We start from the raw sequence: 72,089 nt of genomic DNA on the forward strand, positions 1-72,089 counted from the left end.
ACTTATCTGCAATTGCTGAAAATTTAAAAAGGAAAAACCACAGTAGTGATATAGTTTAGAAAATGAGTCTGTGGACAAGTTGTACGACTTAACTGTCAGTAACCATAAAGGATTTTGCACAAACACACCCTCACTCCCTTTCTTCTATTTCTCGGCTCTTCCAGCAGGTGTCACTATAATCACAGAACAAACATTCCACAGGATGGTATGTAACTTTATTTTTCTACCATAATAATTTAAAGTATTTACACACTGCACATTCACTGTTTTACACAGATACTTATTCATATACCTATGAACCACATCTAAAGGTTTCTTTGCAAAGACTCTACACACTGTGGGAGTTTCCAAGCATAACAAAGAGAAGGACAAAAAAATGTTTCGAGTCTTTTAAAGACAGCCACGTGGAGCATCTGTGAAAACCAGTGTTTTCCCACAAGTTTAAGCTCCCCCAGAAGACGTTTGAACAGCTACATCCTACCTATGTGTTAGTATGACCCGACACTCTTCTGGTTAAGGAGGATTTCAAAAACCAACATGTGCAAGTAGCATTTTCTTTAGATATTCTACGAAAGAAACTGGAGAAAATAAACCAGGCCCTTCTCTAGAGAAATACCTGTATTTCTGAAACAGTTATCTGTGGGGAGGGCCTCAGTGTCATACAGAGATACTGACTATAAAGGGAGAACAGCTAAATACACTGGTACTAATAATAGTGATGTAGGATGCTTTTAAGCATCCTTTCCAGGTAAATGATATGGCAAAACAACCCAATTTTCTTTTCCCAACTATTAGCAGAGGTGATTGTTTTGCTTTCCCTGAAAAGGACGAAGGTATGTTAATCATATACACTCTAAACCCAGATACTGTAGAAAACTTCTACTGTTTTTACTTCACTTTTAGACTATTTGCACAAAAATAGTGGTTAGAAGTACCCTAAATATTTTTCCTTCATTCTACTCAATTACGTAACAAAATTACTAGCTAACTATAGCTTCCAACCTAGCACACAATTCTGTAAGTGAACAAAAGAAGTCACGGTTCAGAGCTGATGGTAGGTAGGCCCCCAGTCCAGCTCTTATACAAGGATAACAGGTTTGGGTTTCAACTCTCTGTAAGCAGGATGCCTTCATGATTTTCCCAGACTGGCCAAGATTATTCTCTCATGTACCAGAAGATGGTCGAGAGGAGGTTTGCCACCTCTGGATGAATCCACATCTCCATCCTGTGACTGATAGATCAGTTCACGAAGAAATAGAACTGCACAGAATGACATCCTCTTTCCTGCCAGTCTGGGCCTCTGGCAGTGCCACTCATCAACAGGACATCGCAAAAGAAATTACCTGGCCAACTAAAACTAAGCAGAATCTTGACCCAAATTGCTGTGAAATTTAAAGTTCACTAACTTTTGTTTGCATTTATGTAAACGATTAGGGTAAAGTATAAATATTACCACTAATTCTTGGAACCATACATTTACATTTTAGATGTAACAACATAAACCCACCTATCCTGGAGTTCATGTTCTCAGTTACTGTCCTTGCCTTTTGTTGGTGGTGTTTTCCTTTTGCAAGAGGTGCCAATAATGGAATTGAAGAGGCAAGGAGTTTCTCATGTAGCTTGGTGAAATTACTATAAAGTAAAATGATTAAATAATAGTCACCTACAGATGTTAAGGAGAGTATCTGATTAAATCGAGAGGCCACCTGGGGTGCAATACTGCCCAGTGGGAATATCTGGACTAACCAGCACCCAGAGTTAGCTACATACAGAGTCAGGCCAAGGAAGGACTTCTGTCATGAGCGCCCCAGTCCACTCCATTATGCACACAGATATGTCAAAGGCTGTGAGGAAGGCCTCAGTGTGGAGGGCAAGGAAGAGGAAAACTTTGTGATGGGATCTGGGCCTTGATGTTAAAGAAAGAATCTAACAAACCCCAGTCCCTGGGGTCCTAAAGTGAGACTGAGGAGGGCTTACTGGGTGTGAACACAGGCAGCAGTGTGTTTCTGAGCCCAAACAGCCAAGGAAGAGAAGGCTAAGAATGTGGGCTTGCAGAAATTACAGAGATAAGAGCAAGGCATGATCACTCAATTTATGTTTTTGCGTTTTGTTCGTTCAATGTAGAATAGAGTCAAAAGAGGGAAAAGCTACAGTTTACACAAGGACACGGGATGACAAAAGTCTGAGAGCTGCCGGGGTCTAGCAAGATGCCTGGTATTTATCTATGAAATTGTCATCACTAGCCCCTTCTGACCTATAAAAACAGCAGTTTTCATTCAACCTACCATACTATAAGAGCTCAGATATAACAATCCTAGTTAATAAGAACTGTACTAACATTCTCCCCACCCTCTGAAAAAGTGACAGCTGTAAAAGAGGGAGAGGGCCTAGAATCAGTGTTTAACAGCCAAAAGCACCTGGAGGGGGGTTAACTGTCCTTCCACATCGAGAGAGGGCAGAAGAAGACGGTAAGGTCCTAGTTCAAAGGAACAAGGCAGCTGCACCAGGAGGCGGCAGGTGAAAGCTGCGTGCGTGGGATAAGCAGCAGTGGGAAAGGACAGGAGGGCGCAGCCAGGAAGAGCTACAAACAACATCGCCGGTCATCTTCAAAGGGAACGCTGCGTACGATGTCTGTGCACGTGTACTATATACATACTAACCAGGTACACACATAAATATTTAATATATAAAAAATAAAGTGCTTTCTAACAGGTCCCCAGGCAGGGACATTATAAAACATTTCACAAAACTGCAAAACAAAATCGATACAATCAAAGAACACTACATCCAACAGACGTGAAAACAGTCAAACACAATATGTACAATCAGGTGGGTGTCCCAGGACAAACATCCTGTCATATACATGGTATATACATATATACTCTTTTACTCAATATATTATGACAATATATATTTTAAAATTTTGTTATAGACAAAAACAGAAACAAAAGACAACCCCTACAAAAACACGATAAGGATGGAGCACACGAGGCCTAGACTGACAGACAAATGGCTGTCTCCATGGGGAGTTCCGAGGCCACTGCTTGCGAAAATGTGCCAGCGCTCTTTCCTGGGGTGCAGTGCCGCCACGTCTTCCAAGGCACTGTGGGCTGCGGCAGTGAAGTTGGCATCCCCTGTGGTGAGCAGGTCAAAGACACAGGACTGGAAATAGATGTCCTTCACCGGCATCTTCTCGTGGCATTGAGCATTAGCAGTCTCCAGTGTGTAGCCAGGCCAGGCCTGGGCCGAGGACGTGTGAGGCAGGCTGTGCCCCAGGATGGCAGACACCTGGCCCTGCCCGTCATCGATGCGCTCGCTCAGGGGGCAGCCGTTCACACACAGCTGCAGGTCCTGACTCTCTTCGTAGGACATGGCCAGGTCTTCAGGCATGCGGACGGCGAGGGTCAGGTAGCGACCCAGCTGCCGCACGAACACCGTGGTCCCTATGTAGCGAGCGTGCATCTCCACGTAGCGGCCGCTCTCCCTCTCCACAATACGCAGGCTCTTGATGTCGCCGTCCCCTCCGCTGGTGCTGCCATCCACAAAGGCAGCTGGCAGGTCATCTGTCACAGCTTGGTATACTTTCTGATCTGTACACTCGCGGTGGGCTTTGAAGATGATGGTGATCTGTGGGGAAGGAACGCGTACAAAGTTTAACACGATGGGAGGGATACAGGACGGTGCATCCTTGTGTGGCAAGAGCTGCTCTCCATTCTGGAGTTGAATGGCTAGAGACAGAATCTCCAGACTAGGCCTCTTTGCTTCTGCCTTGCAAATGAATGGTGTCACTGTTAGGGAAACTTTTTAAAGTCCTATGTATTTGGAATGAGAATTTAACACAGATCCGGGGAATGTGCCTCAGGAAAAAATTTTCATTTTCCTAAGACAGAACAATGCTGTTGTTGGGATACAGGCAATTTTTATTGGTAATTTATATCTTGTCTCCTTCCAAAAACAGGTGAGCTGTGGTAGAGCTCTGAGAAAAAAAGATTCCGTTCTCAGTTATGCAGAAGCTCTAAGTGGCTTAATTAACAATAAACCTACCAGAACTTTGATTTCTAAAAAGTTTCTCCCTTGGACGCTAAAACCATATCCCATGACTCATCACTACAAACTTACTTATAAACACTGAGGGAGGAAATGGAAAGCTGAGGAGGGGGCCATCCCAGCAACAGCTACCAATCATGTGCCTCAGGAAAGATTTCTCTTAAGTCCCTTAATCAAATGTTTCACATGACTGACTAATCACTGTGACAGCAAACTCACTTAGCAAATGCAGCTCCCAAGCACTGGCAGAGACTAAATACCCTAAACCTAGTTACAGCAAATGTTTTCCCCAAACAGCACGATGGCCCTTCGACTTCTCAGAAATCTGTTCCCCAGTCACTCTCAACCCTCCAAGTTAAGCAGACAATCATGGAGAAAAAACTACTGATAATACAAAAGCTTCCCTTTAGTGAACCGATTTTATTTCCTTAATTAGAACAATTATTTTAAAAAATGAACCTTGAACACCTTTGTCTCCAACATCCTCAACATCTCTGCCGCAGGGGATGGAAGGAAGATGACGAGGAAGAGACAGGGCCTTCTGGGTCACACAGGTGGGAAAACGGTCCCCAAGGGGAAAAAAGACTATGCTTTGAGATCTGAGTTATTGTCAATAACTGAGGTAACAGCTTATTTTTTTTTTCAGATAACTATTTTATTTTAAATTAATTTTTACTGGAGTATAGTTACTTTACAATGCTGTGTTAGCTTCTACTGTACAGCAAAACGAGTATAGTTACTTTACAATGTTGTGTTAGCTTCTACTGCACAGCAAAACGAATCAGCCATACATACACACCTATCCCTCTCCTTTTGGACTTCCCTCCCATTTAGGTCACCACAGTGCATTAAATAGAGTTCCCTGTGCTGTACAGTATGTTCCCATCAGTTTTCTATTTTATACATAGCATCAATAGTGTATATGTGTCAATCCCAATTATTCTTTCTTCTTGAAGAAAAAAAAAAGTATCAGGTGACTTCAGTCAAGGAGGGAGGTGGACAAGCCAAACACTCTACAGATTACTCTGGATGGGGGGAACCTTCCACCTCCTGCAAGGGGGCTAATCAAAACAATAGACCCTAGTTAAAAAGGCCATGCCGGGCCCTCCCCACCCGGCTCTCTACAAGTCCTCACCACCACCCTCAAGTTTACGTCCGAAGGGCTTTTTCCCCAGCTCGGCCAGCATTTGCTCACACTATTTAATTCCACATGTTACCACCAGTGTTACCTGACTGGAATTTTCCAGCCATTTCATTTCATTTCAGCCAGTTATAAAGCCAGATCTGAACCAGCTGCACTGTAGCAACTGGTTAAATTCATATCCGTTGTTTGCAGCTGCAACTAAAAGCCAGACAATGCACTATGAAAATGCTTGGTTTTCTCCCTTCCTAATTACCCTGAGCCTCAATTTAATTTAATGACCAGCCTTCTCACATTTCAACACCTTCCTAACAACCTGAAGGAGGTGTACCAGAGATGATTCAGGAAATTTGTTGTGCATCCAACCATATGACCTTCCAGAGCGAGTGGGATTTTGAGCTAGATATCTAATGGGACTATAAAATAGATTTATTTGGTGGCTCTAAAGCCAGTTTGACAAGTGCTTTTTTAAGGCAAGCTGGGATCCCTTGGAGGTGAAAAAGATTTATTCAAGTAAATTCTGCACCTGAAGAGTTGCAAGTTAATACAGACGGCTACAATAAGAGTAATAGACTTTTCGTGCAGCCACTCTCCTCATTTTCAACTAGAACATCCACACTCAAAGAGTAAATGAACTCTTCTACAACAGCTAGGCCATTTGTCCTTCCAGTCTAACAAACCTCAAATTTAAACCAACTTGGCGTTATCTGCAAGAATTAAGTACTTTTTAGTTCACCTTAGGAAAAACAGAGGAATTAGTTTTGTTGGGACAACACACCAGAGAGATCCAATTCCAAACAAGTTTCTAAAAAGGCAAGCAAGGGTCAATATTAAGACGAGTGGAATAGTTCCAGCTCTCACCAAGTCCACGAATTCCAACTCAGGAGTCATTTCAAACACTCTCACGTTATTGTCCTCTGCTATGCCTGTGACACTGACAGTAACTCCCATTACTTCTAGAAGATCAAGTAAAACTTAAAGCTTGACTGCTGCATACTTTCTACACTTACAAAATATTCCAGTTTACCTAATGGATTTTTGTCTGTCCAATTTCCTAGGAGTGATTTTCTCTATGAAACAACGAAGCTGGTATTTCTCTTGTTGTTCCTCCTTTAGGTAAAGTAATTCGCATGGAGCATATGTATAGAATTAGCCCTTGAATCAAGATGCTGAGGGTAATGAAGCAACCTCAAAGCATGAGAGAGGTTTCCTGAGTGGTCCTCTGTAGTTTAAGTAGGTACTGAAGAGATACCTAGAGATATAATCAATGTAGAAGAAAACACTAGGTAACAGTTTCACATGACTTAAGTTTTGTAATGTAATTTCATTCCTCATACAATTAATTACAACTCGAGGTCTTAAAAAGCAGGCACTCAGCCGTGAAGGGCCAGAAATTCATTTTCAGATTCTGTCTCCCTCTTCAGAAAAAAAAAAAAAACAAAATTTATTCACTCTCAATAATTCTTACTTTAAAAACACTCAAAATTTAATTGGAATGTTTGGTAATTCCACACGCTTTATATTTCCAACCAGCAGCTGTCAGAGGGTAAAAACAGGACATTCAAAATTGTATTCTAAAGCTCTCAAACAGATAATTTAAAAACACCAGCTATGCTGCTTACTTTCCCCCCTCTATGAACTGATCCATATGCTGTAATAACTCAATTTGGCACATCTGTTCTATGCCACACCATGTATTATTGATGGATGGCATTTCTGTGCATTTAAAACACCAGTGCCTTTTGTTAAACCTCCCCCACCCAGCCCCTCCCAACCCTCACCTCAGACAAACTACTCCAGTCCCCTCATTCATTTTTAATGTTTCATTCCCTGAGATCTTTACCACCCAACGGGTCTCTTAGGAAGAGCAAGATAGCAGCTACAAATCAACCTTTCCACACGAGTAAGGCAATAAGGATTTAAGGTTTGCTGTGAAATACCAATATTTAGAGGCAGCTGCCTCTCCTTTCCACCAGGAAAGTAAAAAAAAATTAAATGAAAACGACGCAGCCCAGAGAACCAGGCATTGCCTTGGCAATGCACAGACAGAGCTTCCCCAGGCTCAACAGCCTTGCAAAGTGCTGCACAGAAGTTTTCAAACAGTAGGATTCCCCACAGGCTGTGCATTTAACTATTTGTGCTCATTGTATTTTGGAAGAAACATTTATTGGTGTTTAATCAGGCCATCTGGCACTGCAAGTGCAGGACCTTACTAGATTTCTCTAATACCAGAACTGGACTTTAAGATCAAGGGACTCCATCTCTTGGATTAAGATGGGCCCGCAAACCAAACTGAAAGTCACAGAAATCAGCCTGGAACATAGAGAAACAATTTTGACCTGTACCTAATTAAGATTCTGCTTGTGTTAAGGAAGCTAAAATTAATTTTATTTCATATAATTAGCTGATATGTCTACTTCCTCAGATCCTCTGGGTGCAGTTATAGGTTGAAAAAACAGGCGACTGTGGGAGAATAAGAGAACGCTGTGCCCATGGCCCCTTTGCTCTTACCAGATCAGTGGAGTACAGCCTCTACACTCAGTCCTCAAGGCTGAGCAAAACAAGAAACCATTCCAACAAGAGCACATGCTTCAAAGAAATAAATACACGTGTTCTATCTCCAGCTCTAAAACACATAATCTTAACTTCAGAGGGTCAGTTTTTCTAAATGTTGAGGAGTCTGAGCCTAGGAAGCTCTGAAGCACCATAAGGAAGTATCTCGGCTGTACTGGGGAGAACTCTGGATCTCTCTCCCTTTTGTGGAGCAGGAAACAAAAGCGTATTCATCTAGAATAACTTTCTGTTTGAACAGTTTCATACAAAATCTAGGAGAGTATATGTACCATACTTAAGGAAAAAATGTTGCATTGGTTAATAACTGATGTCATTGATAATTTTTCTGAAAAACTAAGAAAAAAAATCCGTCAAAATCGATGAACCGAATGTAATTTTACCATTGTGACTCAGCCTACATATCAGCTATCTACCTATAGGAAATCTGAACTTAAGATCTACAAGAGTATAGTTTCTTAAGTAATTTCATTGGACTAGGACAAGATACTAACAGGAAGACAGTAGTACATGTGTTTAAGAGGAGGGTGGCAGGTTAAAAATCTTACTCTAGACTTCTTTTAAGTCCTGAATGAGACAATAAAAATCTCCTACCTTCTAAGGATATCAAAATAGGTTTCTCTATGCTCATGAGTCTCTTTCCACAGAATTCTGTTCTAGGAACATTTACAGGATTCCAGAGAAATGGAATGGATCAGACTTATTTATTCTTCAGTGTTGCCCTAGGTAATACATGCAGGAACAAGGGCTGCCTTGGCTGCTGGAGGGGTTCTTGGCAGCAGATGGAGAAAGAAGAAACCAAACCAGAGGGAAAGGACACCCACAGTTGAGGCTGTTAGGGTGGTCCAGGGGAGAAGCATTAAGCTCAGTGGCTGGAAAGAGCATGTGAGAGAGAAAGGGAAGCAGGCCCAGAGATGACACATAAAAGGGATAGGCAAAAAAAAAGTCGACTTCCAAAGAGCAATTTCTGTACACTTAAAACAAGGAAGGCTGGAAGTAGAAATAGGCTCAGAGACAAGGAAATTGGCCAGCTTCCTTGTACAGACCAGAGCTGAGTTTGGGGAGGAAAGGCCTCTGGTCCTCACAGTCTTGGCACTCAGAGAACTCCAAAGGGAACTTCTTGTTTGTTTGTTGTGTTCGGACTTTGCATTGAGGAGGCCAGCAAATGTAGGAACTCACTACACTCCCAGATGCGAAGTTAGATATGTGTGGACAGTATTACAGGCCGAGGCTGCCACTGTGCTTTAGACCAGTGGCTAAAAATATTCTGAAAGGTGACAGCCAGGGCCAGAGGCAGTAACTCTAGGGGAAGGAATCTGCCCTAGCAAGTCTTGCTTTCAGGGATCTCCCTCCTAATTGGGGGGAGGGGGCGCGATGGGCACAGGGCCACAGATCCCCAGGCTCTAGCAGGACCTCGGGCTAATGCTCTGGGCTTAGGTTCAGCACAGCTGTTTCCCAAACCAGTGGGGATTAGGAAATCACAGTCTCATTGATCATTTTTCAGTTTGGGTGATTTAAAAGTAAAAGGGCTTGAAGGTCTCCACATACACTCACACTCTGTCACTTGTAGGTTCAATTTCAGGTTCCCAGGGCTATTAAAAAAAAAAAGCAAAGCCCAGGAACAAGGTGGTTAGAGGCAGTGACCATATATTCCAAGAAGCCAGTTAACTGGAAAGTTACAAAACAATATCCTTCTGTCTTCATTTTCCTGAGGCAAGGAGCGGGGAAAGCATGGACACCACATAAATGCACATGTGTGCTTATGTGTGTACTCACACACACCTTTAGATGAAAGATTAAACCCTGACCCCCTTTTCAGGAGCACATGCAGAGCAGATGGGAAGTTAGTATTTAAGTGCTGTCACATCAATTCTATCCACAGTGTGCATACTAAGTTCCAACACTGAAAGAACCCCACCAGCAGTAGCAAAGGTACTTTGGGCTCCAACTCTTAAAATAACCAGCTAACTGGGACATACAGAGCCCCTCTCTCCACAGACCCAACTTCACCTGAAGTTCTTTCTAGACCCAACAGCATCATGTTTTCACTACAAGGCTCTCCAGCTAAATTCTGCATCTTAGATGGGTGCTGCTATTCTTGTTAGTTATTACTTACTGACAAGCTGAGCAGTTTAAGAAGTCCTGAAGTTACCCCACCCATGAGAACACAAAATTCAAAACAGTGGAAGAGCAAGTTCTACTACAGTCAAAACAAATAAAGACAAAATGGGTAAGGTAGCATTTTTCATTGTTCAACACTGTAGGTAACTATCCCACATTCCGCACAGGCAGAAACTGTTTGGTTAGCATTAATTGAAGCCAACAAAAAAAGTACCAACCATCCAATGTTTCCTTCTTGCCCCTTCCTCCCAAAATGTTAACTCAAAGAAAATTTAACAGGGCAGAGAGAAACATTTGGAAATGTGACAGAAAAACAAGTTCTAACTCTCAGCTGTGCATCAGACTTGGCCTCCTGCCTCTGGTTTAAACCATGAAGGAGTGTGGATTTGTTTTAAAGGAGTAGAGGCCCACAGCGCTCGCATGGAATCCTGGCTGGCTCAGGCAGGCGGTGGGTTGATTTCACTTATAAACGGGGGATTACGAAGGTCCTTTTTGTCCTTCCAAACCACATCTGGGACAGAGGGAGCGGCACAGAGAGATTCAAAATATAAAACTGACAAGATACACAGACACAAATTTTATACATTTTTAGACAGTTTCCACCAACATCTTCCGTGTTTCTTCATTCTATTCCAGAGAACAGAAAGATGATAAAAGACTCATTACCCAGAGTACATGAATCTGTATGAACAATATAAAGGTGTATCTTGTTTGGAAAGTACAGCATAAAGAATAACCAAGGCAGGCCCATTTTCACCTTACAAAATGATCTTTCACACTTACAGATACATCATGGAGCTAAAAATTTCTCCTTCTTTTCCTGCTTCCTTTGCCCACATATACTTTTACCTCCAGGCAATATGTTGAAGTTTCATATAGTTCTATGAAGCAAAGCTGAATAGTTTCTGGGCCTGAGACCTTACAATCCAGTACAAACGAGAGCTATGCAGGAAACAGAAAAGGACAAATAGGAATACTACCACCTGGAATTATAGCTGATTTCTGCTTTTCTGAAAACTATTCTTTAATGTTTCAATATTATCTCTACAATAAATAAATTCAGGGAGGATAAGGTTACCTAAGACATGCTTTCATGTGTCTTAAAGATGAGATGGAACCCTGAAAAAATGATTTTAACTAAGAACTGGTGACACTGATGGTCAAATTCCCTAGAAAGCTTTCTGGTATTAAATCAAAGATCAACAACCTTTCAACAGTGGCAGCCAGGGCTCTAGAGCCTGCTAGGGTATACAGGAGTGAGGAGACCTGGGTGCAGGTGAGGGGCCACCTGAACAGTGGGAGGTGAAAAGGGAGACTGTGACAAATCCTAGGAGTAAGAACACTGACCTGTGATGGTGACCAGTGGGGACAGTCAGGCCCTGGGTACAGCAGCCCATCTCTCTGGCCCAACCTCCTGGTCCTTCCTGACACCCGAGACAACTCGCAGCACTTGGAACCAGCTTATAATGTGGGCCACCAATGTTCTAAAAGGAAACCCTGCAAATGGCTTCCCCCCCACACACACACAAACCCCACAATTCTCCACTGACTGTTGCAAAGTTTAGTTATGTGCTTAGACTGAGGCAGAGACAACATTCACCTCTGCATCTCCCATGGACAAGAGGCCCTTTAATGCTGGGTGTTTCAAATGCAGCACCACATTATACATTTTATCAGAGAAATGATTATAGTATACGAGCTGGGAGCTACAACTGCAAACTTCTTTCCCATCTGTTCTGCAATATGCCTCAACTGGTGTTACAACTTTTTTTTTTTTTTTTTTTTTTTTAGCGTTTCTGCAAAACAAGGAGGACCATGACAAGATGCAAATCTTAAAAAGATGGCAAGAATTAGCTGCATAACAGATAATCATAACAAAACAGAGAGCAATCTCAGATTTTAAGGATTAGTTACAACGTATCTGCAAGACAGCTTGTGCTCTCTGAAAGGAAAGGGCTCTATATTCTCAAAGAAACTGCCACGTGTCCCTTCTGTAACAATGTTGCATGTAAGCACAGTGTCCATGTATTCAAAACACAATCCAGCAGAGGGAAGGATGAGGCATCTTCCTTAGTCCACAAAAATAAGAATGATCACCATTGTGTAGCTCACATTATCTGCATAAAGATACTAAAAACATAATTGGTTACAAAAACTTGGCTACAAAAAAATGCACTAGGCCTAGGGTCAAGAGAGGACAGATTTCCAAACCTTGATCCAAAGATATGCCTAAAAAAGACAGTGGAAGGGCTTTGCAATGCAGGCGCGTCTGGCTCTGATTTTGTAACCAACAGAGAATGACCCAGAACATTGGTTTACATGCCCACATTTGGTTGTCGAACAACAGTTCATGCTAAGGGGCATCAGAAAGGAGCACAGGATCCAATCATGCTCTAGGACCCTACAAGTGAAGAGTATTTTATCATCAGGGAACACCTTGGGTTATACAGTTTGATGAAGATAGTAAGCAAGAATGGGTCAAAGGGACTAAGTCTTCCTGTATCTCTAGCATCATCAACCAGTGGAAGTTTTCAGGAAATTTCCCAGAAAGTAGCCAGAGTTTGAGACTTAGGGATAATTACGGACTTTCAAAGAGAGGGTCTCTTACCATGCTTTGGATAGGTACTGAAAGCTACTGCCCATGGGGTCACCTGGAGCTGGTGGCCCATGGCAGCAGCAAGAATTTACAAGGCACCTCAGAGTACCTGTTCAACAGCCACCTGGCTTGGTCAAGCACAAAGAACACACCTCTTCCCCAAAGTCAAACTGCCTGAAGGTAAACCACTTTCTCTCACTAAAGGATGAAGTACAGAAAAATCTGAAGATCTATAAAAGGACCTGCTGTCATCTCAATCACCCCTCCTACTTGCAGTTTTGTTTCACTGAGTTTGAAGAACAGCATACAAAAGCTAGAGTGATGAGAAAGGACATGATTACGTTAAAACAAAAGGAAAAACAAAGCAAAGGTATACCAATTATTTGTACAGAATAATTTTTAAAAATATTGCCATTGTTTAGGTGTGTAATAAATTCATCCTTGAAATTTTTTGGTTAAAGGAATCATTTTAAATGCACCCGAGAGATTGGTGCTTTTCATACATGTTACTAGGAATACATTTGTAAAGTGCAGAATCCTTTCATAAAATAATTTATACCAAAATCACCTCCTGTAATCATGGCATATACAATTCCCTATTAAATCCACATAAACAGGGATACATAGATACACAGAATGAAGTAAAAAGGATTTGAGACTGAGAGGCTGGCAAAGAGAATGTGGAAGAGAAGGTACAGAAGCCCAGCATCCCCACAGATGACCTGGTTATTTACCTGTGTGAGGCCCAGGAGAGATACTGGCATTGTGTCCCCTCCCCCACCCCCAGCCCCAAACAGAAACTGCTTTTCTTCCCACATAGCCAGCGCTGCCAGTTCTAAGCCTGCCCCCTCTCTCATCTCTCTCCCGCAGAGTGCCTGCAGGCCAGAAGCTGCCCCTTACAGCCAAAGGTGTAGAATGTGGCCCAGAGCTGACATGGATCTCAGCAGAGGTGAGCAGGTGTGCCAGGAACCCCGGCAGCCCCAGGGCGGGGAGAGATGAAAAAATAGCCCTGGTGTCCCCTTTAGGAACACATCTAGCTGGCTAGGTGGCCAACCATACAGACTCCTGGGAAGGGATCCCCAACAGGCTGGTGGAGGGCACGACATAAACCCAGCGGCCCTGAGAAGGCATACCTGCACACAGCATGACCGATGTTTCCCAGGGAAGGGGGAGAGAAAGGAGACAAGGGAAGATGAGGCCAAACTGTCAAGCACTGCAGGTCTTGCTGCCCTACACTCACTGCTTGCCAAGTGGATAAGGAAAAGTCTTAGCTAATAAATGACCCCTTGAGTATACAGGTGACTCTGTAGTTCAGATTTTTTCCCCCCAAGCTTTGTCTTTTCGTAATGAGGTTTGAAACGTGGGTGTTTAGGGGCAGGTAGAGCTCACAAAGACAGCCTTGAAGATGACTTGCTTAAGAAGCCAGGTTACCAGGACTGAGTTGCCTTAGGGACTTCCCTGAGCAAAACACCTGAGTCTAGTGCTTCAGTTTAGTGCCGAAGGTGGTGAAATGAATGTTTGCTTAAATACTATAATTTCGGCATCACAATCAGCCAGCCTCTATGATATGACATCATTGGTCAGTCTTTAAATCTAGTGACACTGAGCACACAGGTCATTAAAAATGCTTGACCACAGGATGACACAGTATCTGCAATGTGCAGTGCTGGGTTATCCAATAGCTGGTCTATGTACGTGTTTAACGTCTCAGTAAAGCTGGGACTCATATAAAAAATTCTTCTTAAAGGTTTCTTGAAAACAGTATTACAGTAGACATCAAGGAAAAAAAATTAGATCTTTTTTGGAACTTATTTCTTATGTACTTTTTTGTCTCATTGTTTTTTTTTTTATTGCCATCATTTTTTCATTGCTTAGAATTTTTAAAAGGTTTTATTTTGGCCCTGGCTTGGTAAAAGGAAATTGCAGTGCAAAATTTTAGGCCTTTGTTTGGTTTCACCAGCAGAAGCCATACCAACATGGAGACAGGCCCTCAACAGTAACATTCCAGATGCTTTTGGGGGCTTTGGAGAGAGTTACAAAAAGAAGAAGGAAAAAAACAACTACTAGAGGTCATAGAGTAATTTGTTGCTGAACAGCATGGTCACCAGATGTGGGGAAATACTTTCCAATAGTGCAATTAAAGACCAAATATTCTCACTGTCTGCTTGAATCTATGTTAGAGGATACTTTTTCCCCTCTCCTTTCTGGAATGGGTAAAATCTTTGATCCTTACCAAAGTGAAGGAGAAAACAAATTGTATTTTATTTGCTAAAAACTATGAGAGATTCAACCACAACTGAAATAGAATGATCTAAAGTCCTTCAGCGTCAACTGTTCCATTTATATAATGTTAATACGCATAAGGTAACCAGTTGTCCCCAAATATTTTCAACATGATCAGTAAAAAGTATAAAATTTTGAAAGGTTGAACACCAAACAGAAGTGACATGTGACTGGATGGAAGGCTTGGAAAACAAAACTTTGGGCTTGTGAAAAGAAACAATATAGCTGACCCCTGAACAACAGGAGGATTAGGGGCAAAGACCCCTGTGCAGTTGAAAATTCACACATAACTTTATAGCTGGCCCTCCATATCGAGAGTTCTGCACCCAAGGATTCAACCAACCGTGGATCGTGTAGTACTGTAGTATTTACTACTGGATAAAAATCCACATAAGTGGACTGGTGCAGTTCAAACCCATGTTGTTCAAGGGTCAACTGTATTTTCCCATGCACACAGCACTTATTAATCTCAAAAGTATCGTTTGAAGGATACCACTCCAAGCCCTCAATTATTTACACAATGATTTTGATGATTTTCTACATTCCTAATGGAACTGTCTTCTTGAATTTTCAGTGTTATGTCTTTCCAAAGAATATTCCCAGGTTTTATATCCTATGACTGCAATAATGATGGATTTTTTGCCCATGGCTTGTCTTATGACTTCATAATTATATTAACTTCATATCATAACATACAGCAAATACATATTTTAATATACAGATAGGAAAAGTTATTTGCATACTTGTAAAACACAGAGGAAGAAAAGTTTGAGATATAAGGTTTGGAAAGGTAAGCTTGGGCTTTATTGGGAGTTGAAGTGTAAATAGTTTTAAGTTCCCCTAAGATGTCTAGACTGATGTAATAGTCTTTGTTCAGAGCAATGACTTCTAATCTTAGATTTGTGACAACCCTGGGGTGTCTCCATACATCTCTGGAGGTGCTGTAAAATTCCCTCCACAAAATGTCAAGTAAAATAATTTAAATTCACTTAATAACTATGCCCCATATGTGTGGAGGCAAGGGAGGTGTCCTGGAATCAAAAGAACTGTCATAAGTATTATAAAAGCTTGTTCCCTGTCAATTATATTTTAGTCTAAACCAACTGATGAAAAGATAAACAAAGGAAATCAAGCAAGATGAGAAAACCTGTATGTGTGATTTTGTGGTTGGAGGAGACAGTGAAGGAGCTGCTGCTTACTTGGGACACTATTTTCATGGACAACCCTTTTTGACTGCTTTATTTATTAACACCTGAATCAGCTCGGACTGGCAACTGGAAAGCCAGTCATAGCTCCTCTCCACCTACTTGCACTAAGACACTGGTGCCTTAAAATTGGCTTAGAGGATCTCTATTCAGTATTAGTTTCTTTAAAACAACCAAACAAACAACAACCACAGACACTGGCAGCTAGACAGGGTAAGCTTAACTTAACTATGTCAGTTTTCCCCTCAGGCTGACTTACATTGTTATCCTGAGATTACATGGGGTTATAAATCACTGCTCTGCAATATCCAATTCTTAACTTCCTTGGTCACCACTAGGTTAGGAACTAAAACACCACTGTGGGCTTGCCACTGAGAAGCTGGCTTATAGCCATTACATTTTACTATAGCTTCCAAGTTCCCAATAAAATTTCCTGATGGGTTACTGCCTCTGGCTTCACAGCGTTCTTTATTCAGAACACCCATTTCAGTCATCTGATAAATCTGAACATGGATTTCTTCAAGAGCCACACACATCTGCACTTAAAAATGACACCACTGGAAAAAAAAAAGAACTTTTTTTCATTAAACAGGCCCGCCTTTTCCCTAGAGAACCCAACTTCAATGTTTACTTTTTATTTTTCATATCACTGCCTATTTAAATTTAGACCCACATTTTACATAAGCCCTAGAATTCCACTGAGAAATTTTTTTACCAAGTAATTTTCATTTAATTCTTCATCCACCCTGCGTGCCAAGATGACCAAAAGAAGCTCCTTTTAAACTAGGTCTTTTGTATCACACTTCAAAAGTTGTCTGAAGAATCAAACTCTGAAAGTTATAGGAAAGAAGAAAAAAGTACACTTGCCTTATCTGTAGCAGTAGCACTGGATCCAGGGACCACGGGCACATTCGTCACTTGAACTGAAAGATAATTATTATCTATGAGTGGCCAGGCCCCTTCCACTTTGCATGTCTGGAAGTGATCCTTGAAAGTTCTAAGGTGAGGATCTCCGAACAAGCCACAAAAAAGGTAATTGGGAGGGTTCTGGTCCCCTCCCCTGTGTTCTCTGGCTCCCGCATGGCTATGATAGTTACAAGGGTCATGGGTCACTTCAGGGTTTGTGGAGGATGTGGGTCCGTCCTTAGAACAGTTCCTCTGGCTCATGAGGTCACTGATACCCAACACAGCAGAATGGTATACTAGGTTACCACGGCAGGCTTTTGAAGTTCGCTGGGTGCAGCCGGCATAGGCACGCAGAGCCTTGCAAAACTCAGAATCAAAGCCATCAATGGCAGAGTTCAGGTGTGAAGTCAGGGACACAAAGTCCGTGGTACATTTCTGGATTCGACATTGGGCTGGCTGTTGGCAGTCACCTATGAGAAAGAAGATAAGAACAAACATTTTTTAAATGCTTCACAACTTCCTGAGCTACATGAGAAAATGACATTCTCCTCTGGGAACTGTTTGTTCTATTTCATATACTCCTATTTTAAGAAGGCCTTCAGAAATAGGGTTGTATTGTGCTTCCTGGCCTCTCACAAAGTAAGCCACTGGGAGAAACACTGCATGCAGCTAGTTAACTTGAAACTAAAGCATGGGCCATTGTGAGTAAACAGGAGTCTAGCCCAGTGTTCTTAGGGTAAAATTACAAGGGAATGATAAATGAAATATTTTATCAACTTTGCTATTGTTTATAGATTTTGAGAAAGATGTCTTTGCTTTAAGACCAAGTCAAAGATATGAACTTTGTTTTGATTTTGAAAACTGCATAAGTAATTTGCTTTGGAAATCACTGTCTATGCACAAAAACACGAGTAAAGCCTGCACACCTCAGGGAGGGGAAACTCCTAAATTACAGGATGATTAGTTAAAACACCTTTACCCGATTCTACTATGGCTATAGGCAAAGAATATCAGGAAAAAATCCAGGTACTAAGTTATTCTGCATTTCTTGAGGAATGTTTATCAACAAATTGCATATAAATTAACACTTAATCTCCTGGTTTCTATCAATACAAAGTGTAAATGTTCCCTTAAAAAAATGAAGTGATTGATTTGACCAAGCTAGGTATTCACTTATCCCATAACATCAATCACACTAGGATTCCAGCTCCTAAACAGTTCACCAGTAAAAGTACACTAAATCAAAAAGTACGTAACACTGACAGGTGATCCCACCAACTATGTTTTTTTCCAGCAACAGAACCACAGACAGAATTATTAGAGTATATATAAACTACTTTTTCCCTAAATCAACAATTCACATAAACTTAATGATTTATTCACATTAACTTAATGATTTAAGTCAAGCTAAAATGAGGTAATGAAAAATCATGTGATTACTGCCCTACTATTTAAAAAGTCAGTTTTCAAATTATGGTATGCCCCTAGCTTCTCATATAAAAATTTGTAAAATCTCTCAAAGCACAAAAAACACAATGAACTGCCAATACTAGTCAGTGGTGTGCACCAATCAGTTTAACACTATATTCCTTAAAATGGGAACACGAGAACTACTGAAAAGAAAAACAATTTTTATCATCCACCTCAAATTTTATACAAATGAACTGTAACATGTATTTGTATTACTTGCACATTCTTTATAGGTCTCTCAACCATGGAGGAGCCTCAATGTCAAGTCTTAGGTTCCTCATATGAGAAATGAGTAGGTTGTTCTACAGTAAACTCTGTGATCTTTTCTAGGCATAAAATATCTATTGTGGGGGGGGGGAATCAGTCAGTAGAGTATTATTAAATGTATACTTATTCAAGATTTAGGCATAACAAAACTTCAGGATAATATCAAGATTTAGTACTTTATCTGATAAAGACTTAAAACTAACCCTAATAATCATCTTAGAAAGATATTTTAATCTTTTCAGTAGTAAACTGCTTTCAAATCTGAATAAAATAGCCTGTAATCTCTGCTCATGGCATCAGCTGGGGAAACAAAGGGTAGGAAATGACAACCTCTTAAGGCACTTCCCCAACCGTTCTTAAATTTCAAAAACCAAAAAGGGAAAAATATAGTCAAGACTGGATATTTGATTTAACACGAGTAAAAGAGAAGATGAAAATATTTTAATATTTTGGAGCTATGAATTTACAGCTATCACTAAATCACACTTAAAAAAATCAAATACATCTTTATGTGTTTGGTCCCTTTTATGTTGCTCATTCCAAAGTTGATATTTATAGAATTCCTCTCTATAAAGTAGATCAAATCATTTTTCAACTATTTTTACTCAAAAAAGCAAAAATGCGAACAAAAAATACAACCAACAAACAACCCCCCAAATGGTATTAAACCCATTTTACAGATGGGAAAATCAAGACAAAGCGACACTAAGGGCCTTGTTCTGGCTGGATTGTAAACAGCTAGTATGAAGCCCAGAGCATGGTGCTTTTCCTCAAATCCTGTTTTCATTCCTCCACATGTCACATCTCTACTAAATGCGATTCTCAAGACAGTACTTGATAGCTTAAAAAAAGACGTAACTACAGTATTTCTTTTAAAATCAGTTTCACAGTAAGCAGTAAGCAAGAAAATAAAATATGGGCCAAGATCAATCAGTAATGAACAGTTCTTGGACAGCATATAAATGACAGCACAAGAACTTTCTGCTAAACTTGCAGTGCCTATTCTTTTTTATGGCCTATAAAATCTAGCCAAGCATACACTTACTAATAATTATTTCAAATAGTCATAAAATATCAGAAGTAAGACCAGCATGGAAATGCAGATGCAACTGTTCAGGAAGAAAGAGAAAAGCAGAATTTAGATTCCCAGCTCCTTTTTTGTTCCTTTCCTTCCTCCCCCCTCCCTTTTTCATAGCAGGTGGGTGCCGATTCCTTTGAGAAATCTCACATAAACCAGAACTCCTTGGGTTCCTTTGTTTTGGATGAGGTTTCTAGCAGACTTTTTGAATAGAGGTGATGGGAGGGAGGAGGGCTAAATAGAGAGAAAGTGCATTTGGGTCAGCAGTTTCAGGCCCATCACAGGCTCCTGTATAATGACTAATTTGCAGCATACACCCAGAAACATCCAGCCTTCATGAATTTATAATGACAATGCGCACTTTGCCTGTTATAGGCGGTAAAGTAAGCCTCCTGTCAAAATACCAAGACAATGCAGAGCAGAAACAATTTCAAGGATGCAGCCAAGAAGGCCATGAAGTGTATGAGTAAGCAAGGCACTCCCATATTGGATCTCCATTCAGGAAGTGCAGAGATTTGCTTAAGGAAAAAAAAAAAAAAAGTGAATAAAAGCATTCTTTTCATTTCCCAAGGGCAGAATTCAAAATCTGCAGCTACAGATCTATTTTTCAAATCAGATCATCTATGATGTGACAGTATTTTCATTCCGGTAAATGACACTTACTAAGGGATTTGTGGGTCTATAGCTTTCATTAATGATCCAGACAAAAAGACCTCACCATTCAAGACAGTTTCCTCAATGTCCGGACTGCATGTGTGAATCTGCAGCCCAATCACCAGTTTATAATAAAAGAAATCAGATATGCTGAAGTGAATTAAGTGAAATGCAGAGCCATATGGGGTACAGAGGCAAATTATATGGATCCAGGCATCAAACATATGGTAGCCCATCTGTAAAGAGCACTCGGCTAGGCTCCCTGCTCTGAGGAGAAACAACCCCTGCATTTCAATAGCACTGCTCTTCAAAGAAATCTCTCAAAAAGGAGCCCTCTTTTCTATAACCAGATTAACTGCTCCATTCCAACAAACTGTCCACAGATATCACTCACCACAGCAACTCTGGGTAGAATCTAATGGTGACTTCAGCGTGAGTACGTTAGGATACTGAGAGGAGTTTCACATTCCAAGTTCTTGAACTAAGGCACCTTAATTTTCTAAACTTTTAAACCAACTTCTTAGGCCTTTCATGGGCCAGCGAAGAAATCTTCAAGGACCACATTCCAATCCTGTTATAGGACCCAATGGCAACTAAAGGAAACGATATCCAAGTAGTCAAGAGGGACACAGTCCTGCCTACCACTTCAATTTCCATTTCAAGAAACCTACACTTTGACATTATGGACACATTTTTTTCACACAAAACCCTCCTGAGTAGATTTTTTGACACGTCATAAAAAATTTTGCATGTAACCATAAGCAAACTGACTTTATTTTCTAAGGATCTAAAGTCACTAATTTAAAACCTTAATCATTGTAAAACTTGCTATTTACACTCTCTATTAAGACCTCGGTCTGTTTCCACAAGTGACAGTGTTAAAATGCAGCTGTTACATCACAATGCAAAGTTATGCAAAGTAAATTAAGTCGCCTCCTCAAATGCCACATTTTCTCCCCCATTACTTAAAAGACCTCCTGGATTTTTAACACTGCTGCTATGACTTAGTAAATAAATAAGAATTACTCCGCACAGTTGGGGGGCATTAAAGTTCAGTATTCTCCAGATCAGAGCGTTGTGACTGCTGTCCTACAAATACAGGACAAAAAGATCTCGAAGGAAAACTTACCTAATGCTCTAGGTGTTCTCAAACTAAAAGATAAATTATCTTTCAATTTGGTATTAAAAAAATTCTTTGTCTAGACCTGCTCCTAGAAGTGGTACTTATTAGTAAAGAGGGTCCTAGATTTTCCCCCCAGCTTTATTGAAATGTAACTCACATATAACATCGTGTTAATGAAACGATTTTAAAAAGAAAAGTAGGTTAAAACATGCTAAAAGGCTCATCTTCGCTAAGAAGAGCGAAGAAGGCTTACTTTGTTAAGAACAGATTCCTCACCGCTGCTTCCATAGGGGAAGCGCCAAACCTCCAAAAGGCAAGACATCTGTCAACCTCTCCTGGAACCCGAAAACACGCGGCTAGCCACAAAGCACGAGTTTTTCCAAAGAGGTTGAAAGCTGAATTAAAAGCAGCTTTCGCAAATATGAAAGAAATCCCAGTTTAAAAAAGTTTAAGTTACTTCGAGTTTAACCCCCAGGTTTTCCAGCTCTGGTGAAAATCTTTCCATCTGGTGCGATTTCTTCGCCTCGTCGCCACCCCCAACTCCAGAGAAGCAGCACAAGGCTCCTAGTCACCCCACCGAGGAGGCGGCGGCTGCGGAAACCTTATCCCAGCCTGACTTTCAGTAAACACCAATGCAGAGAGCAATAAAGCATCCGGAACATTTGTCTCGGGTGCGCAGCCCCCGCCCGCTACATCTTTGATAAGTGGCTGTTGGAGGGGAGATTTATCAACGGTCCGAGCAGAAGGCGGGGAAGGCGGGAGGGAGGGGAAGAGGCCTCTCCTCTGCGCCCCGGGCGCTCCGTTCGGTCAGCGGGTGTGTTCCTGCCGCCGCCCCGCGAGCCTAGCTAAGGCGCACAGCAGGGGCTAGTGAGGCCTTTCCCGTCGCGCCACGCCGCCTTCCGCCCCGGCAAGCGCCTACGGGACCGGGGGTGTCGGGAAACAAAGCACTCGGCCCTAGAGCTGGCTCCCCTCACGCGCGCGCCTCATACCTGCGTGAAGAAGCCCGAGGCTGAGCAGCAACAGAAGCAGCAGCGCCAGGGGCGGCGGGCAGAGCCGGGGGCGGGGGCGCTGCTCAGCCCCGGCGGCAGCGGCGAGGGCGGCGGCGGCGGCGCAGGAAGATGCTGCTCTCAAGCCCATGCCCGTCCATGCAGGTCTCGTGGGCTCCGGCGAGGGCGGCGGCGCGGGCGCCGTAGCGTGTCCCGGGCCGTGGCTGCGGCATGGGCCGGAGGACGCGCCTCGCTTCCTCTTCTTCCTCCTTCAGGCCCGCGTCGGACACGGGCCGCCGCCACCGCCGCAGCGAGCAGTGCGCCGCGGGCGGAGCGAGTTGGCGGCGGCGGCAACAGGGCGCAGCGGCATCGTGGCGGCCGGAGACGGCGGCGGGCGGAGGGAGAAGGGGCGGGAGAGAAGACACAAAGACCGTGAGCGAGTGCGGCGCCTGGCCTGCAGCGCGCGGGCGCCCTGGCCGCGGCCAGCGTGGGCTCACCGGGCGTGGAGCTCGGGTGTGGACGAAAAAGAGGAGCAGCCAGCCACAACCAGCGGCCGCCGCCGGCCAGGATATCTTTGCGCGTCAGCCCAGCGCTCAATCAATCTCAGCCCCTCACTGCCGCCCCGCCCGCCCTAAACCCGCCAATCCGAGTCGTCCCCACCCCAGCCTCGCCCCTCCCTCTAGCTCCATTGGCTGAGAGGCGGGCGCTCTGGGCCCAGCCCGCCACTCGTAGGGCCCAAAGCGCCCGCCCCCCCGTGCCTCCTCCTTCTTTCTGCCTGCCCAGTGTAGTTCTAGTTCCGCGTCCGCCCGCTGTGAGTCCTGTCCTTCGCGCCCGGGCCCAGCCTCCCTCCGGCTCCCTCCTCTGCTCTTCCCTCCACCCTCTTCTGCGATTTACAGTTTCCTCGCGCCCAATTGAAACAGGCGATAGCAACTTTGTCCTGGCGTCGTTACAAAGGCACCGGCCTTTGACCTCTCCTTGAATTAATGTGATCAGGTTCAACCTCCCTCCATGACTTTTATTAAAACATTTTTTTCCATCACCCCCACTCAGTCCCTCCAGCTCCAGCTACGGCTCCGGCTCCTTGGAGGAAGCGGACGCTTTTACCCTGAGCCTTGCGGCAGGTCCCTTCGCAGCCAATCACATCTACGGAACCGCGTTCCTAGCCTGTTGCGGACTTTTGGTAAAGCTAGCACCCAGTCGCGTTGGAAATCCGAATGTGACCCACGGTCCGGAACAAATCGGATGGGCTGGGAAGGTACCCGCCAGCTCCCGGCGTAGTTCGCTGGCAGCTGTGCGAGGCTCCGGTGTTCTTGTTCCTTTGACATTTCCCTTCCTGAAAGCTGCGGGGAGGGGTCTGAGAGCGGGCGAACTTCAACGTGTTCGGCTACAGTGTCATTAGATTAATGAGGATAGTGAGTTTTTAATGCAGTATAGAATAATTATGCTATGATTTCTTGTTGCTCAGTGGCTTTTCCACAATTTTTCATCGTCTATTAGCAAATTAACTCAATGGCAGGTCGGTTTCTACTTTTGCGATTGAATGGATCCAAAAATGAGGGAAAACCAATTGTCTGCCAGAAAAGAGGTTGCCAGTGGAGATACAGGAAAGCATGTTGTGAGGTTGCTGATAGGTTCTAATTTGTTATGAGTAGGTGTGAAGTGGTATCTAATCTCAAGAATGGCCTCAAAGGCCGGGAGCCACTTCGTACTGCTCTTGTCTTTGCCCTTCTCCAAACGGCAAAGGGCTGCCATTTTAAATTCACTGATATCCAAGTCACAGTCTGCAACCCTACCTGCTACATTACTTAGAATCTCTAATTAGGAATTTCGTATCAACCACGGACACGTTAATATTCCACATGTTAAAAAGTGCTAATCAATGGACCAGGATAATTGAGGGCAAACCTTCCAACGCTCCAGCTTACTCATTAGACGCATTCTGAATTATACAAACCACTAGGTCCCTAATGAAGGATGCCTATCTATTTTTACTGCAACTTTTCATTACTTACTTGTTACGTACTATGATGACTCAAGTGGTAAACACACCTTTCACTGCCCAAGATATAATCCAAACCTTGTGTGTATCTATAATATGCTTAATAGTAACTTCAGAGTTGCCTGGAGAAATGACTTTTGGGGGGGAGTTATCTGATATGATTTTTAGATGATACTGTGTTGTAAATACTGTTAAATCAAAAATTTACTCTCTTACAATTACTACATATTACAAATGAAATCAAGTTAATGAAATACTGGTAAGTGTCTTTTAAATAGTAATCAAATGTGAACACTATCTTTCAAAGTATTTTGCTAGCAAAGACTAACAGTAAGATGTTTCTTCTTCCTTAACCCAAGATTTAATTCGACCCCTATGAAAGAAGCATCCTACTTTATTGACCATACTTTAAAACATATAACCAAGAGTTAAGGATCAAATTCAGTTTAGTTTGAGTCTCTTCACTCCTGGTTTTCTACGATTTCCCCCCCTTTCCTCTTCTCCCTCCTACATCCTGCTCCTTAAGTACACGGATGCTCTAGATTTTATCAACAGAGGGCACCCTCGAGTCACTGCAAATCCTGGTGTCCTGAAACGGAGCTGTTGTTCTTTAGAGGAAAAACTTCATTTTTTCTAAGGCACTTTACTGCTCCTCTGTTGTAAAATTTGACAAGCTTAATATTTATACGCCTAACAATTCACTTTTTATTGCTGCATAAGTGTTCAGTCTGCTAGAGGAAAATGTTAATTTTCACAATTAAACTGCAAGGTGGTTCCTATTAGTCTAGTTGACACATTGGCGGGGTAAATTCGGACTGTTAGCAAGATTCCGAATCAGCTTGGGAAGCAAGAGCGTAGTGAATGGTCACTTACAGCGCATCCACTCCCGCAGCTAGTATGCTGCAAGTTAAGGAGGATTTTAAGACTCTACAAAGAAAAATCTGGGGAGGGAGCTAGAACACAAACATAAAATCGATGACTTATAAAAGTTTTTATATTTTACTCAGAAAAAAAATCGTGAAGTGACAGCTTGCACAACTCACAAATCCACCCCGTTTCTTGCCACTTGTACTCTTTCCTCCTGCGTCTTTGTTTTCAGGGAAAAAAAAGATGAGACTGGAACAGTATAATTAGGGGACACAGCAAAGCATCCGCGCAAAATGGGTAGAATTAAAACACATGCCAGCAACATTAATGGATTCTAAACAAGATGTGGTTTCTTATCCTGAACCTTTACATGATGTCTTAACTGTTCCCCTATTAATATACAGAATCTCCATTTCCAGAAATCTAACACGAGGTCTCTAACAGATCACCGGGGGCAGAGGAGCCAGGAATCAGACCCGGGGTTGCGATTTGTGCAACCCATTTTAGAGTAAAGGCTCCCCTGCTGCTCCCCAGTCCACCCTACGCAAGGCAGGGGTGAAGGAGCCCGGAGTCCTACAGCCCAGCGGCAAGCAGCTTGTGTATTGTACTTACATCATTCTTAACCCTTCCGTTCCTGGAGGGGGCTTGGCGGGATCAGGGGATCCCTGAGCTCCGGAACACGCAGGACCTGGGTGTGAGAGAAGAGTGCCAGAGCCAGGGGTAAGCGCTGCGCCCCCGTAAGGAGAGGGTCCGGGGCGTGCGTGGGGCTCATCACCCGAGCGTACACAACCGGCCCCCGCGATCCCTTCGGGCTCAGCCGCGGCTCGCACCGCTCAAAGCGGCAGGTGCAAAAAGCATTTGGGAGTCGCTTGCCAGCGCGCGGAGGTAATGCGCTTCCTGTCCATTTATCTAAGGAAACCAGCGCAGCCTTCCCTTCCAAACAAAATTAACCTCTCATTACCCAGCCACTCATTCCCGAGAAGGCCTTAAAAGCTTTACCAGCTCGCTAATGTATTTAAGCTTTTCTTCCAGGCAAACGCAGCCGCTGCCGCAACTGCCATCAGCCCCGGGGGTTCCTCTGAGCTCCGCGGGGAGCCAACCGCTTACTTCCCTCCAGCCTCCAGGCTGGGAAACTCTGGCCAACCCAAATCCCAGTTTGTACTAATGGGCTGACCCGACACCCCTGAACCGACTTCATGCCGGAAGCAGCCCAAACAAGTTCCCACTAATTTCACAAGAACCCCTCGTATCAAGTCCTCAGCTCCCCTATCCTCAAGGAACGGGGGAGGGTACCCGGGAGGAACTTCAATAGCAAGCTGTCCCCGGGGAGTGGGCGCTGACTCCCCTTTGGAGCGCCAGCCCTGTTCGCAGCGGGGGCGGGAAGCACTGATCAGGGGCGTTGGGGGTGGTGTTAGCTAGGATCCAGCCGATTCCAAGAGTGGAGAAGCAAAGGTGGTTCTAGGTCTACAAGGGGCAAGAAGGGGCCTTTTGGAGGGCTGGGGTTTTCTCACCCTGGTTCCCGTCGCCCCGAGGCTGGCAGATTTATACCACACAGGTGGACGGAGACCTAAACAAAATAGTCCCGGCCGCTGCCTGCCGCTCGCCCCCCACGTCCCTCTGGCCCACCGCAAACTTCAACAAAATAAACAACTCACCACAGGCATTCCCTTGTCTGCAGCGCGACGCTTGCCAGCTGGGAAAATAAGCCGCAAGCCACGCGGCCGGGGCGCTGAGGGGGGCAGCGCGGCGCCCGCTTCTCTTCCCCAGGTCGGGGCGGCGGTAACCCGAGGCAGGAGGGAGGCTCCGCCTCGGGGGCTGCTCTCCCTGTTCCCCGACTGCTGCGTGAGCGCCCAGCGAGCGGCTGCGCCCTTCCGGCTGCCGCGATGTCTCCGCTACCTGGGGGAGGGGGCGGGAGGCAAACCCCTCGATTCCGTCTTGCTTTTTCCAAGCTGCTCTCTCTTCACTCCGGAATCAAAGACCAAACCTAGGGGCCTCAACCCCACCCCTCCACGTCTCCCCCTGCCGGCACACCCCGGATCTTTCCAGCGCGGCTGCGGAGTGGCAGGTAGCGGTGTCCCAGAACCCCAGCCCCCGGCTCCCGCTCCGCTGGCGCCTCTCGCACGTACACCTCCACCCCTAAGGCCTGCACAAAGAGCCTTTCACGCTGCCAGCGCCACCCTCCGCGCCGCCCTCCAGACCGGCCGCATTGCTTTTGCCCACCCGCGGCACCAGCCCATTCCCGCTTGGTGAGTGTGCCAGCCTTCGCCGGGGTAGGGCGGCAGTGAACGTGTGCAGGTTGTTCCTGCTCTGCGCTTCGGCACAGGCACAGATGCGGTCCCTGTCCCCCTTTCTACCGCTTTCTCTAGCTGTCCACCAGCGGCCACAAAATGCATTCCTTCCTTTGCATAAATGATAACTTTGAGTGTCTTCCCAGTATGTCTAAACTGGGGGAGGGGGGCAGTTGTGGTCCTCTGGATTTTCGCCGAAATAAGGAATCCAGCGACCTTTCCTGTCCATCTAAATGTGGCTTGAGTTTGCAGCTTAAGAAAGCCCAGGATAACGATTTGGGAATTACGAGGGGAGAGAGGGTTGAGAGAGACATCTAAGACACAGGTGAGGAAGTGTGTTATTAAGAACAAGCCCACGCAATGTTCAAGGAAAGAATCACTTGGGTAAGAGTAGAAGGTATGCAGGGCGAGAGGGAAGGGACTAGCTGATCTTCCAAAGTTGAAAATGAGCATCACAGGTATTCAGCAGTAGCTACTGTTCTGTGAGAGCAAGGCCTGGGGCGAGCGGGCTGCTTCTCTTTGTCCAGGCAAATAAATATTCAAGCGTCTTGACCTAGGTATTTCACTTTTTGCCTCCTTAGGAGTTTCTCCGACCCTCTCTAGCTTTTCTTCACCTTCTGCTGCCCCCACTCTTTATAGTTTCTCGGTTTAACGCTAGAGGCAGCATAGGGCAGGGTAAAGAGGGAGGAGTGGGAATCTAGTGAGGAGGGTCCAGGAAGAACTTTCTGAATAGGAGTCTTAGGCAACTGATGTCTTTGGACCTTGGGTCACTATCAAAATGTGTGTGTTAGGGGCAATGGCCAGGTTCCTTCTGGTTCTGAAATCCTATGACGAGAGACGTCTCCTCGCACCCTCTCTGTAGGTTCCCTTTTCCCCTTTGAAGCGTTGACCCACCTTGCTTTATCTTCTCCAAATGCCAATCAAATTGAAAAATATATATACTGGGGATGTGTCACGGTAAACGTAAGATACACTGAAAAATGCTCTTTTTGCTATTGAGAATTAAAAAAATAATAACCCTCAGCTCCTGGTCCACAGAAATAAGGAATTTTAATGTCCTCACTTGCTTGCCTTTGAAAAGCCACTCCAGCAATCAGCAGAGCAGAGCTTTGATTTAGAACGTAAAGGCAAGTCTCCTGTGTTTTTCTTTTTCCTTCCACCAACACAAAGACAAGCTGCCACATAAAATAATGATGAACAAGAGTTCAAAGCAAGACCAGAGAGCCAGCCCAGAGGACGTTTTCTAACGCAGCCCCACTCCTTCAACACTCCCCTGCTAAAGCTGGCTTTGGACAGCACATAAATAGTAGGCAGAAGCTGCCAGAATCCCCTTCCCCCCCTCCCATAAATATTGGTCAGTGGAATCTGTACTGTCAATCATCATGTAAATGCATTCATCAAATATTGTCAGTCTTCATGTAAATGCATTCATCAAATCAATACACTAAATTTTTCCTTAGCCTCATGATACTTTCCAGAATTTTCAACTTACTATTCACTTTGGAATCTTTAGCCTTAGTTCTCCCTCTGGACAACCTTGACTGTTTTGTGTGGAATCTTTTCTGAAACCAAGACAAAAAAAGGTGAAATTTCATAACGAAGTGCTAATTTTCAAACTACAAATCTCTTGCTTCTTCAGTTTTATCAAAAGAATTTTAGAATTGCTTAGCTTTCATAGCAATGCACACTAAAAAAGTTATATATTAAAGAGAATTCTTAAGTACACTTTCATTGGTAAGTTATTGTTCATTCATAAGTTATTGTTTAAACAATAGTGGTGGAGAAACATTTTCAGCTTTTTAAATTCTGTTGCTTTCATTTGTATCAATCACACCTACCCTCATAACTGTCCCATTCATATATGCTAAAAACAGTTATATTTCTTATTAGACACTGTATGTTCCACTAGTAAAAGAACATGGCTTATTTTTTCCTCCCAAAATTCTTTATCTTGCTCAATGCTCCATAACTTTTTCTCTTATTTCATTTTAATCTTTCTTTTTTTTCTCATACCACCCAAAATAAACCAAAGACGGGAATAGAAAAGGGACAAAAAAGTCACCTTCATTGTTTGACTTAGCATTTCTCTACTGACTGTAAAGAAACCTTCTAATGATTCAATGTGTATTTGCACCATCCTCTGAATTTCCACTTAAACGTGATAGAACTTCAGCTTTTAAAATGTTCAGTTAATGTATACATTCAACTCTCCAGTTGTCAAGGTCATAGTTTGCTTACTTTTGATATTTCTAAGTTTTTCCTTTTGCAAATTGGAAGAATCATCTCAATGATCAAGCACCAAATGAATCCATTTTTCAGTATTTGTTTTCCTTTTTATTGCATGTGTTGTACTTCCTTTCTAGCTTCAGATTAATGCTCAGTTTAATGTCCTTTATTTACTCATAATGTTTGAGAATTATTATTATTGCTAATAAGTTACACTATTTTAAATGTTAGTAGCACCAATAATAAGATTGGTAAGGAATAGAACATATATAAAATAATGCTGGGAGAAAATCCTGTTACACTTTCTACATGTGATTAATTTAGTTACATGTTATTGAAGTTCATCAAGATCTTTTTTATTTTACAGGATCAGTGTTTAAATTGAGTGAAAACATAAAGGATCTAAGACCTACTTCTATCTGTAAAAGGGTGAGAATTTGCTTTGCTTTTTTCCCTCTATACAAAGATGTAAGAGAGCTGTCTTGAACCATCAGCTCACGTGATGGCTGAAGTAAAGAATTCTGGTAAATTGTAAATTTTAAAATGAAACCCCTGGACACATAGCTAATGAACAAAGAAAATTTTTTTTTAAATCCTTCAGAAGATGAAAACTATTATATTCTATCAGCAATGCAAGCCTGATATTTTAGAGAAACCCTGCAATTCTAAAGTATTCCTACATACATATACAATAAAGTAGATAAATGAATGTGTATTAAATTAATAAAGTTAATATTCATGAAAACATATGTGATAAAAAGAAAGTAGACAAAATCTCCTTGAAGTTCTAGGAAAAAAGCTACAATTTTTTGTGGGCTTGCTATTAGAAAAGCTCTTGTCATGAATTGTTTAGCCATCCAGTACAGTGTAAGATAGTAGAACATGGAAGAGCAGGGACTGACCTTTTCCCTACTGTATTTGTAGATTTTTTTCAACTGTAGTCATTATAAACACACACACTCACAAATTTTCTAGATCTTGTAATATGTCTTTAACGTTTAAAAAAAATTTTATACAATTTTAAAGGTTATTTTCCACTTACAGTTATTACAAAATCTTGGCTATATTTTCATCTTGTACAATATATTCTTGAGCCTATCTTATACCCAATAATTTGTACATCCCATTCCCCCACCCCATATTGCCACTCCTCCTGTCCCCACTGGTAACCACTAGTTTGTTCTCTATATCTGTGAGTCTGCTTCTTTTTTGTTCTATATAACATTTGTCTTTCTTTGACTTATTTCACTTAGCATAATGCCCTCCAAGTCCATCTATGTTGCTGCAAATAGCAAAAATCTGTTGTTTATGGCTGAGTAGTATTCCACTGTATGTATATACCACCTCTTCTTTATCCATTCGTTTATTGATGGACACTTACATTGCTTCCATATCCTGGCTATTGTAAATAATGCCACTATAAGTGTAGGGGTGCATGTATCTTTTTGAATTAGTGTTTTTGTTTGTTTTTTGGATCTGTACTCAGCAGTGGAATTGCTGGGTCATATGGTAGTTCTATTTTTAGTTTTTTGAGAAACCTCCATACTGTTTTCCACAGTGGCTGCACTAATTTACATTCCCACCAACAGTGCACGAGGATTCCCTTTTCTCCACACCCTTGCCAACATTTGTTATTTCTGTTCTTTTTGACGATAGCCATTCTGTCAGGTGTGAAGTGATAGCTCATTGTGGTTTTGATTTGCATTTCTCTGATGATTAGCGAAGTTGAGCATCTTTTCATGTGCTTATCAGCCACCAGCATTTCCTCTTTGGAAAAATGTCTATTCGGTTCTGCCCATTTTTAATCAGGTTGTTTGTTTTGTTTTTTGATGTTGAGTTCTATGAGCTGTTTATATATGTTGGATATTAACCCCTTATCAGTCATATCATTTGCAAATATTTCTCCCATTCAGTAGGTTGTCTTTTTGCTTTGTTGATTGTTTCCTTTGCTGTGCAAAAGTTTTTAGGTTTAATTAGGTCCCATTTGTTTATTGTAATATAAATCTTAAGAGGCAAAATATATATCCCCCAAATATTCACTTTCTTTTACATTACATTTGCTCTATAAAAGATAAACTTCAAGAAGCTGGAAAAGAACCTTTTAAGAGAGGTAAAAAATTGTGAAGTTACTCTTCTGTGAACCAATTTAGACCTACCATGGTAATTCATAACTTCTTTTAGAGATGAAGTCTCTATTCCCACACTCACCTGTATACAGAGTGGCAAGAACATTATAAAAATATGACAGAATGGAATATGCCAAAACCCTTAAAATGTCATGAAATCTATGACATTTGGGAAATTGGATAACCTCAATTCTAATAGCCAATATTACCAATTAAGAGTTTAAATAATAAAAAAACTAAGTGTGTTCTAATATATGAATGTTATGTTTATACCTACCGATATCAGAGAAAATTTCAAGGAGATATATTTTAATTCAACTTACTAAATTGAAAAAATAATGGGACCAAAGAAATCAGTGTTCAAATAATCACAAATACAAAAATATTAAGTATTTTCCTTTTTCTTCTTTTTTTCTCATATTTCATCATGCCATCCTTTCAAGTTGTCTAAGCCACACAAAGAGACTCAGGCAGTGTTTGTGCCAGAAGTAAGGTTAGATTGGAGCCTGAGAATGAACCCAGGGATGAAAACAGTGCATGTTCATCAGAAGTTTGAGTGAACTAAATCTGGCTGAATTCTGGAGTGGAGCATATTTCACAACAAGAGTAGGAAAGGATTCTCAGAGGTCAGGCTCTTGCTGTTGAGTTGTTAATGTGCTCTTCAGCTGTCCCAGCTGGGACTGTCCATCAACTAAGAATGTGAGGAATGCATGACTGGTGCAGCGATCTATGTGAAATAGATGAAGTTTCCCTTTCCCCTGCCCCCTGGTAGGAGTGCCACAGGGAGATGGGGGATACACGCCCCACCCAGACCCCCTGGTAAACAATCAGCATCCAGGATACTTACTCCTTGTTACAGAAAGGATCATGCACAAATATAATTCCTTTCTTTTAATCCTTCGATTAAGCAAATGATTTTTGAGCACCCACCAGTGAGCCTGGCAATCCTCTAAATCCCGGGGATATTGCTGAAAATAATTCAGACAAGGCTCTGAAGAATGTACATTCAGATGGTGGGAAAATAAACAGGTAAGCAAGTCAATAAACAAAATAACTTTAATAATGCTATAGAGTTTAAGGAATAGGGTGCATGTTAGCAACAAGGGTGAGAAGGAGTCACCATTAATGGAAAGGGCTTTCTGAAATATCATGGAAAGGCCTGTAATAATATGGAGGAAAGTGTTCTAGGCAGAGATCAGGGTCTCAAGGTATGAACAATCTTGCAGTGTTCAAGGAATGGAAAAAGCTATGGCAAAAAGTATTTTACCCGGGAGAATTTTTAGCAATCTAAGGCAGAGTTCTTTGGCACTTGAATGAGTGAGACTTCTTGGTTGTTCCCAAACCTCAGGAAGGTAAGAAACAGAAGAAGCATTTATTTAATTAACATTAGGAGTGACACATTGTGTCTGACTCCGACATAGGTGGGAGTGGGTGGGCTCTAAGTGCACCCTCATAACCTCTTTCTGAAGCACAGATTGTTGTTCTCATTTTGTAGATGAGGAAATTTAGATCGAAAGATTGAAAAACCTGCCCAAAGATACATAGTAAGTGGTTGGTACAGGATTTGAACCAAGTTTTTCTGATTCTAAAGTACAGTTTTTTTCCATTAGACGTCATTGCTCTATGTTATTTATGGACAGTCCTGGCATTAGAATGCAGAGAGATTCATCATAAAGTTTTTGCGCCACTGACAAATAAAATGAGTGTAATTAATAGGAGAATTAAAAGGTGAACTAATTGGGAAAAAACATTAAGAATTACTTTTAGAAATTTAAAATTAAACATGTAGTCCTCTTCTAGCCCAATCAAGAATCTCTCCTCGGTAGTGCAGAGAGCCAAAGATTTTCTCAACTCATACTCTGCCACTCTGTATAGCTCTTGTCAAAACTTGAATGAACATTCTTCACTTCATTAAATGTCCAGTAGCCTATGGCTTGATCACGGGAGTACAGGTTTTGATGCACACTCTTTCAATGGGATGCCTATAAGTTTCTAGGGAATTCACAAGCAGAATTATCTTATGGACATAATCATGCCTGTTTCACAACATAGCTTGTTCCGTTTCCTTAGTAAGGGCTGTGCGACTATGGAAATGTATGAGTGGTGTCCATGGTGCCAGGTACACAATAATATTAGTGGTTTCCTACCACATCCAGAGCCTGGAAGGAATAGGAGGTAATTATGTGGAAAAAGTCTGATATAATCACAATGGAAAATAATCCGAGTTATCAATGCACAACTTCATTACTGTACCCAGAGAGTCCACTTGCCAATGCAGGGGACACGGGTTCATGCCCCGGTCCAGGAAGATCCAACATGCCGCAGAGCAGCTGGGCCCGTGAGCCATGGCTGCTGAGCCTGCACGTCCGGAGCCTGTGCTCCGCAACGGAAGAGGCCACAACACTGAGAGGCCCACGTACCGAGAAAAAAAAAAAAAAAAGCATCAGACATTACAAGTCAATCTTCCTCTGTTAATTTCTTAAAATTAACTCATGAGAGGGCAGACAGCAGAAGCAAGAACTATAATCCTGCAGCCTGTGGAACGAAAACCACATTCACAGAAAGATAGACAAGATGAAAAGGCAGAGGGCTATGTACCAGATGAAGGAACAAGATAAAACCCCAGAAAAACAACTAAATGAAGTGGAGATAGGCAACCTTCCAGAAAAAGAATTCAGAATGATAGTGAAGATGATCCGGGACCTCAGAAAAAGAATGGACGTAAAGATCAAGAAGATGCAAGAAATGTTTAACAAAGACCTAGAAGAAGCAAAGGACAAACAAACAGAGATGAACAATACAATAACTGAAATGAAAACTACACTAGAAGGAATCAATAGCAGAATAACTGAGGCAGAAGAACGGATAAGTGACCTGAAAGACAGAATGGTGGAATTCACTGCTGCGGAACAGAATAAAGAAAAAAGAATGAAAAGATATGAAGACAGCCTAAGAGACCTCTGGGACAACATTAAATGCAACAACATTCGCATTATAGGGGTCTCAGAAGGAGAAGAGAGAGGGAAAGGACCCGAGAAAATACTTGAGGAGATTATAGTCGAAAACTTCCCTAACATGGGAAAATAAATAGCCACCCAAGTCCAGGAAGTGCAGTGAGTGCCATACAGGATAAACCCAAGGAGAAACACACCGAGACACATAGTAATCAAATTGGCAAAAATTAAAGACAAAGAAAATTATTGGAAGCAGCAAGGGAAAAATGACAAATAACATACAAGGGAACTCCCATAAGGTTAACAGCTGATTTCTCAGCAGAAACTCTACAAGCCAGAAGGGAGTGGCAGGGCTTCCCCGGTGGCGCAGTGGTTGAGAGTCCGCCTGCCGATGCAGAGGACGTGGGTTCGTGCCCCGGTCTGGGAAGATCCCACATGCCGCAGAGCGGCTGGGCCCGTGAGCCACGGCCGCTGAGCCTGCGCGTCTGGAGCCTGTGCTCTGCAATGGGAGAGGCCACAGCAGTGAGAGGCCTGTGTACCACAAAAAAAAAAAAAAAAAAAAAAACAGAAGGGAGTGGCATGATATACTTAAAGTGATGAAAGGGAAGACGCCACAACCAAGATTACTCTACCCAGCAAGGATCTCATTCAGATTCTATGGAGAAATCAAAATCTTGACAGACAAGCAAAAGCTAAGAGAACTCAGCACCACCAAACCAGCTCTACAACAAATGCTAAAGGAACTTCTCTAAGTGGAAAACACAAGAGAAGAAAAGGACCTACAAAAACAAACCCAAAACAATTAAGAAAATGGTCATAGGAACATACATGTCGATAATTACCTTAAACATGAATGGATTAAATGCTCCAACCAAAAGACACAGGCTTGCTGAATGGATACAAAAACAAGACCCTTATATATGCTATCTACAAGAGACCCACTTCAGACCTAGGGACACATACAGACTGAAAGTGAGGGGATGGAAAAAGATACTCCATGCAAATGAAATCAAAAGAAAGCTGGAGTAGCAATACTCATATCAGATAAAATAGACTTTAAAATAAAGAATATTACAAGAGACAAGGAAGGATACTACATAATGATCAAGGGATCAATCCAAGAAGAAGATATAACAATTATAAATATATATGCACCCAACATAGGAGCACCTCAATACATAAGGCAACTACTAACAGCTATAAAAGAGGAAATTGGGCTTCCCTGGTGGCGCAGTGGTTGAGAGTCCGCCTGCCGGTGCAGGGGGACATGGGTTCATGTCCCACATGCCACAGAGCAGCTGGGCCCATGAGCCATGGCCGCTGGGTCTGCACGTCCGGAGCCTGTGCTCTGCAACGGGAGAGGCCACAACAGTGAGAGGCCCACGTACCGCAAAAAAAAAAAAAGAGGAAATCGACAGTAACAATAATAGTGGGGGACTTTAACACCTCATGTACACCAATGGATAGATCATCCGAAATGAAAATAAATAAGGAAACAGAAGCTTTAAATGACACAATAGACCAGATAGATTTAATTGACATTTATAGGACATTCCATCCAAAAACAGCAGATTACGCTTTCTTCTCAAGTGCACACGGAACATTCTCCAGGATAGATCACATATTGGGTCACAAATCAAGCCTCAGTAAATTTAAGAAAATTGAAATCATATCAAGCATCTTTCCTGACCACAATGCTATGAGATTAGAAATGAATTACAGTGTAAAAAATGTAAAAAACACAAACACATGGAGGCTAAACACTACATTACTAAATAACCAAGAGATCACTGAAGAAATCAAAGAGGAAATTAAAAAATACCTAGAGAAAAATGACAATGAAAACACGATGGTCCAAAACCTGTGGGATGCAGCAAAAGCAGTTCTAAGAGGGAAGTCTATAGCTATACAAGCCTACCTCAAGAAACAAGAAAAATCTCAAATAAACAATCTAACCTTACAGCTAAAGGAACTAGAGAAAGAAGAACAAACAAAACCCAAAGTTAGCAGAAGGAAAGAAATCATAAAGGTCACAGCAGAAATAAATGAAATCAATAAATTGATCAATAAAACTAAAAGCTGGTTCTTTGAGAAGATAAACATAATTGATAAACCATTAGCCAGACTCATCAAGAAAAAGGGGGAGAGGACTCAAATCAATAAAATTAGAAATGAAAAAGGAGAAGTTACAACAGACACCACAGAAATACAAAGCATCATCAGAGACTACTACAAGCAACTCTATGCCAACAAAATGGACAACCTGGAAGAAATGGACAAATTCTTAGAAAGGTATAACCTTCCAAGACTGAACCAGGAAGAAATAGAAAATATGAACAGACAAAACACAAGTAACGAAATTGAAACTGTGATTAAAAATCTTCCAACAAACAAAAGTCCAGGACCAGATGGCTTCACAGGTGAATTCTATCAAACATTTAGAGAAGAGCTAACACCAATCCTTCTCAAACTCTTCCAAAATATTGCAGAGGAAGGAACACTCTGAAACTCATTCTATGAGGCCACCATCACCCTGATACCAAAACCAAAGATACTACAAAAAAATAAAATTACAGACCAATATCATTGATGAATATAGATGCAAAAATCCTCAACAAAATACTAGCAAACAGAATCCAAAAACACATTAAAAGGATCATACACCATGATCAAGTGGGATTTATCCCAGGGATGCAAGGATTCTTCAGTATACTCAAATCAATCAATGTGATACACCATATTAACAAATTGGAGGCTAAAAACCATATGATCATCTCAAAAATGCAGAAAAAGCTTTTGACAAAATTCAACACCCATTTATGAGAAAAACTCTCCAGGAAGTGGGCATAGAGGGAACCTACCTCAACATAATAAAGGCCATATACGACAAACCCACAGCAAACATCATTCAGTGGTGAAAAACTGAAAGCATTTCCTCTAAGATCAGGAACAAGACAAGGATGTCCACTCTCACCACTATTATTCAACATAGTTTTGGAAATCCTAGCCATGGCAATCAGAGAAGAAAAAGAAATAAAAGGAATCCAAATTGGAAAAGAAGAAGTAAAACTGTCACTGTTTGCAGATGACATGATATTATACATAGAGAATCCTAAAGATGCCACCAGAAAACTACTAGAGCTAACCAAGGAATGTGGTAAAGTTGCAGGATACAAAATTAATGCACAGAAATCTCTTGCATTCCTATACACTAATGATGAAAAATCTGAAAGAAAAATTAAGGAAAGACTTCCATTTACCATTGCAGCAAAAAGAATAAAATACCTAGGAATAAACCTACCTAGGGTGACAAAAGACCTGTATGCAGAAAACTATAAGACACTGATGAAAGAAATTAAAGATGATACCAACAGATGGAGAGATATACCATGTTATTAGATTGGAAGAATCAATATTGTGAAAATGTCTATACTACCCAAAGCCATCTACAGATTCAATGCAATCCCTATCAAATCACCAGTGGCATTTTTTACAGAACTAGAACAAAAAATCTTAAAATTTGTATGGAGACACAGATGACCCCGAATAGCCAAAGCAGTCTTGAGGGAAAAAACGGAGCTGGAGGAAGCAGACTCCCTGACTTCAGACTATACTATAGATCTACAGTAATGAAGACAATATGGTACTGGCACAAAAACAGAAACACAGATCAATGAAACAAGATAGAAAGCCGAGAGAAAACCCACACACCTATGGTCAACTAACCTATGACAAAGGAGGCAAGGATATACAATGGAGAAAAGACAGTCTCTTCAATAAGTGGTGCTGGGAAAACTGTACAGCTACATATAAAAGAATGAAATTAGAACACATCCTGACACCATACACAAAAATAAACTCAAAATGGATAGAAGACCTAAATATAAGGCCAGACACTATAAAACACATAGAGGAAAGTGTAGGCAGAACACTCTTTGACATAAATCACAGAAAGATCCTTTTTGGACCACCTCTTAGAGAAATGGAAATAAAAACAAAAATAAACAAATGGGACCTAATGAAACTTCAAAGCTTTTGCACTGCAAAGGTAACCATAATCAAGAGGAAAAGACAACCCTCAGAATGGGAGAACATATTTGCAAATGAAGCAACTGACAAAGGATTAATCTCCAAAATATATAAACAGCTCATTCAGCTCAATATCAAGAAAAGAAACAACCCAATCCAAAAATGGGCAGAAGACCTAAATAGACATTTCTCCAAAGAAGACATACAGATGTCCAAGAAGCAGATGAAAAGCTGCTCAACATCACTAATTATTAGAGAAATGCAAATCAAAACTACAACGAGGTATCACCTCATACCAGTTAGAATGGGCATCATCAGAAAATCTACAAACAACAAATGCTGTAGAGGGTGTGGAGAAAAGGGAACCCTCTTGCACTGTTGGTGGGAATGTAAATTGATACAGCCACTATAGAGAACCGTATGAAGGTTCCTTAAAAAACTAAAAATAGAAATAACATATGATCCAGCAATCCCACTAGTGGGCATATACCCAGAGAAAACCATAATTCAAAAAGACACATGCACCCCAATGTTCATTGCAACACTATTTACAATAGCCAGGTCATGGAAGCAACCTAAATGCCCATCAACAGACGAATGGATAAAGAAGTTGTGGTACATATATACAGTGGAATATTACTCAGCCATAAAAAGGAATGAAATTGAGTCATTTGTTGATACGTGGATGGATCTAGAGACTGTCATACAGAGTGAAGTAAGTCAGAAAGAGAAAAACAAATATCGTATATAAACGCATGTATGTGGAACCTAGAAAAAATGGTACAGATGAACCAGTTTGCAGGGCAGAAGTTGAGACACAGATGTAGAGAACAAAGGTATGGACACCAAGGGGGGAAAGCCATGGGGGGCTGGGGATGGTGGTGTGCTGAACTGGGCAATTGGGATTGACATATATACACTGATGTGTATAAAACTGATGACTAATAAGAACCTGCTGTATAAAAAAATAAAATTAAATTAAAAAATTAAAAAAAAAACCCAACTCAATAAAATGTACCTTGATGGGATTTTTTTCTTTCTTTTTTTTTTTTTGTTATCCTTCAGAGGATGTTTCTAATCAGGAGGGTTAAAAGCCGTAAAGTAATTTGACATTTTAAATTGGATAGGAGAAAGAACTCTTTTATATACCTTTTATTTTATTTATTTTTATTATTATTTTTTTTTGCAGTACATGGGGCCTCTCACTGTTGTGGCCTCTCCCGTAGCAGAGCACAGGCTCCAGAGGCGCAGGCCCAGCAGCCATGGCTCACGGGCCTAGCCGCTCCACAGCATGTGGGATCTTCCCGGACCGGGGAATGAACCTGTGTCCCCTGCATCGGCAGGTGGACTCTCAACCACTGTGCCACCAGGGAAGCCCTGTTATATACCTTTTGTTACTGTCCTTTGTTCTGAGAATAAGAGGTAATTGACAGAACACTTGAAGTTTTCCAATCATCTACCCTCCCATGTCTGGTTTGATAAGTATGTAGTTTGCATATACATACTATAACTTAGAGCTGTAAGAATTCATGCTATATTGAGGTGAATTGTGTCATAATTGTTTTAGGGTTTTTAAAAATAGACTTGATTGTATCATAACTGTATAAATTCTTAACTGATTCACAGAAGAGTGCTAAGCTTGGTAGTTTTTTATATCTACATTGTAGACAGCTAATCATGTATTATTTTGTAGTTCTTGGACATCAACAAAATTTTTAATTATTGACTAAATATGTTTATAGGGAAAGTAGAGACTTTCTGGTTTATTATGTTAACACATCTTATTAATAAAACTAAATAATCACAGAATGATAGAGAAAGGAAATGAATGATGTCACATCAAAAATATATGGAATGTAATATATCTGTCACCTTTTTTGCTATTGGTCTGAAGGATGAGTCTGAAGGAAAGATGTTATTCAGAAAAATGCTTATTGAGAAACACTTGGTGCTGGAAGAGCAATTCACTTTATTTTCTGTTTATTGTTCTCAAGTCTCCACAGTTTAGTAGCATATATTTTTATTAGTTTGCATTATGCAGCATGTTCACAAGAAAGAGACACAAAGATGCACTGAAACAAAGCAAACAAGAAAGTGGATAGGCAGATACACAATAGAAAAAAGAATTCAGAACATTCGAGATTTTACTAAGTAGGGGAACTGGTTGCATGCTGTAGCTAAAATCTATGAGAAAGAGATAATTCAAAATTGAGCATAAGCCTCTCTTTGTAATAAAACATATCAGGGCTAGTTTCAGTGTTCCAGATTAATTTCCCTCTCACAAAAGCATATTTACTGGCCTGCCATTGTCATAGTTCTCCTTCTCAAAATTAAATTCCTTTTAGCTAGCATTTTCCTGTGGAAAATATACATAACAGTGTGCCTAGATGGAATTCAGAGGAGAACAAAAGATATGAAAAGTTTTCCAGGTCATGAAAGTCAAACATAAAGACTGTGCTCTGAACTTCAGAGCCTATAATTCATGTGTTTTTTCCTCGTTAGATAGCTCAGTGGATCTCAAAGTGAGATCCTGCTTGTATGAGCAGCTTCAGTATCACCTGAGAACTTGTTAGAGATGCAAATTCTCTGGCCTCACCCGGGATCTACTGAATCAGAACATCTGAGAGTGGGGTCCAGCAACCTGCATTTTAACAAACCCTCCAAATGATTCTGGTTCATGTTGTGAGAACTTTGGGGTTGGGCCCTTGCTAATTCACAGTGTAGCTCTTAAAACAGTAGCAAAGGTACCAGTTGGAAACTATTAAGAAATTCAGATTCTTGGGCCCTGTACCAGATCCAGGGAATCAGAATATGTGTTTTAACTAGATCCTCAGATGACTTCTCTGCATGTTAAATTTTGGGAAGCACAGGGCTAGCCATTCTCTCATGGTTTTCAGCCTTGTGTGCATAATGAAACCACCTGGGGATGTTTAAAAACTACCTCCAAGGCTTCCCTGGCGGCGCAGTGATTAAGAATCCACCTGCCAATGCAGGGGACACAGGTTTGAGCCCTGGTCCAGGAAAAATCCCACATGCCGTGGAGCAACTAAGCCCATGCACCACAACTACTGAAGCCCGAGCACCTAGAGCCCATGCTCTGCAAGAAGAGAAGGCACCGCAATGAGAAGCCTGCTTGCCACAACTAAAGAAAGCCCATGTGCAGCACCGAAGACCCAGTGCAGTGAAAAATAAATTTATTTATTTTTAAAAAGCCTACCTCCAGAGATTCTGATTTAATTGTCCTGGGATGTTTTGAGTTTTTCAAAGCTCCCTGGGTGATTCTAGTGGGCAGGCAAGGTTGAGAACCACTGCTTTAAGCTCTCAAACAGAGTTTATTTACTTTTGTTTTTGACAAGCTTCTTTATATGATTTTCAACCTTGCAGGACATCTTAATCTTCAGCTACATAGTAGAAGAAGAATATCCTGGGTAAGAGAGGTGATTATTTCACTTTACTCTGAATGATCATATCACACTGAAAGCACTTCCTTTAGCTCTGGGCTCCCTTCTGGAGAAGAATGTAGAAAAACTAGAGCATGTTTAGAAGGGTTGGACCAAGAGAAGCAATGCAAATCATTCCTGTGAGAAATGGTTACAGGAATTTATAATGTTTAGGCAGCTGGAATGATCTTTTTAAGCATAAATCAGGTTTTATCACGTTCATGCCTGTCACTTGCCTTTGGATTTGGAAAGAAATCTAAGCCTTTTACCAAGTCCCTACATGATCTGGTGCTGTGTACCTCTTCCACCTCACCTCACGGTCCTTGCTCCTCTCATTTCTCACCTCTCCAGCCACTGTTGTGTTCCTAGGTCACTTTGAGAGTTTTCTCATCTGAGAGGGAATTCACCTTCTGTTCCTTCTGCCTAAAGTGCTTTTCCCTTGGCTTTTCCCACGGATGGAGCTTCAACTTTCAGGTCTCTACTCAGATACGGTATTTCCTCATGTACTCAGTCTCTCCTAGTACCTTTACGGAACAAAAGCCTAGTTAGGTTCTGCCTGATGACTCCTGTGATCTGTAATTATCTTGTTTACTTATTTATTTTCTTGTTTATTATCTTCCTTGCGAGAATGTGAGTTTGAAGAGGACAGGGACCTTATTGGATTTATTCATTACTATAATCCCAATTTCTAGAGTGGTGCCCAGCACAAAGTAGTGGGTAAATAATAATTCACTGAATGGCTGAAAAATGAAGGAAAAGAGAAAACTTTGGGTACCATGATAGTTATTTTCAAATATTTAAAAAACTGTAACTGGAAAGGAGTTCAGATTTGAATGGCTATCACTAAAACCAAAAGATGAACATTGTAAGGGGACTAATAGATAAAAAAATTCACAAAGCTGAAAGGAGCAATAGGCAGCCAGAGGAAGAATTAAGTTGTCACAGTAGATGCGTACAGGATTCAGGTGGTTGGCATTCGACAGAGTTGTCAATGAGGAGACTTGAACATTTGCAAGGTGATTGGTTTCAATGATCACTGATGTCCTATTCAATCTCATGACTCTAAGAAAAAGAAAATGAAGAAGGGCTGCTAGGGACAGGTGCAATGTCAGTGTTGAGAAGATAGAGCAGATGGAGAAAGGCAAGAACATTTCAAAAGTCAGGCTCAAGACTTGAAAAGGACTATAATAGAACCTGATTTTCATGTGTGTGTTAGAGCAAACAGCTCTATGCTCATCAGTAGCTCTTAAGGTTACCACTACATCACTGCACAATATCATTCATAGTAACATTTATATTTTCCTTTTTTAACAGTGTGACATATTCATTGTCATTTTTCACTTTGTAAAAATATTGTAAATGTTGCATATTTTATTCATCATTTGCCTTTACTATTTCTATGGTTTTTGAGTATACATCATATAAATAATCATTTATGAAACCAATCTTATATGAATATCTTTGAAGTGAAATATTTGTGCACCCTTATGATTAGGCTATAAAGATAAATTCCTAGTAATGAAAATAATAGTTTCACGGGTATTCAAGTATTTAAGGCTTTAATAATTGTTATTTATAATGATAAATTTGAGTCATTAATATCCTTTGTTTAAAGAGTCAGGTAAAGTCAGTGACTTATTTTGGAAAGAATTCTACCCAACATAATTAAAAGAGTTTGGGCATGTAAAATTATGAAATCAACTTTCAAAAATAGTCAATTATCCAGCTATGTCTATTCACCAAGGGTCCCATAGCCTAGATGCTACACTCTTTGTCTAAATTCTTTTTTTTCTTTTGACCGCACCTGACAGCTTGTGGGATCTTAGTTCCCTGACCAGGGATCAAACCTGGGCCATCGCAGTGAAACCTCTGAGTCCCAACCACTGGACTGCCAGGGAATTCCCTTGTCTAAATTTGTTACAGGGATTTATATTGATTGAATAGAAATGTGTTTAATACTATAGATAATATACATATAATCTCATTGGTCTTATTGGCACTGTCTACTCCATCAGTGGAAATGCACTGTCATAATTAAGTTGAACTCTTTTCTAGTAAGGAAAAAGAGATTATTGGGTTAAAATATTTCACTCATTACTCTGTACTGTATCCATATATTGAATAGTTGTTTCAACCTTCACTTCATTTTGATATTTAGACTTATTCCTCATGTTTCCAGTCAGCAAATCTCATCAGAAGGGTTCAGTGGAAATTCCATAGGAAGACCTGGTACCAACCAAATATTAAGTTTATTTCTAAGGGTAGCTTTACCTCGCTTTGGATATTCATCTGTTTCCTTTTTCTTGTTGCCATATGCTCTGTGTTATCATTAAATTTTTATCAGTGAGCTCAATGCTTACAACTGAATTTGGGCAATTAGTTACTGGAATGGCTGATGGAGTCTCTAACAGAGAATTGGAGTCTGACTAATCAACAGGTTCACAGCAGTTAAATTACAGTTTACCATTGCAACTGCCAATTACCTTGTTCGAACTTTGGAGGAGAATTTATTAACCAGCTGATAACATGGCCTGTGCTTTTTTTTCCCCCTATATCATGATGAAATCATCAGGGGTCTCTCTGAATCCTCACATCTTCTAGGTTACATTTAATTATCTGTGTTCTTCACTCTATTTAGTCCTTTGCCAAATTTATTGTTTTTACTTTATGTTATCTCCTAAATTTGGTGTTCTTTTTTCCTGTAACTATGTCCTGTAACTGTAGTCCTCTGTCTCATTCTCATTACCTCTTGCTTGAATTATCAATCAATACAATGTTTACTGGGAGTGGAGTTGAAAAAAATAATTATTATTGAGGACTTTCTGTAAGCTAGGCATCATATAGACATGTTTCAAACATTACCTAACTTTTACCAGAAATTGTGGAAGTTAGATTATTATTCATATTTTACATATGGGGAAACTGAGGTGCCAAGATGTTCTACACTGTAGACAATATCTAGTTTGAACCTACTTGTGCTTGCTTTACAACTCTCTCCACAGTACCACACACACTATCTCTACAGTTAGTTTGAGTGCCTACTATGTTCCAGAAGTTAAATTGTGTAGGATCTGTGGATATGAAAAGAATAAGATATAATCCTTTTCCTGGGTGAGCGCATATTTCAGAAGGGAAACAGGCTTATACACGCATAATACAATTCTGAAACACAAGTATATTTGGGAAGGGGTAGAATGAGCAGACTCAGAAAATAAGGAGATGGTTGTGAGGACTGAAGAAAAGAGGAAGTGGTCCTTTTTCTTTGCTGAAACCTGGGTTTCAAAGTAACAACTGACTGGCAGACATATGGCCCAGCTGGATACAGGGGCTCAACCAATGCCAAGTGGGACTGTGGTTTCTCTTTCTATCTCTCATCTCTACATTGTCCTAGTTGACTTTGACCCCAGAAGAGCTCTCCCTCATGATCAACAGCAGGTGTTAATTTTGTGGTCTGTTCTTCAAATGCCATGTAAAAGAGTACAAACTTTTGTCCTTGGATTCCTAGTAGTGTCTCTTTGTCTCTAATTGGATCAGGGGCCCATCATTGAGTCATTAAGTCTTGCCCAGGGTAATGTGCCATGCTGATTGGCTTAGGTCTGTGTCACACACCATCCCCAAGCTATCTGTGGCAGCTCACCTGGAACCCATGTGCTGAGAGGGAGAATTAGCATCAGGGCACTGTTACCAAGAGAAACACATGAGTCCTGGGTGGTAAAAACAGCCATTCACTAATGTCATTGTTCTCCGCACATGCTGGCTTTTCCAATGTTCTTTTTTCATTTCAGACCCAGTTAAATGCACCAATGCCATCTTAATTCAATTTCATTCAACAATCAAGTACTGAGTACCTGTTTTATGCCTGGACCTGTGTTAGTCCCTGGAGAAATATAACTGAAAAAGACGTGGATCCTACTTTTGAGAAGCTCATAAGCAAGAAAACATTTAACCTCTCTTCTTTCAATAACTAATTTATATTTTCTTGTATTTTATTGACATAATTTAATCTTTTTGGCTTCATCAGTAGTAGGTTTATCTGCTTTAGATAGTAGGTTTCTGGAAGACAGGAACTTGCCCTTTTTAGCTTGTTTTGTACTAATTCTCATCTTTTCAAACAACTACTTTTCAATGAAGAGTCTTCCAATGGACATTACTTTTTCAAGGGCTAAAAGGATATTGAGAATTCATGAAGTTTATGTTTAGCTGAAAGTAGTGTCACACACACTGGTAACTAACAGATCAAAGTAATGGGCAGGAACTCAATAACCTTCTTTGTGAACTGTATTACTATTTAACTACTTCTGTTCTTAAAGCACCAGAGTATCTATTGATACTTTTTCTTTAATCTGTCATATACACCGTCAGATTTTACATATTTTTATGATGCAGCTCATTTTGTCTTCAAAAATTTAAAAAGCTTCTACCAAAGCATGTGCCTTATGGCATGACCTCCTGACAATCCAACCAAACCTTATCATTATTATTTTTTTTTAAAGAGACTTCAGGGGCTTCCCTGGTGGTGCAGTGGTTAAGAATCCCCTGCCTTGGCAGGGGACACAGGTTCGAGCCCTGGTCTGGGAAGATCCCATATGCTGCGGGGCAACTAAGCCCGTGCACTACAACTACTGAAGCCCACGTGCCACAACTTCTGAAGCCTGCGCGCCTAGAACCTGTGCTCCGCAACAGGAGAAGCCATCGCAATGAGAAGCCCGCGCACCGCAACAAAGAGTAGTCCCTGCTAGCTACAACTAGAGAAAGCCCGTGCACAGCAATGAAGACCCAATGCAGACAAAAAACAAACAAACAAATAAATCTATAAAATAAATAAATAAAAATAAAAGAGACTTCAGGAGACACTACAGAGCCAAGAATTACGTGTTTTCATGTTGATAAACTGTTTATTTATGAAATAGTCAAGAATATTACTTGTTATTAACTATGTAACTTAAATAATGCAAGCTCTTAAAGGAAATGTATTTTCTGTTTGCCTTAATTATTATTTGTAGCCCCCTGGATCCAGATTTTTGTAATTAGTTCTTACATTCTTTCCAATGTCCATCATGACTTTTTTCCCCCTTGTGTTTGTTAGTATCTATAGGTATAAATATACATATATATATATGTCAGTATGTATTTGTCTATTAAGCTTTATCTGGTTAAAACAAAAACACTAAGACAAACATGAACAGTACCATTTCACAAAGAGGGAGCGGAGTTTAACTGATTGACCTGAGGTCTTTTTTTTTTTTTTTTTTTTTTGCGGTACGCAGGCCTCTCACTGCTGCAGCCTCTCCCGTCGTGGAGCACAGGCTCCGGACGCACAGGCCCAGCGGCCATGGCTCACGGGCCCAGCCGCTCCGCGGCACGTGGGATCCTCCCGGACCGGGGCACGAACCCGCGTCCCCTGCATTGGCAGGCGGACTCCCAACCACTGCGCCACCAGGGAAGCCCTGAGGTCTCTTAATTAGTCAGTTTCCCAGGTGGCAGTGGAAAGAAGTTCTTCTTGATGTATGTTTCAAATAAAGGTACTTAAAAGTTTTTGCTTTTTATGTTTATGTGCATGCTATTAGGTACATACAAGTTCGTAAATATTATTTCTTCTTTGTGGACTGTTCCTTTTATTATTATACGCATTTCTTCTTTGTCTTGGGTGATGGCTTTTAACCTTATTTTGCCTGATATTAATACTGTTAAACAAGCTTTTTACAGGTCTAGTATTTTGATAATATCTCTGTTCCTTTCCCTTTATTTTCAATTTTTCAATTTGACTTCATTTTTATTAAGTTTTGTGAAAGCAAAATATAGGTTGGAATTAAAGAAAAATCCACAGATAATTGCTATACTTAGAACTTTGCAATTCTTTTTGTGGCAGTTTGTATGTTTGGGCTTATTTCTGCTATCTTACTTTGTATTTTGTGGTTATAATTCTTTTTCTTTTTACCCTCCTTGCTTTCTGTTAGATTGATAATTTTTCCTTATTCTGTTATTTGAAAGCTATAACTTGTATATTTATTGTTCTAGTGTTACTCTTAAAATGTTAAGATACATTTTTTTTCTAAATGGGCCTTCCATTATTTAGTATTTCTATTCTTTTCCCTAAACATGACAAAGGTATTAGTATACTTTAAGAATGCATTGAGCATCCTCCTGCAATTTTATTATTATTTAGAATTTTATTTTTTACCATTTAATTCCACAAATGTGTTATTTTTATTTTAATATTATTAAAATAGCTGACATTTTATCAACTTCTATGGTTTGTATTTCTTTTTTTAATTTTTAAATTTTATTTTATTAATTTTTTTATACAGCAGGTTCTTATTAGTCATCAATTTTATACACATCAGTGTATACATGTCAATGCCAATCGCCCAATTCATCACACCACCACCCCACCCCCCTGCTGCTTTCCCCTATGGTTTGTATTTCTTTTGGTTATTTACATAAAGTTCTTTTAGTGCAGGTCTGTGGATGTTAAACTCTTATAGTCTTTGTCTGAAAATATCTTTTTGTTACTTTCACTACTGAATGTTGGTTTTAATAAGAAGTTAATGATGGTTCAAATTATTGTTGCCCTATATATAATGTGTCATTTTCCTCTGGCTGCTTTCAGGATTTATTTGTCATCTTTGGTTTTCAGCAGTTTGACTATCAAGTGCCATATATAGTTTTCTTCATAGTAGTCCTGCTTGGAGATCCTTGAGATTTCTGAATCTGTAAGTTGATATTTTTATTAAATTTAGAAAATTTTCACCATTTTTTATTCAAAATATTTTTCTGTTTTATTCTCTCTTCTGCTGCTATGACTCCACTTACATATATATATATGTACACACATATATATACATACACATACATATACATATATATATACACATATATATATATATTTTTAGGCCTTTTCATATTGTCCAACAGGGCCCTGAAGTTCTAATCTCTTAAAAAATAAAAAAAAAAAAATTTCTGTTCTTCAGATTGCATTATTTCTAGTGATCAAACTTCAAGTTCATTGGCTTACTACTGTCACCTTCATTCTGCTATTAAACCCATCCAAATATATATTTTCTTAAATTTCAGATATTATGTTTTTCAGTTCTAGAATTTCTATCTTTTAAATTTATTTATTGTGCTTAAATTTATTTATTGTGCACATATTTTCCTTTATGTACTTGAGCATAGTTATAATAGCTGCTTTGAAAACCTTGTCTGTTATTTCCAATTTATGATCATCAAGGATTGGTCTCTGTTTATTATACTTTTCTCTTGAAAATGGATATTTTCCTGGTTGAGTAATTTTGGATTTTATAATAGATATTGTGAAATGTTATGTTGTGCAAACTCTGTTATATTCCTCCAAAGAGTGTTGATTTTTGTATTTTAGCAGACATTAACTTGGTTGCACTCAAATTGCAAACTCTGACTTTTGGGAAATCTTAGACTGGGTTCTTTTATCTTTAGTGGAGTCTGTCCAATGCATGCATGTTTCAGGGATTAGCCAGAGATTTGTGCAGAGTCTAAACACAGAATCTGAGGCTTTCCTTCTCCGTTTTCTTTTTTTCTAGAATTCCCCTCCTTCCCAACTTCCAGTGTTTGTGGTTGCTCTGAACTCTGTCCTCTGATTCCTCAGGCAAGAAGGATTCTGGTTTTTCTACTGGAGTTTTAGCCACCTTGTTCAACATCAACTTATTTTTGCCCTCAGGCTAAAAGTTGTAAAAAAATGGGAACCTTCACCCTTGCTTTGGTTCGCTCTCCAGTGCCCAGGTTGTTGCTTTTGGTATTTTGTCGAGAGTTTACAGTTGTTATATGCAGGAGAGTCAGATGTGGTAAAAGCTTACACACCCATGTCATAAGGGGAACCGTGATCAGTTCTTAATATGAACTTGATCTTATGTCCTTTGTGCCTACTTTGGTGTCATGATGTCTTGTTATTTCTGCATGGATGATGTACCCTTATTTCTCTTTGAAATCCTCCAAATATTATTTCAAACTCATTTTTATGTTTTATGAAATAAATTCCACTTCAAATATAATTTATTTTTCTTATTGCTTTTTTTCAGCTTCTCATTTTAAAAAAATTTGTTTTAGAATTTGCAGGCTTATTTTGAGTGCTTTTGTTTTCTCTATTCCCTGTATTATTGAGCTGTTTTATGTGTTTTGTTTGTTTTCTTTTTTTTTTTTTTTTGCCATGCTGCGAGGCTTGTGAGATCTTAATTCCCCAACCAGCGATTGAACCCAGGCCATGGTAGTGAAAGCTGAGTCCTAACCACTGGACTGCCAGGGAACTCCCTGTTTTATGGTTAACTCCACTTAGTTCTCTGGGCGCCCAGTTGAAAACTAGGATTTATAAACATACTTCAATAATATATGGGAGTATGGAAGACCTAGTAAGCAGTTTAGCTGAGCTTCTAGTAACAAGATTGTACTTTTCCTTGGGCTCACAGCTACCAATAAGCTACAGCCCCCACCAGCAAGTCTGCCAAATTTTTTCTCCTCTTCCTTTCACATGTGAGAGAACTCACATCAGGCCCTGATTTCAAGTAGCGACACTACTGTTCCCATCTTGCATGAAATACTTTTAGCTCCTCTTCTTCCACAGGAATCAAATTCCCAGTGGCTGTTGCTCTCTCTTGACCTGGATGGAAACCCCCATCTACTCTTTGGATAGCCTGGATATTATCTTTTCTATAAATCTGAGTATGTCTTTTTGATCTCTTTTAGTATTTCACCCACTATTGCTATGTGTTTGGAGTAGATGGTGTTTATAAAGCATGACCTCATTGCAAAGTTTGACCCTGAAGTTGACAAGTCCTTCTGTCTTGTCTACTATATGCAGCAATGCTTCTATATATTCTTTTGATTCCCCATTTTGTGTTTGTCAGAAAATACATTTAGTTTCCTTTCTATGTTCTGCCTAAGCCAGTAGATGCAATCTTATTTGTGTGAAGCAGGCCTCCTGATTTTTAGAACTAATGTCAAGAAGATGGAGTTAGTGAGTATTTATATGTGAGGTGAGATATCAAGGGGAGGAGGGATGATATTTTTGAAAAGGAGACATTATAATTTGGGTGTTAAGATAATAGGATGTGGCCAAGATGGAGTAGGGAGACCCTGTGCTCACCTCTTTCCATAGGCATACCAAAATTATAATTATTTACAGAGTAACAATTGATGAGAATGACCTGAAGATGAGCAGAAAAGATTTTCTATAACAAAAGGTATACAGAAGGAACCACAATGAGATGGGTAGGAGGGGCAGAGGCACAATATGGTCCAGGAAGGCAACCCACAAATAGGAGGTTGATTACAACTGCAGAGGTCCTCCCCAAGGAGTGAGGAGTCCAAGGCCCACACTGGGCTCCCCAGCCTGGCGGTTCTGCATCAGGAAGATGAGCCCCAAGAATGTCTGGCTTTCAAGGCTGGTGGGGCTTGTATACAGGAGAGCCAGTGGGCTATAGGAAACAGAGAATCTACTCTTAAAGGGCACATGCAAAATCTCACACATTCCAAGACCCAGGGCAGAAGCAGTAATTTGAAAGAAGCTTGGATGAAACCCACCTGATGATCTTGGGAAGCCTCCCAAAGAGGCAGGAGGCAACTGGGACTCCTCTTGGGACATAGACACTGGTGGCAGTCACTTTGGGGGGCTCATTTTACTATGAGGACACTGGTGCCAGAAAGCACCATTTTGGAGTCCTCCTGCTAGCCCATTAGCACTGGGGGCTTACTTGCTTACCAGCCACTCAGCAGCAGTCCCAAGACCCCCTGCCCCTGCCCCCAGGTCCTACAGCTAGTTGCCCCAGGACTTGGCCCCACCCACCAGCAGGGGGGCACTAGCCCTGGGATCCTCTGGGCCCCACTGCCAGCTGTGTCAGTACCTAGACCCACCCACCAGAGGGCTGGCAACCTCCACACAATGCAGAGCTGGCCACCAGCTGGCTGGGGCTAGAGCTGCATACCAGTGTGCCCACAGTAGTTGGCCCTTCCACAACAGAAGGGCAGGCACAGCCCTCATGGGGGCACCCCTAGAGCATATAGCTCTGGTGATCAGAGGGGAGCGTGCTGCTGGGCCCCACAGGATGTCTCCTACCTAAGGCCACTTCTCCAAGAATCAATCTACCTAATACATAAAAATCAAAACAGAGAATTAAGCAAAATGAAGCAACAGAGAAATATGTTCCAAATAAAGGAAAAAGATAAAGCCCCAGAAGAAAGACTAAGTGAAGTAAAGATGAGCAGTCTACCCAATGAAGAGTTCAAGGTAATGCTCATAAAGTTGCCTGACAAACTTGGGAGAAGAATGAATGAACACAGTGAGAAGTTTAACAAAGAGTTAGAAAATATAAAGAAGAACCAAACAGAGCTAAAGAATACACTAACTAAAATAAAGAATACACTAGAAGGTATCAATAATAGATTCGATAATACAGAGGAACAGATCAGGGAACCAGAAGACAGAGTAGTGGAAAGCTAAACCCAAGTAGTGGAAAGCTTTCCAAGTAGTGAACAGCTACCCAAGCTGAATAGAATAAAAAAGAATTTAAAAAAAATGAGGATAGTTTAAGAGATCTCTGAAACAACATCAAGCATACTAACATTTGCATTATATGGTGTCCTGGAAGAAGAGAGAAAGAAAGGGGCAGAGTACTTATTTGAAGAGCTAACAGCTGAAAACTGCTCTAACTGGGGAAAGGAAACAGACATCCAGGTCCAGGAAGCACAGAGAGTCCTAAACAAGATGAACCCAAAGATCATACTAAGACACATTGCAATTAAAATGGCAAAAATTAAAGATAAAGGGGGAATCTTAAACACAGCAAGGGAAAAGCAACATCATGGGTAACCACAAACCAAAAATCTGTAATAGATACACACACACGAAAGAGAAAGGAATCCAAACATAACATTAAAGATAGTCATCAAATTACAAGGGAAGAGAGAAAAAGAAGGGACAAAAAGAACCACAAAAACAATCAGAAAACAATCAGCAAAATGACAATAAGTAAATACCAATCAGTAATTACTTTAAATGTAAATGGACTAAATGCTCCAGTCAAAAGACAGAGTGGTTGAATGGACAAAAAACAAGGCCCATCTATGTGCTGTATATGAGGCTCACTTCAGATCTAAAGAGATGCACAGACTGAAAGTGAGGGGATGGAAAAAACGCAAATAGAAACTAAAAGAAAGCTAGAATAGCAATACATATATCAGATAAAATAGACTTTAAAACAAAGACTGTAACAAGAGACAGAGAAGGACATTATATAATGATAAAGGGATCACCAGAACAAGAAGATATAACAATTGTAAATATATGTGCACCCAACATAGGAACACTTAAAAGCAAGTATTAACAAACATAAAGGGAGAAATTGACAGTAACACAATAATAGTAGGAGACTTACACCCCTTACATCAATGGACAGATCATCCAGAAAGAAAATCATTAAGGAAACACTGGTTTTGAAACACATTAGACCATACGAATGTCTGTATATTTATATGTCTATATGTCTATGTCTGTATCTATATCTATATCTATAATGTATATTGCTATACATTCCAGCAAGTCCACTTCTGGGTATTTTTCTGAAGAAAACACAAACACTAATTCAAAAAAAAATATATGTACCCCTATGTTCATCACAGCATTATTTACAATAGCCAAGATATGGAAGCAACCTAAGTGTCCATCAACAGATGAATGGATAAAGATGTGATATATATCTACAATGGACTATTACTCAACTATAAAAAAGAATGAAAACATGCCATTTGCAACAAAATGGATGGACCTAGAGGGTATTATGCTAAGTGAAATAAGTCAGACAGAGAAAGACAAATACCATATAATTTCATTTATGTATGGAATCTAAAAAGCAAAAACAAAGGGACAGACATAACACAACAGAAGCATACTCATAGATGCAGAGAACTGATGGTTGCCAGAGGGGTGTGGGGTGGGGGGATGAATGAAATAGGTGAAGGAGATTAAGAGGTACAAACTTCCAGTTACAAAATAAATGCACCATGGGTATGAAATGTACAGCATGAGGAATATCATCAATAATGTTGTAATAACTTTGTATAGTAACAGATGGTAACTAGACTTATCATGGAGATCATTTTGTAATGTACAGAAATGTCGAATCACTATGTTCTGCATCTGGAACTAACATAGTGTTGTGGGTCGATTATACTTCAATTAAAAAGAAAATGGTAACAGACTGTGGAGTCCAAGAATGTGGGCTACAACCTGCCTCCACTGTGTACTAGCTCTGTGATGCTGAAAAGGACTAAAGTTCAACTGTGGCAATAGAATTCCTATTAGGGAGAAAACTTTAATTTTGGTTCAGCAAAAGATCTTGATAGGCCACTTGGAGTAGATGATGAAACCCTTAATGTATGAGTAACCATACTGTTCCAGGGTTAAATAAAAGGATGGTAAATTTCTCCCTAGGAGAACATAAAATATATGAACTATGATTTTGTCTTGTTTCCACAGCCCCCAAACTTCAGGTGATGACACTAAACTCATCCTTGGCTTATATGAAATTTTTATGTATTTATAAGTTATAGTGAGGCAGTCCATAGACAGAATGACATCATCAGAACAAGTAGAATGAATCAGAGGTGAGCAGAAAGCATATAATCCTTGGGTATTTGTATCAACCCCAAAAGGAACTTCAGATTTCTGTAGGGATTTGAGCCTATTATATTAACTAGGAGATCCCAAGTTAACACGTTGTTATAAAAGTGAGGTAGGGGTGGAAGGTAAAGTGATCAAAGCCCTTGACTGAGTGGGAGATAGTAAAAGATCAACTTAAGGCAGCCATGGGATCAGAGTGAAGTGCAACTTGAGAGTATCCCCAACGTCTGATTATCCGTAGACTAATTCTGACCAATTAGAATTGGTCAGATATATTTACAATTGTTATATCTTCTTGTTCTGGTGATCCCTTTATCATTATATAATGTCCTTCTCTGTCTCTTGTTACAGTCTTTGTTTTAAAGTCTATTTTATCTGATATATGTATTGCTATTCCAGCTTTCTTTTAGTTTCTATCTGCATTTTTTCCACACCCTCACTTTCAGAATTAGTCAGAATTAGTCAGAAGATTAGTCAGTATTTACAGAAGATTCTTGGTTTTTGCAGAAGTAGGGTTCTCTAAAGTTGCTACAAACACTGAATTAATATGAATACTGAACTAGGGGAAAACGGGGTTAGATTTCTGTGAGCCTCTGGTCACACTGACCTATGTTGTGATTGATTGATACATAACCTTCTTTTACGTATGTTTCTGTTTAAAGACACCTTATCTAACATATGTTGTTGGTTCATTAACATTGAACTCATGGCCACCAGTACTATAACTTGGCCTGAAAAAAGCTTATCTAATATATGCATTTTCTCTTTAAGGCACATTAAGCCTTCCTGTGCTCAGCAACACTAGACAGAACTTTATTCTTTTGCTTGGGGATATTTTAAATAGTGAAATGACCAAGAAAAAGCACAAAAATGTGAAAAATGTGGCACTAAGTAGACCACAGGAAGGACACTTCTTTATAGTATGAGAGCTGAAACAAGAAGGCAGAGTGTCACCTTGTCCAACCTCAGCTGGGATGTGGCCATTAGATGACTCAAATATTTTGCTGCTCCACGTGTGTCTGGAAACGACCTCAAGAGCTCAGCGGGTATTGATTTTGGAGTTACAAATAACTTTTAGCAAGTAGTGAATTCGCAAGCACAGAATCCATAAATAATGAGGATTGACTGCATATTCACTTTGATAGGTTTCAACACATGCTTAGGACTTGGCAGCTACAAATAAAATCTTCAATTCTAATTTTAATATTCCAAGTGGAAAGAAAAACAATAGAACATGACCTTTAATTATATATTCCTATTTCTCTACATGGTCAGAGAAAATATGACTAGTTTATCAACTCTTGTAAAGGTTGTGCTTTTGTGCAAAATGTTCATTTACTCCAGAAAATTGATGGAATAAATTCTTAAAATTTTAAAGCTCACAAGTTTATAGCCTTATGTGTTCTTTCTAACTGCATAAAAAACTGTAGAAAAATTTGCAGTAATTTGACACATTAAAATCAATTTTACTCTATATTCCCAAAAGTCCCAATTGCTTTTTAAATTTGAGTACTTAAAACCAATTATGAAACTATAGTAATTACTAACAGAGTATATACAAATTTGCAAATACTAAAGATTCCCTTTGCACCCTCAACTTCAAAGTCAGTTATCTAACTCAGTAATTCAGACTATATTGATGGGATCAAAAATATAACATTCACATAAAAAAGCAATTTAAAGATCTTAGTGATAAAAAATATATAGTATTAGGTATCTTACTTCAGAGAAAGAATCATATTTTTAAAACTTTGGCAACCAGAATCTGTCAACTGTTCTGGCACCTCTGTCTCTCCTTCCCTTTTATTATTCTTGGGCAGCCAAGTTTCCTTCAGTATAAAAATTATTTACAGCAATAGGGAACATTTTGATTTCTTAAAAAAGTATTTTTATGAGGTATTCATTAAGGTAAGCTGCAAGGAGGGATGTAATAAGGCCTCTGTTTGGAAGGTGTCACCTAAGAATAAGTAAGACTGTTGAGCACAAGATAATTGAATAGTGACTGCCTTATAAGGGTTTGAAGTGAAGCTCCTAAGTCCTGCGGACTGCTTTTGGAATGTGATAGTAAACCGAAGAAATTTTAATTTGATTAAAGCTTTAAACAGCTCAGAATTATAGACACCTAATTTATGATCAGAATTTCTCTATCAGGTATGTGGTAGGAGAGAATTTGATGGAATGATAGTGGGTAGATGGCTTGTGTCTTTCCCTTAGAGGGCACTAGCTCACTCTGTAGGTTTTGTGCCTTGATTCTTTTGTCTAATGGAACCATAATCTCTTCCTTGGTCTTCCTTTTCTCCAAGGAATGGATGTGTTTAATTTTGTAGTTCCAGGATTAAGAAAGCACCCTGTGACCAGATAATAGATCTGTATTAACTGGAATATTTGGGAGCTTGATTTTACAAATGTGGCCTCACTGGCACCATGCTTGACCTGAATAAACTAAATGTAGTACTTAATACTCTTGTCTGCACATGGTAAGAAATGTAAGCAGTAAATATTTATTGATATTAATTTAATTGAAGTGGACACAATATATGGATTAAAAAAACATAACCTATTTGTGTTTTATTTATCTATTTACTACTATTTGGATTATTAGATACTAGACAGGATGACCAACGAAGGGCATTAGTTATATAAACAGGTTAGCTACTAATTGATTTAGGACTTTTGGCCTGTTGAGAGACAGGATCACATACTATAGAATCTTTGGAGGCTCCTTTGAATAATATGACTGTATGATCCCATTTTATAGATGGAGATAGAAATATACATACAGAGAGACTATGTGACATTATGAGAAGTGAGCTTAATCAGAGATAGAAATTGATATGAAATATACAAATCTTTAACTCCTTTACCTTATTATTTACCTAGCTCCTTTGTTTCTAGCCTAAGAAGTAGCTTTTTGAACATTTTTAAGGATTCTGGTTGGAGCCTGTTAAAACTAACTGGACCAAAAGCCCTAGGGGCTGTTAACAAATAGTAAAATATATGCTTTGACTTGTTTAGAAATTGCTTAGAACATTAATCATGCTCATCATTTGACTAAATTGTCTACCCCCCTGTTTTATTTCAATCTCCATTCAGTTGTCAATAAAGAGAAAGCATTTTGCAGTACAGTTTATTTTCTACTTGCCTGACTTCTCTTAATGCATTCTGCTTTGTCTTTGAAAGATAAGTACAGAAATGTACAATGATTTAAAGGAATAGAGAACTTCCTGACCAGATTCTGTATTTCCCTATGTGACTTAGAAAGAGGGCAAACCCATTAATGCAGGATTTGATTTCCTAACAGGGCACCAGAGTTATCAAAGAAGTTGATATTGTAAGCAGTTCATTTACTCATAGAGTAGGCATCTCTCCTGCCTTAGGGCCCTCACACACACGGCAAGAATAGTTTAACTTCCTTACTTGTGATCAGATATGATCTACCTTTCCTGATCATGCTCAGCATTGACTCATAGTTTCAATTACCTACAGAGGGATGAAATGAAGATGAAGGAAAGGGAGGTACACAACATACTACATTACTGAGTACTTATGTGACAGATCATATGTTAGAATATTTTATGTACATTACCATATTTGATCCTCCTAAAACCTATGGAAGTAAACGCTATTCACATTTTATGATGAAATGTTGAAACTCACAAAATTTAAATTATTTGCCAAAAATGATATGGTTAATAAGTGGAGATGGTTGCTAAATCTGGGCTCAAAACAAAATGAAGCATGGCATAAAGAGGGCCTAGAAAAGAAGCGGAGGGTATAACACCTATAAGGAATCAGACCTACTTGGAGTCCTTTTAAAAAGTTCAGTCACTTCTTTTGCAGAATCAGATGTGTGGCACAGTTATCTATACCCTTGTTCTTTTTACTAAATTCATTCCCTTCTCACAACAGGGAAATTTTTTGTTCATTTAAAGGTCATGTTTTTAAAGCTATTGACCTAGAGTTGTCATCACTTTCTTCCTACTTCAAATAGTCTGAGTAGTAAGATAAATATATTCTTTATCATTTTATGGTTAACCAGATTGACTCTTCAAACAAAGGGAAAGAGCCAACTTATGAAAAATAATACATAATATGTCATTATATACTTGCCTCTATGATGGAAACTCTCTTCCTAAAATATACATGGATTGGAGTATCCTTATTCTGAAATAAAAGTAATCCATATGAGAAGGTGGGAGTCTAAAAACAGGGAAAAAAAAGTAAAGAACGTTGAATACAATGGGTAAGTAAAAAGGCATAAGGCAGTTGGGTTCAGGAGAGGGAAAGGGGTGAAGAGAAGTATGGTAGAAAATCCCCCTTTGGACATGCTAGAATAAAAGAAGCCCAACACAGAGAGGGATTCTTTAAATGTGGAGCTGTTTGTCCAGCCAAGGCTGGTCTTCCTATTTCATGTTTCTCATGGTCAAGTTTCATGCTATAGGGCTCATACTTCTATATTGTATGATCATCTGTGCAGTGATCACTCAGGGAACCAGCCACTGAAGATATAGTGTGGCATTTTATGCAAAAATGTAGGGGATCACAGAGCAGTATGGGGCATGAGTAGGCCATGAGGGTTATGCAGGAGGCATGGGGATTCACCTGGGGCTCCAGCCAGCTTGGAGAACTCATCAACAGTACCAGTAAAGGCAGTTGCAGAGTGGTCCAGGCAGTGATTGGTAACTTTGGAAAGAATGAGGCAGTGAAACATTCTGAGAAGGCACATAGTTTCGTGTTCATTAAGCAGGGCTGTCAAAGTCTCCCTGAGGGTCATCTCCTTTCTAGCCAGCCAGGAGAAAAAAGAATACAGATGAGAGTATTTGGGAGGTTTTCATGAGATAGTCCTCCAAGGCACACATCACTTCTGCTCACATTCCACTGACTACAATTCATCCACATGGCCACATTTATTTGCAAGGGAGGCTGGGAAATGTAGTCTAGCTGTGTACCTAGAAAGCAGAGGAAAACTGGGTTATGAGGGGCACCTGGCATATCTACTGTATAAATAAGAAAGTGAGCTCTAGAGAAATTGAATGTCCTGCTAAAAGTCACACAGCTTAGAGTCCAAATTCTCCCTATGAAGATGTACTTCTTACTTTTTGCCTTCAGGGCTATCTGCAAGTCTGTGGATATGAGCATCCATACCAGAATAAGGTATGGAATCCACTAGTCTCAGAATAAGGGCTGACCCTTTTGTTTGGTTTTGAAAGGAAAGCATGGCATTTAGAAGATACATTTAATAGACCTAACCATATCTTATCTCTTTTGGTATTCTAAAATAAAATATGTAATTCTGGGAGAAGATTTAATTTATATTACATTATAATTGAAGTTAGTAAGAATTGGTTGTTTTAACTAATAAATAAAAATAATTTCTTGACATTTCAGTGAACCATTAAACTAAAAAGCTCAAATCATGGTCCCTCTGTGAGAATAAATTATAGGTAGATGCTTTACTTTTCCCAACCTTTGAGGAAAAACAAGACATTCTAGTTTAATGAATGCGGGTTAGACCAACCCAAACTGTGTAGCCACAAACAAATGTTATAAGCAAAATATTTCAAATATTATGTAAGATAAAGCAAATAGGACTGATCTTGATAGTTCAGAACATTGGCTAGGGTTTCCTTGGTGGCGCAGTGGTTAAGAATCCGCCTGCCAATGCAGGTGACACGGGTTCAAGCCCTAGTCCGGGAAGATCCCACATGCTGCGGAGCAACTAATCCCGTGCGCCACAACTGCTGAGCCTGCGCTCTAGGGCCCGCAAGCCACAACGACTGAGCCCACGTGCCACAACTACTGAGGCCACGTGCCACAACTACTGAAGCCCTCATGCCTAGAGCTCGTGCTCCGCAACAAGAGAAGCCACCATAATGAGAAGCCTGCGCACCCCAACGAAGAGTATCCCCCACTCGCTGCAACTAGAGAAAGCCTGGGCACAGCAACAAAGACCCAGTGCAGCCAAAAATAAATTAATTAAATAAATAAAAATTTTAAAAAATAATCAAAAAAAGAACACTGGCTAAACCTCAAAGTTGAGGCCAATGGATAATGAGTAGTTTACGATCTAAACAGATGTGCTAGATACATCTTTGAAGCATGCACTTAATAGGTGACATATAGATCTGTGACCATCACACAATTCTAATCCATGTAAGAGGAGGCTAGAGATTAATCAAGTAAGTTATTTGAAAAAACTTTTTAGGAGTAGAGAATACTTTGGCATATTTCTTTTCACTTATGAGAAAGAAGAGGGAGGGTAGGAGAGAGTAGTTCATTTCTTTTACCTTAAGTCAAGTGAGGGGGACTCAAAAAGAATTATCTAGAACATTAAACCTATATGAAAAATGAGGAGACTTGTGCTTACGCTTATCTGGAAAACTCTGAAGGCAAGAACCAGGCTGGTAATGTTTCCTCTGCTAATGAGGCAAGGATTGAGGAGCCAGCAGTTGGTCAAATTGTACTCTGTAATTTTGTGGGAGTCAAACATTCAAGAATCTTCTGTGGGCCAAGTGAGCACATCAGAAAGATGGGTAGGCTTGAGTTTTCTCAGGACCCAGCCCAATGGGACTGAATGTGTGGCAAGAGAAACCCGGCAGAAGGTCCTAGATCAGGGGAGTGTACTAGGCATTGGGATATATCTTAAGAACCTACCAATGTACCCCATGGAGATGGGTGGCATCAGATGACTATCCCCACTCCTTGGAGGATGTCCTTAGGTTCCAGATTCTGTTCTACCGAGGCTTCATTTCTGGCAACTCCCATGCACCTCTCTCTTTCCATCTGTCTCTCTGCCTTTCTTCCTTTGTCTGTGGGGGTAAAAGTAGAGGTCAAAATTTAGGAATTCTTCCAAGTGACTCCGGTGCTATTTAATTGCCACAAAACAGATAATCTTCACATAAGGCTTTCTAATTTGTTTTCATTAGGTTATTAAAATTTTAGTGTGTCTTTGTTTTCCCCCTTTTCTTATTCAACTTTGCTAAGTATTTGGAGTGGGATACAATTATTTTTGGGAAGTCACTACACGAGTCTCTCCTGCTTTTTTTTAAGTGGAAGAAAAACAAATTGGTGATTTAGGGAGTTCTTTTTGGCTTCTGGTGTATTATGATCTCTTTATTACCGGGAAGGGGTTTCAAGTCTAGAAATGCATTTTTCATCCTCTGCCTTGTCATGCTTTCCTCTTCACTAGAAGATATCCTTCAGATTGGGGGGTGTCAGTGAGATTTTTTAATATATTTGTGACTTCCTTCTTCTCAGTACTGCTTGAGGGAATAGGAAAAGGAGATGTATCATTCCCAGGGTCCTTTACTTTCTTAAATATAATAGGGGATGATCATTAAGACAGACATTTTTAGATTTATAACAGCACCTATAAACAGTTGACCCACATAGAGTTTGATTGCAAACTAAATCCAATAAAAATCCAATCATTTTCTTGGCCTTTTAAGATTAGCAGATGTGAATAGAACCATTTAACTCTGAAATGATTTAACTTGAATTAAAATTGCCACTCTACATAATAACATGTGAAGACTACTCACAGAATTAAAATATTCTTTTCAGAAAATGCAATTTGTACATTGCACATTAAAAATAAGGAAGATTCTTGTTGCACTCTAGTGAATACACTACCTGGAAAACAAAACAAACTAAACACCTTTTCTTCTTTTCGAAATGTTCTCCTTGGTAAGGAAAATTAGATACTTAAATTTTCTCCCTCTTTAGTTCTTTTAATAATATATCGTGAAAGAATATGGAAATTGTATTCTCTGTACAACTTGAAAATAAAAGAGTGATTTATACACCTTGTTAGGAAGAATAGTAGGAAGATGTTTGAGAAGAGAGAATCAGTTTTGTCAGGTTTTTAAACTCTTTATAGTTCTATGGACATATTGAATGGAACTACTGCAGTTTACAGTTTCTGGAGGCACCATTCACATCACAGTTAGCGTGAATGTTGTTCCATGAAGTTGTATGGCATTGTGTGGTGTGCAGTCTAAGCCATGTGGCTGTGTGGAGGTCATGCCCTGGAGTCTCTTTTACATTACCTTAACAATAATGATAATGATAAAAGGATAATTCTTCTCATGTCCAGTAAATTTTAGCTTATTCTCATTGAAGCATAAACAAGTTAGGTAGGAAATCTCTAAAAGACTGCACCTCAGAGACAGCAGGGAAAGCTGCTGGGAGTGCTGGCTGGCTTATAAAAATAACTGAGGGAGGCAAAGGAGATGTGTGGGCCTGGCAGGAGAAGAAGCAATACTGCCTGTGCCAAAGCAATGACAGCTGGCATTCCATGGGTTTTTGCTATGGATGAGAGTACTCAAAATTGGGCTACTTCAATATTTTCAGTTATGGGTGGCAGCTTTAACGGTCAGCTGTTGGTCATTCTTGACAAGATCCTCAACAGATATACATTGTTCACTATTATTTTTAGATCTACTCTTTCCCCAACCCCTCTCCACAAATTCTGACATTTCATATTGAAACACGGACAAGAATAAATTAAGTTACCTATAGTTGGCTAGATTGGTTTTTCCTATTCAGCTTTCAGGCTGGTATGAGGATGAGGGAAGAAAAAAGTTTAAACAGACTTGCTTTGATGTTTTTGAAATGATGGCAGTACAAACTCAAAATGTAAAATATCAACCTTAAATAAAACACTTAAAATTTAATATAATATAATAATATAGTGTTTTCCATTTGCAAAATGTCCAAGACAAGCGGACTTTGGTTTATGAAAATTTTGTTTGTCTTATTTTTCTTCTGTGGCTCAGACTAAGTCCCTGCTTTATGGTTTAGCTTTTAAGTCTTTGCTACTGGAATCTCTTCAGTAGTGTCAATTTTAATGGTTTCTCTTGCCCCATACAATGTTCCCTCAAAGCTTCCTGAGGGAGACAAGTTCAGAATGCAGGTGTAGGCTCACCTTTCATGTGTAGTGGGCTCATATATTATTGCCAGTCTTAGCTGTACTTCTTCATATGAAAGTTCTATCATACAAAACCCTATTTATTTTGCTTGATGATACACGCAAGATGGGCCTTTTGGTTACCGTAGATTTAAACAACACAACGTACATATTTCAGTTGCTTTCCCAGGGAAGATGATGCATTTTTATAGAACAGATCACATTTATTCTTTAGTTGTACTTCTCTGTTACCAGTATGATGTGTTTGTGAGATAGCTGAGTTCACGTGAGTCTAGAATTCCTGGCATTACTCTCAGTATCACTCCTTTTGACAGGTGACCTTAATTCCCCTTGGCTCTACTACTTTCAGAATTTTGGATTTCATTTAACTGCCATTCTAGCTCAGTGGTTCCTTCACTTAGAACTTAAGAAGTCTGCAATACTTGGCTATTTGGATTCTTGGATGAACTATTCATCACTGTTTGTCTCATGGTTTTACATTGTTCTGTGTCATTTTTTTCTATTCATAGTCCCAGTCCTAGTCTGTGCCTAGATTTCTCTGTAAGAGTACAAGATTTCACATATTGAGAAATTTATCAGGATTTAATTTTAATGGCAGTCATATAACTTCCAGTTAGGATCAAGGAACTAGCCCAATTCTTTCCTGTCTAATCTATGTTCTTGAAAAGAGAAGTAACTGTGCCCTCCTTAACTGGAACATCCTCACTGCTTGAGATAAATGTTGTAACAGTGCAGACTACCACCCCGCAGACCTCTGGCAACACACATACACACACACACACACACCCAACTCCTGTTAGTTCTCTAGAGAAGGAATAATACAAAATATCCTAAAAGAGATGACCAGAAAATCATTAGAAATGATCATTTAGAAAATAAATCAGGCAGGAACAGTGAGGCAACAGTGAGTCAGGGAGCCAGGAAAAATGTAGGAGGAGGAACATATTTTGGCCCCAAAGAAAACAAAATAATGTCATTATAGGCAAACAGGAATACTTTTTCTTTGTTCAATGTTCTTCTAAGAGAAGTTCAAAATAACTTACAGACATACATTAATAATTAGTTCTCTGAACAACCCCATTTTTTGAACACTTAAATTGAGGCAGATGGATAATGATTGACTTATTCAAAGCACTCAGCATGTCAGTGGTTGGATTTTGTTGAGATCCCTCATTCACCGTAGACCACACTGTTTCCAATGATCTATGTATAATTCATCTCAGCTTCATCCAAATTAGGAGCTGATATTTTTTGGTAACACAAATCATAGTCTCTTGTCAGTAAAAGAACCCCAGCGTGGGAAACTCAGACTGCTAGGAGGCTCAGTATGTTGATAACTTTGTTGTTTTTGTACAGATTTTAGAGAATCTAATAGTTTGCCACCTTTATGTTGGCACATGGATACATATGTTTATTGATGAGGTTGATTTTTCTTCAACCCAGGTATTTTCTGGGCAGTCAGGAAAGATCATTCTGAGGATTTTCTCCTAGGTGGTTCAACATGAATTAACAATAAAAATGCATTAAAAATGCTCTTGGTTCATGGGACTTCCCTGGTGGCACAGCAGTTAAGAATCTGCCTGCCAATGCAGGGGACACAGGTTTGAGCCCTAGTCCGAGAAGATCCCACATGCCGCGAAGCAACTAAGCCCGCGTGCCACAACTACTGAGACTGTGCTCTAGAGGCTGTGAGCCACAACTACTGAGCCCGCATGCCACAACTACTGAGCCCGTGTGCCTAGGGCCCGTGCTCTGCAACAGAGAGAAGCCACCGCAATGAGAAGCCCACACACCACAAGGAAGAGTAGCCTCTACTTGCCACAACTAGAGAAAGCCCATGTGCAGCAGTGAAGACCCAACGCAGCCAAAAAATAAATAAATAAACAAATAAATAAATAAATTTATTTTTAAAAATGCTTTTGGTTCAATACTTTTCCAGTGATGATCTTAGAATGATAACTATGAGCCTAGAAAGCAGAATCAGGCTGTTTCATTTCAATTTTTTACACGTATTTTTGGAACTTTAAAAATCTTTTCTCTCTGAGAGTTGTGTGACCCCTCTTCTCTTTGAGTCTCTCCCTGTTTTCAGAGTGAATACCTATGATCAAAGGCTCAATTTTACTTCCTTAATATGCAGAATTCGTTGACTCCAAGACAATTTGAGATCAAGCTGAGATATGCACAGATGAAAGGAGGAGAGCAAGATCCAGAGAGGACCAAGTGATACTGTAAGGTGTATATGAACTTTGATTCCAAACATTAACCAAGGCTTTCCCTTTATCTTTATACAGTATAAAAAACAAATTTATCAATTACATCTTGACATGGGTAGAAACTGGCAATTTCTTGAATACTGAAAATTCTAACTAGATATGGTCTAGATGCCACATAACTTTGCTGCATTGTATTTTCTATTAGATATACAATTTTTTCCCCATAGAATAGTTTTTTACTTTATAGACTGAGAAATATCTATGGTTAAATTTTATTTAAATTTAGGAGTCTTTATAGACCCTTCCTAATTAATTATACTTGTTTTAACTTATTACAAAATCATTTTAGTAAAATGGAATTAAAATAGTGTAGGTATAATCACGTTTAGAGTTTTGTATAATAAGACATAGACTTTACCTAGTCAGAATACTTAATGAATGGACGCTTAAAAATGTCCTTCTGAGAAAGAATCACATCAACAAAGCTGCTCTTAGCAAGTTATATTTTAAAAATCAACTTACGATGTTTTTCTTGATCATTACATGTCCAGTATTTGTCTTCCACATCTTATGTATCTGTCATTTTCTCTAAAATCATTGGTGTTGACAGAGATAACCCTGATGGCCTGGAACATACAAAGTCAAAAGAAAGATTAGATGATATTTACTTATATGCTATTGACTAAGGCAACATGAATATTAGTATAATTTTTAAAGACTTCAAATAAAAATGGTTGAAATGAAAAAAAAAAAAAAGGAGCAGCTTAGGTTAAGACTAAGATAATTACAGAATTCAAGCAGCTGTCATCATCCATGACCTAAATAGTAGGAAACACTGGGGTTCAGTGTTTGTCAAAATTATTTTTTAACTCTCTAACTTAATATACATGTAGTTATGACAAATCAATAAAACGGGCTTGTCTATTTCTTGCAGTGTTATACAAGTGGTCCAAAATGGTCCCAGCCTACAGCAAGAAAAAAAAAATCAATTCATTCAGGGTCATCTGTTACATTACTAAAAGAGTGAGAATTAACATTCAGAATCTATCTTCCTTGTTAGAACGTTTTCCAAGAGCCATTATGAATGCTCCCATTTTAACATCTAAATATATATTAAAGGTCATAAACCACTATTTAAGAGTCAAAATCAAAAGCTATACATTATTTATTATACTGGAATTTTACTATTGCTTGATTAAGAAGGCTGGAGCTTAAATATATTTGTTGGTGGTGCAGAAATTATTGTTGAGCTCATGTTATAATGATAATTACAGCATCTAATTACTCACAAAGAAAGGTTAAATGGCTCACATCTTTTCAGTGATGGATGATAAATATAATCCACCTGATCATCCACCATTTCATCCATCTATCCAGTACTGAGAGTTTACTTTGTAGGTACTCTAACATTGATACAAATATTCTAATATCAAGAGGATTATGAATGCTATGATAAATATTAAATGTTCTTTTACCAATTCTATGTTATGCTTACTCTGTGCTAGGCACTGGACCTAGAATTAGGTATGTAATAAGAAGCAAACAAAAACAGACAATTAAAAGGCAAAAAACTTCAAATTCACTTTTGAGAATGTATTAACAGGGCTCTGATGCAAGAGATTAGTTGCAGTGGTCCATGACATGAATAATTAATCCAAATATCTGTATGATTTTTTTCTATTAATTAGATAAAAGGATAAATTATTCTACTTTATGCAGTTGAAGAGAAGTCCTCAGAACAACCTCATGATTTAAGTATTGTGTTTTTGTGGCCTTAATTAAGCCACTTCATTCTAGTAGTTCAGAAGATACATAGGAGATTCTGCATAAATTGGCTGTTTCCATAATTTTATTAAACACTCCATGGGGAAAGAGATGAGGTGTGTAGTCAGAGAGAACAGTATCAATTACACCTCAAAATGCCTAACAAAGCAGCATTTTAGCCAGATAATAGTTGATGACTCTCTTTTCCAAGATGTTTTACATTTCTGAAATATAACTTAGGTATTAACATTGATTTTAAATTACACAGGACAATATGATACATTGATATCAAAGGGAAAGTACACGTAATTATTTTTGTAGGTCTTCCTTACACTCATAATTAAAGATTTATGAGTCATAATTAAAGTAAAATATAAAATTGTTTACTGGTAGGTCAAGTTGTCATTGCCTTTTGTATTTTACCACAAAAAGTATATTGATCATTTCATAAAATATTTAAAAGTTGAAAGCTTCATATAATTTTTATTTGGCAGCATGAACAAATATGATTATCAACCATGAAGATATAATGATAGTTTCAAATTAAACAGGCAAATCAAATTAATACATATATATTGAAGACCTTTTGTGTATAAAACAATCTGTATACTAGGCACAAGTCAGTCTTGATTTTTCACATTGACAAAGAGTTTTCAAGTGGCCATGGATCTAAGATCAATAAATTTTTGTTTTGTTATGATGCTTTTCTCTTTGCTATTAGTCTATGAGGTGTAGCTACCATCAAAATAAGAAGATTCACATGTGAATCATATGAAAATAATACATACAAAACCAATATGAAACCATGTATATAATGTAGTGGAAAGGATAACGGATTCATTTACACTTTGTACTAACTGATTTTTGTGATGGGAAAACTTGCCCTGTCTTAGTTTCTCCATCTGTAAAATAAGGAGTTTATAATATCCAATGTCTCTTTGGTAAAAAATGTTATTTTGTAAATATGGCATAAAGCCAGAAATATAACTGTAAGATTATAAGGTCTACCTAAATTTCCTTTATTTGGTCTTAACCCATAAATGATGAATATTAAACTTTTGTTCAAAATTTTTTACATATACTTTTATAGCAATCTAAGCAACATAGATCATCTCATTAGATTTTACTTGGAAATACAAACATTTCTTGAAAGGACCGGATGTGCATATAGTAAATATTCTGTAAGTAATAATTATACCTGACATTCCATAATTTTGTTTGAATGCTTGGTGGACACTGTATTCAATAAAATCATAATTAAGCAGTAGCAGCATAAAAGTAGAGGGGAGAATTTTGTCATTTATGATTAACCATGGTGCTACTCGTCTCCACTGTTTTTTCATCCAAAGAATCATCCATGGGATGGGTGTATCTAAGATCTAAACTATCAGGAGTTCTCGAAGATTTTGAGAAGTGTTAATTTTTATTTTCATGAAGGTTTGAAATCTCTTGTCAGGGGAATAAGAAGGGAGGTACTGATAAGAAGGGAGCCAGGTGGGAAAGCAGGTAGTGAAATTCTTGAGTAGAATAGTGTTTAAGGTGCCCTTGTGTGTTATCTCTCTGTCTACTGGTAAATGACACCAAGAATGGCATCGGACAGGAGGTCAGCCAAGTAAGTCTTCAAGATGTATCAGCAGAGTCTGATTTACAGAGATTTAATTCTTCTAACAAGAGTTTACTTGTTGACAACTCTTGTCCCATGCCATGGTTGTGTCATATTTTTGGCAATAATATTTTATTTCTAATGTGATATCCTATATATGAGAAGAACTTTGTTGAACACATTTTGTTAAATACATATTAAAAAATACAAATCTGGAAAACTCACCTTCTTTCCTCCCTTCCTCCCTTTCTTCCTTCCTTCCTTCCTGCTGTCTTGCCTTCCTTCCTTCTTCTATCATTTATTGAGACCCTATCATGTCCAAGAAACACTGAGTTCTAAATCATTCAGAAAGATCTAAAAGATGTAGCAGACACGGTTCATGCCTTGGAAGGGATATGGGTATGCAAATACGTGTGGCATAAAGCAGGACATTTATTTCCGTTAAATTAGCATAAAGCACCATGAGAATTCAGAGGTTAGAGAGATCCTTTCTAGTTGTGAGGCAGGAGATAGATGGGCCCCCGGGGCAAATGGTTTGAGTTAATTCCTGTGGACCAATACTCTAAGACCAGAATAACAGGACAATTGAGAGAGGAGAGGCCCTACCCAGAAAGAAGATAAGAGACCACATATTCCTCATTCTCAAAGTCAAGAGACCTCCCTGACTACTCATGAACAGAAAGCTCCTTGGAGGTCAAAAGGGGAGAGATGCCAAGTGGCTAAATCTACCCATAGGCCTCTTCGGTAAAATCCGTCTTGGCTAAGAGATGCACGTGAACACATGGGAAAATCCTGAGATATACCAAATATAGACTTTGAACCAGGCAAATCAAAATGATCAGCCATGGGCTTCCCTGGTGGCGCAGTGGTTGAGAGTCCACCTGCCGATGCAGGGGACCCGGGTTCGTGCCCCAGTCCGGGAAGATCCCACATGCCGTGGAGCGGCTGGGCCCGTGAACCATGGCCGCTGAGCCTGCGTGTCCGGAGCCTGTGCTCTGCAACGGGAGAGGCCACAACAGTGAGAAGCCCGCGTACCACAAAAAAAAAAAAAAAAAAAAAAAAGATCAGCCAAAGGAAACCTGGAAGAAACGCCCCATATAAGTGATTCAAACTGCCGCAAGGGCGCGACTCTCTGAGTCCACCCCTGTGCCTATCCATGCATATTTTTTCTCCTAAATACTTTACTTGTTTCACTACTTTCCGTCTTTGTGGGAATTCTTTTTCTGCAAAGCCGTAGGGCAGGGCCTTGTCACTGACCACTGGTCTAGTGGCTAGGATTCGGTGCTCTCACCGCTGTGACCCGACCTCAAACACTGGCCGGGAACTGAAACCCTGCTTCAAGGCGCTGCAGGCCGAAGCCACCGGAAATGAGTTGTAGTTAGCAGGAATCAGTCAGTTCTCCAAGGAGTCCTTATTCCTTTTAATAGACTATGGTATTTAGAAAATAAGATCTGATATGGGATGCTGCTGCTTGTTCCTGGTAGCTTTCAGTGGACAGAGATAGGGAATGTATGTATGAATATAAATATATATATACTATATATACATATATATGCTCATTAACACAGTTTCATCTCTATTTTTAAATCTGTGTGCATGTGTATATATATAGATATAGATCTAGATATCTAAGATCATAGGTCTGTACCAATACCTCCAATTCCAATTCAAACTGTAGGCTTCATTCTAGATTTCTCACTTTCTTATTTTAACTTCTTTCCCTAACACGGAGAAACCTGGCTCCCATTATCATTAATATTATTAGATCAGTTCCCCTGTATGTAACCGATCTCCCTTTGAGGCTCCTGGCCCCTCCCACATACAGAGGCTTTCTTCATCTCACCCACCCCTGACATTCTGTGACCAGCCACCCTATCACAGCCCTACTCACCCTGGTCAGGTCACAATGCCCTGCATCATCTAGTCAGCTGACATGTGGGTTGCTCAATAAATATCTGATTGACTACTGTATCTCAACAGCACAATGTTTGGGGTTTTCACAGAGCAGCCTATTGTCAAAGAACAATAACGCTAACAACTTTAGGCTTTATTTCTGTGTTAAAATTACATTGTGTTAGTGTCAAACTCAAGTCCAGTTATTTCATTCCAGACAACAGAAATGAAGTATGCAAATATATTTTGGATGATGAGGTTTGAAAAGGCCCAGGATGACGAGGAAGGAAATGGATTTTCTGCTGGCATTTTAAACTGACTCATTTAATAATTTAATTCTCCCTGGCTTGTAAAAGAAAAATAGATGAGATGTTTGCAGATACAATGTAAAAGAATGCAAAGGACACAGAGAGGAGAGTAAAGAGATTTTTAAAAATCCTTTGGTTAATTCATGCTATTTCCTGGCCATAACTTCATATATAAGTAGAAAGGGGAAATAAATGAGAAACATTTTCTTCTTAAATATGGGCAAAAATGCTCTGCTACAAAAAAAGGAGGAAATTAAGTTGTATGAAAAATCTTTATATCACATATTTATTTAACTAAGTTATGACTTGGAAGATAAGGCCTAACATAGGTTGCAATCACATACTAGTAACAATTA

At 39.8% G+C, this 72,089-nt stretch overlaps 1 protein-coding gene across 1 annotated transcript; it reads right to left on the reverse strand.

Annotated features, from left to right (window-relative positions):
• Window positions 1–2,670: 2,670 nt before the first annotated feature.
• On the reverse strand, window positions 2,671–22,614 carry RGMB (repulsive guidance molecule BMP co-receptor b). Its single transcript, XM_079703268.1, has 3 exons — window positions 22,452–22,614; window positions 16,832–17,340; window positions 2,671–3,627 (listed from the first exon to the last, which is right to left on the reverse strand). Exons 1-3 carry the CDS (start codon window positions 22,597–22,599, stop codon window positions 2,959–2,961), a joined length of 1,326 nt encoding a protein of 441 aa, XP_079559394.1. The 5' UTR covers window positions 22,600–22,614; the 3' UTR covers window positions 2,671–2,958.
• Between the last annotated feature and the right edge of the window lie 49,475 nt (window positions 22,615–72,089).

The sequence above is a fragment of the Hyperoodon ampullatus genome (genome assembly GCF_949752795.1).
Source record: "Hyperoodon ampullatus genome assembly, chromosome: 4".
Taxonomy (NCBI): domain Eukaryota; kingdom Metazoa; phylum Chordata; class Mammalia; order Artiodactyla; family Ziphiidae; genus Hyperoodon; species Hyperoodon ampullatus.

What these genes read in the sequence shown, in the direction of transcription:
- RGMB (XM_079703268.1), bottom strand. Translation starts at nt 22,599, where the DNA reads ATGGGCTTGAGAGCAGCATCTTCCTGCGCCGCCGCCGCCGCCCTCGCC. An exon ending in CCTCGGGCTTCTTCACGCAG is followed by an intron (nt 17,341 to 22,451) that starts GTATGAGGCGCG and finishes TCTTTCTCATAG; the next exon opens with GTGACTGCCAACAGCCAGCC. An exon ending in GTGCTACTGCTACAGATAAG is followed by an intron (nt 3,628 to 16,831) that starts GCAAGTGTACTT and finishes CCTTCCCCACAG; the next exon opens with ATCACCATCATCTTCAAAGC.